The 60,949-nt window shown below is 39.6% G+C and overlaps 1 protein-coding gene across 1 annotated transcript; it reads right to left on the bottom strand.

The window, feature by feature from the left end:
• Nucleotides 1-13,384: 13,384 nt before the first annotated feature.
• LOC104950827 (transmembrane protein 132D-like) lies at nt 13,385-49,535 on the bottom strand (the record flags this gene model as incomplete). Its single annotated transcript, XM_010777404.1, has 6 exons — nt 13,385-15,719; nt 16,188-16,379; nt 22,018-22,330; nt 26,452-26,660; nt 32,011-32,154; nt 49,346-49,535. Coding segments are annotated over 6 exons (2,131 nt in total), but the record flags the coding sequence as incomplete, so codon positions are not given.
• Nucleotides 49,536-60,949: the final 11,414 nt, after the last annotated feature.

Raw genomic sequence — 60,949 nt, 5'->3', positions numbered from 1 at the left:
TGTGTGTGTGTGTGTGTGTGTGTGTGTGTGTGTGTGTGTGTGTGTGTGTGTGTGTGTGTGTGTGTGTGTGTGTGTGTGTGTGTGTGTGTGTGTGTGCGCGCGCGCAACAGGTGGTGCCTGTTAAGCTGATTAGCTACCTTCAACCTGCTGATTGGTCTATGGTGATCTGATTTTTATGAATGCACTGCCCATTACCTGAACAAGTTAGATGCTGCCTATCACAGTGCACCGAGATTTGTTACTAATTGTAAAGCACTTACTCGTCACCGTACCCCGTTGCAGGGCAGGTTTGCTTCACTAACTGTACGGAGGCTCAGCCATTGGCACATGTTCATCTATAAGCCACGTCGGGTAACTCCCATCTATATCTGCTCTCTGATCACAGAGAGTTGCAGGTAAGCTATTGCTGATATCACATGTGATTTTGTTAGACGTGCCAGTTGCAAGGGCTGACTTAGGCTCGAAAGCTTTACGTGCGCAGCTTTACGTGCGCAGCTCCTCTTGCTTGTAACAGTCTCAAAGATTGAAACCGAGCAATCTGGTCCACTGCACGCTTTAAGCATGGATATGTGCAATGCCATTTGATATTGTTGGTTCTTGTCATGTCGATGGGTATGTAAATATAGCCCTGTAAATACGATGTTTGATGTCCTTTATTGTTTCTGTCGTTCATGTTTTCATGTCGTATCCTGTCGGAAAAGAGATCGATGGTCTCAATGGGACCACCTGGTTAAATAAAGGTTTGAGATGAAATGAAATTCCACCTGGTAAGTTAAGATCCTTCGTCAAGTGGCCCGATCTCCTTATATTTAATTCACTTTCCTCTTTTTTGGGGGTTCCCTATATGCTCACAGCTGCATTTCCCCCTTTAGATATACGATTTCAGGATCGGGGTCTAATCGCCAAAGACTTAACATTTATCACGTGACATGTGTCAATAAATGTTCTTGTACAAAATGAAGTCTCTCCTGATTGAAATGAAGCCATAATGATAAATTATCTTGGCACCATGGATTTTTGTACCAAATGTTGTGCCAGGTAGATGTCTAAATATATCACAAAATAGTCAGAATCTTTTTTGTGTATCAGGAGATGATTTAAACATTCTGCCAATGGCAATACAGTTATATCATCGGGTTAGACATTCAAATAAGCAGTTAATCTAATGCTGCAATATGAGGCGCATTATCATGTGCTGAAGCACTTTAGTACCCTCAAACACAATGACCGTGAAAGGAATACTAAGGTGGAAGTACAGAAATTGCCTGCAAGACTTTTCCTAGAATTAATACCCAGGCCTATACGGGCCATCAATAATACTAGTTCAAGTTGCTGAATATTGCCAAGTTGCTGAATATTGCCAAGTTGAAAAAGTGCTTTATCTGAAAGCCACAACTGGCAAGTGTTGGGCACCTTATACATTTTGCAAGCTATGCAGGGAGTTGTTTCGGCCTCTAGAGTCACTTAATCATGCTCTCATTTGCTGCATAAGTAAAATGACATTTCTCTGCTGCTGCTTCCTCCCAAGCGGCTGGTAAAATGGCACCCAGAATTATTTCCATATTTAACACTTTTAATTGAGCTGCCATTTGCTCCAGAAAGCGTTTCTCCCGTCTGCCGCGGAGGCTCCGTCTTGGTCATCCATCTGTAATCCAAGGCTGTCCGCAGCTTTGTTAGGCTTTCACTGGAAAGGCTAAACGTCTGGCTGTGATCTGAACTTCGTCGTGTAATGGGGTTAATTTAATCAGTAATCCATTTACACTTTGCCCTCAATTACTGACTTAATCAAATGCTGAGTCACTGTGGAAGTCGGGCAGAAAGGTACCACTTATTGCTATCACAGCCCAGTTACTGGCAATGGAATACCAACATTTGCTGCACATGAGGCAATCTATCTCACTCTTATAGGTATAATAAGCTTACATTTTACAAACAGGCTAATGGACTGCATTTAATTCTTCCAGTCTTTTAAACAAGCATTTTTACATACATATGTTAGCATTCCCCAACTCACACAGATTCATACAGAGGAATAGGCTGCCAATACGAGGTGCCACTTGACCAGGGAGACTAACATTCACACTCATTTACAAACCGTTGGCCATGCCATTGGGAGCAATTTGGGATTAGGTATCATCAACAGATCATGCATTTTAGACATCCCTCATATCCCTCTGTTTAAGCCCTGTTAGAGAATGGCTGATCTGGGTCCTTAGCTTGAAAAAAAAGAAGCTTTGGAGCTTGTGCCTGCTCAGAATTCTACGAGATACTCAGCTAAATGCTGCCATGATTAAATGCCATATCATGTTCCATAGCACATCAAGGATTATTTCTGAAACAGTATGGAGCTCAAATGCTTTTTCTCTTGCGGGTTTACCACAAGGTGAGTTCCTTTTTATATCCTGCTTTTTTACACATATTCTCTCCAGTACAGGTTAGCTCTGAGTGTTAGCGATGCTTGCTAATGTAAACAAAGACTATTACGTCCAAAACACGTCGGGCATTGTTTCTGATGGCAACGTTTCTGATTGGGCCGTAGGTGTAAAGCCAGCCCACATTTCCGATGTTACGTCATATCGGACGCAAATCTGGATCAGCTCCGTTGTACCCCCGTTTTTAGAGATTTGGGTACGGAGGAAAAGAGAGAAGGTTTTGTTTTCTGACACTTTGTGAGTTCCCTGACACACCGGAGACACATATTCATGTATAAAATAGATAAAAAAGTGCATTTTGCATGATAGGTCCCCTTTAAATGTTGAGGGGAAAACGTACTTTGTGTTGCTAGAAAAGAGAGGAATAAAGGTGCAGGTTGCCTTGAAGTTGCAGAGTTAGCATGCCCAGCTCACTGACAGAGAGGCGGAAGGGGCTTGACAGGGTACGCCAGCCCAGCAAACAAACTGTTGAATGGGAGAGTGGGTCCAAAGAAAGGAAGCGTGCACACAGGCAGACAGGCTGACACCAGCGGGATAATGGAGCTGCCAGAGCCTCTCCCTTATTACATCTCACTTCACCAAAACACAATCACAAGAAAACACTTGCGCACACAAGCATTAACCGGTGTATCACATGCTTACCCTCTTAAGATTTGTATTTGTAGCTTTTAAAGAAATGGATGCCTCAGAGTAAGACAGGGGAGTTGGATAGGTGTGAGGAAAGGATGCTTCATTGATTAGAGGCTCAGGCTTTTTAGAAAAAACACCACTCCCTCTCCATGTACTGGTAATCTCCCCTGCCAGCTCTGTAATTTGATAAATCGCTGGTCTGAGATGAAGTGAGAATAGGCTTGACAGTGCGGGGGCCTCCTATCCTCCAACAGCAATCATCTGATTTCTTTTAACAGCAATATAGAGCCCCTTTCTCTCATGGCTTCCTGTTAAAAGACATTCTAACAATTTGTGTTGCCAGGAAAAGAGTGCATCGGATTAAAAAGCAAGAGGCTGTGGTTGTCACTACAGAATTAAAGGACAAGTGCAGGCCTTTAAGCAGAGGCTAAATTGGTCTGAATATTTTCAGGACATCCTTGAAGAAGAGTTTATATCACACGTCATTGTATACCTTTCTGTAATGAATCATTCTGCTCTAGGTTCATCTATACAATTTTAGAAAATAGTTATAAATGTACATCCAAGTTTCTCAGAGAACTTAACCCTATAGAGTTTTTTGTTGTGTATACCAATGAAAAGCAGGAAATCACAATATTTGAGAGGCTGCAGAACACAGCATTTTTTGCCATTTTTGCTTAACATTAAATAATAATAATATTTCATATCTCTTAAAATATTCCTAAATTACCATGCTAAGTAGCATACAACACAAACTATAACCTGAAAAGTGTATTACTATATTTCCTATGAAGGAAAATAAATATCAAAAGCTTCCAAAAAACAAGGTGCCATTGTTGCAAAGGTATTGCATCGGATTGTATTTTACGGGTTTTCCACTAACAATTGCGTCTTCCTGCTACATCTTTATTATTGTCGGCACACTATCAGATGGCGTTGGGACCATGGTGTCTTCTTTCCTGTACACAGCGTTAATATCTGAGGAGCTTTGTGTATTTTCTCCTCATCTCAGTTGAAATATGTGCAATGCAATTTCAGGCACTGCAGTGGCCACAATCTAGGTTCAATCTCACAGAAGCTGTTGCTGCTCTTTCCAAACTACTAAAGTGTAGGCATAGAGTAAAAGAAAATGTGTGAAATTAGAAAAAAATGAAAGTATTTCATCTCTGATTTTACACAGCATACAGTATGTTATTTGTGATCGATCCTTGCAATGTGAGCTCTGTGTGAGGTGATACTATTGCTTCAGAATACTGTTGCATTTATCTCATAGTAAGCTGTAAGACAACAGACTTCCCCACTGGGCTATAAGGGAAACTGTTGAGTTTACTGACACAAGTATCAGTTTAATTCTTAAGACAGCAGTTTCTTAAGTTGGATGAAAGATATTTGTTTACCACTGCAGCCTCTTGTTAGAAACACAGCGTAAAAGCATATGCTCCCCCAAGAGTGCTGATACCAAACTGCTTGTTTGTGTGTCTGCATTTCTCCTGCTGGCATTGTTTATTTTGTAGATCTTTTATTGTGGGTGTGCTGGCCAAATGTTATTTCTTTGTACAGAAAAAAATCAATCACACGTCTGCTTACTACATGAACAATAGCATATAAATAAAAACAATTCACTAATTTGTGTAAGCAGCCTTGTCTCATTATATTCTCCATACCTGTTGGCAGTTCACTTTCACTACTTTGAACCTTTTATTCATCCTGGGAAGCCTGACTAAAAAGCACCGCAGAGGTTGTATCTATATAAATGAAATATCAGGTTTATAAATATTTGTGTCCACATTTAAATGGCAAATACTGAAAAGCAATATATGTTTTATCAGTATACTTTTTAACTTTGCTGCTGCTATCCATACATAACTCACACGTTGTGTTGGTTCTTGGCATCTGACAGCGCAACTGACTATATGAAACTGTATGTTCTTTAATTTGCATTAACAAGTGTTTGACAGGTAGTAAAAAGACAGTTATTTTTCTTAAGATTTTAAATAAAAACAGAGACAGGGGAATAACACTACTTTATAACATCTGGTGCCAAATGGGTTGACACTGCAAATACAGGGTGTAAAATATTGTCTTCTGCGAAACCATTTGAAAGTTATATATTTAAAAAAGAATGATTTCACATGATAGGCAAGGCAAGTATATTTATATAACACCTTTCAACACGAGGCAATTCAAAGTGCTTTACAAAAATGAATGACATGAAGAGCATTAAGAAATAGTTTTGTTGAAACACATTATAAAATGGCATTTAAAAAAAGTCATTAAAAAGCAACAAGAATAAAATACGTAAAAATCATGAATAGAAGTTACATTGCAGTGTAAGATAATGAATGGTTCAATTAAAAGCAGCGACAAAAATAAACGCTTTCATCCTGGATTTAAAAGTAGTAAGAGTCGCAGCGGACCTGCAGGTTTCTGGGAGTTTGTTCCAGATATTTGGAGCATAACAACTGAACGCTGCTTCTCCATGTTTAGTTCTGGAAAGCAGACCCTTCCCAGATGACCTGAGCAATCTGGATGGGTCATCATTTATCAGGAGATCAGAAATGTATTTTGGCCCTAAAACATTCAATGCTTTATAAACCAGCAGCAGTATTTTTGAAATAAATTATTTGACGGACAGGAAGCCAGTGTAAAGACTTCAGAACTGGAGTGATGTGATCCACTTACTTAGTGAGGACTCGAGCAGTGGCGTTCTGAATTAGCTGCAGCTTTCTAATATATTTTTTAGTGAGACCTGTAAAGACACCATTTCAGTGGTCGAGTCTACTGAAGATAAAAGCAAGTTTTTCCAAATCCTGCTGTCACATTAGTCCTTTATTCCTAGATATATTCTTAAGGTGATAGAATTTAGAATTTTCACTTCCTATTGTTAAGAACTCAGACACTTAGGAGGTAGGACCCAATTGCACGACCCGGGAGACAGAGGTAAAGTATTGGTAAGATGCTTTATTTTTTCCAAAAACACGTTGAACAAAAAATGGTCACTAACTCATCTCAGATTGAGATGACAAAAAATTGAGAACAAAATGATAATCGCTCACATGGTGAGGAACAAAACTTTTCTTGAGCACAAAAGAGCATAGACCTGACCAAGGCAAAAGACAAGACGAACTGACACTGAACACTGGGAGACAGGGGAATTTAAACACATGACAACAAGACACAGGTGAAAACAATCAGGAAATTAGAAACACCAGGGAAACTAACGACAGACAGGAAAACACAAGGAGAAAGACCACACAATACACAAGGAGGAAAACATGACAAGGGGAACAGCAAAACACCCATTACCACACATACAAAACTAAAAACGTGACATAACACAAGAATCGTAACACCTATAACATAACTGACAATAGTGTTAGAGAGAAATCAATATGACAGACGGCAAAGAAATGTAGGATGAATGTTTGTAGCCATAAAGTACCAAACCCACTTATAAAATAAAATCTTAACTATTTGTCTGCTGCTTATTAAAATGTAGGATTAGAACCCGAATCCAGCTTCTCTGGTGGCTTCATTAGAACTAACCAATTTGCATAAAAACACATTTTATCTGCTTTGTCAGTAATTCTGTTATTAAGCCATGAAATATTCTTAAATAACAAACAAAGAGAAACACTTTTTCTTTGCACCAATTAATGAATAAGACACATATTTCCAGACTTTTGTTTTTGGTGTGCTACAGTCATTGAGTACAGTCACTGTCTCTTGTACTCCAAACAGCCAGGTGCAGTGCACTGTGTTGCCAAGGGCTTAGCTCTGTTGGTTGCTGTAGCTGGTTTCATGAACACAAGTCTTTCCACAGACACTCTGCCAAACAGATAGACGGACCCGATAAACAAAAAAACCTAAAAGCCTACTCCTATTAGGGATGGGAATGATTAATCGAATAATCGAATATTCGAAATGATTCTCTGCTCTCTGAAAATACATTATCCCAATAATTAGGCAGATGACTTTAATTTGGTTTAATGTGTATTTATTTGAAAAGTTTGACATGGCATTTCTAAACCTTGCCTCACTACTTCATCCACATATTGTCATGTGCACAAGGGGTGTGTGTAGGATTAACTGAGCCAAGTGCCAGGGCTCAGGCATCATGCCAAGAGTATCTGGGATGGAACTCAAGATGAGCACAAACCTGTCCTAGCTCATCAAGTGCGAGTACTCCAGCTTTTGGCAGTATATTGATTCTTCTTCTATGGTTTCTGGTGGCAGAATGCCTCATTTCACCATGCTGTCTGAGCAGGTGATGGTGTCACTTGTGCAAAGGCAGGCCATCTGTGGTTTGAACGCAGGCCAGGAAAGTAAAAAACCCAACAATGTTACCTGGACTGTAGCATGCAGAGATTTTTTGTAGAATGTGTTGCAAAAATATTGTTGCAAAAATGCACACATTTGATGAGCGATGACGCTAATTAGCAACCTAATCAATGAGCAGTTTAAAAACCGGCTAGGTAGCAGCTTGTCATTTAAGCTGGTGTTTGATTCACTTACCATTGTTTTCACTGGTAGTTTACGTTAGCTGTTGATCATTAATTACGTAAGAAAACCCAAAGGACGGTAAACAATGTTGGATGTTTGTGCTCGCTGCAAGCTAGTGTCTTTGCTCGGACAGAAATGGTTTGTGACGGAAGAACCTCTACTCAGTGAAGCCACCTTAGTCTTTCTGTAGCTTCAACAAATCCAGCAGAGTGATATGTCTTCTCTCTACCGCACAGTGTATGTCAACTTTAGGGATTGCATCCTCCATTTTCATAATTTAAACTTATAAAAGTAATGGATTTAAACATAAACACCGTCTACTAAAGTATGCTGTTTAGCACTTCACAGCTTTTTGGTAGTTTCCTTGATTCCTGAACTTTTTCTCTCTACATGACTATTTCCAGCAGCCGTTCCCTTACCCTGGCCCTGTCAGTGTGGCATTGTGCTGCAGAACAAAGAAACCAGCAAGCAAGCCATCATTATCACTTCAGGGAACCAGAATACACATTCCCCCAAGGACGCTTGAAAACACAGACCTAAAAACAAAAATACCATCAGAGATAAAAAGAGCAACATAGAAATTCCAGAAGAGGCTAGAAGTGCAGCTTTATGTTTGGTGGATGGGGGAATAACAACAGATACAGCCCTGTGTACGCTCTGAGCTCATAAGGCCATGACCACAGGGACTTCCAATGATCAGCCAGCTGACAATGCCTTGATTCTTTCCCTTAATGAACTATTTGTTGTTTTTCAGGGCTGCATAAGGTCTCATAGTGACATTCTCTAAGGTCTGATTCATCCCTCTGAATTGTTTACATTTGTACAAACAGCCAGGTCAAAGCCTTCTTTAAAAAGAAAACAAAGAGTTTCATCTGCTGCCTTCTTCATCCTCACTAAAAGCAATGTTTCAATGTCAGCAGAATAAAGAAAACAATACCATATTCAAACCTCTTTTAATTGCACCAGTCCAACCCATAAATCACACACACACACACACACACACACACACACACACACACACACACACACACACACACACTTCTTTCATTGCATATTTTCAAACTTGTAGCCACAATTGATCTGCAATTGACCTTTCTCGAGTTGAGTTTCTCATTGACACCCTGCTGTCGCTTCCACAGACTCTTCTTTGAGAATCATTTTTGTGGAGTGCAAACCGTTAGGGTAATGAGAGCAGTGTAAACCCTAGAAGAAGGGCAACTGTCAGGTGGTAGGGTGATAGGTGACATTGCAGTATAATTGGTGATGCTCGCCCAAGCCTGTCAAAGGGAAGAAATGGCAAGAAGTAAAGGGTGTGTTGAGTATTGATGGCATGGCAACGATATAGGAAATTTGTGAAATAGGATAACTAGTGATGTATTGCATGGGGAATGTCACTGGAGATGGTTTGTAATGGTTACAGGAGTCCATTTCATTATACCTGACAGCAGCTGTCAGTTGGTTAGTGAGTAGGAGTGCAGATCCAGAGATCCTCCTCTCTGCCAGACGAGCACCTGGCAGTTCGTAGTGTGGAGGACGCAGGCACCAGTCTAAGGGGTCAAGAATGAGAAGTGAAGGGCAGTTTGGAGTGCCTCAGTGGTAGGGAGAAAAATCTCAATGGAGCAGCGTGGGCTGTGTGATAAGAATGTCCACTGAGATGGTGGTAAGATGTTAGGATCTTTTGGAAAGGAATAAAAAACGCAACACAAAGCTGAGGTTTAAGTCAATCAAGTTTATATTTTCAAAAATGTAAGGTAATAAGTACAGTCGATAGGTTGCATCCTTATGTCAGGGTGGAGTTTATCAAAGTTTAAAGAAAAAAGAAAGGACAAAAAGTCATAGGTTAGTGGAGTAATTTAAGGGTTTACAGGAAGAATAGTGTTGACCCTGCTGGAGGAAGGCAAGCTGTTGGACTTTATCTGTAGAGATTGGAGAGAACAAGTCTGAGTCACAACAACATGTATTTAATAATGAGCGTAGGGCTGGCGTCTCAATCATAGTACACAGAATCCAACAGACTTAATCTGAGCCATCCAGACTCTCAGCTTCAGCCTATACTCTCAGACTCGGTAGGAATTCCAATTGAAATTCATAATAAATACCACTAAAAGGCCTCAGACTATACAAAAGAATGCATGCAAAACTTCTTTCAGAGTTCTGTCCAGTTATGCTATTATTGTTTCCATGTGATTGCAGATGGGAATTCATTGTTTTGGAATGGCATGGGTTTTTAATGGCTTGTCTTAAACCTTAAATATGGCTCATGGAATTTCTCAGTTGAAAGGAATTCAGATGCAAGCAAGCAAAACTTGTGCAGTGCTTCTCTGTTCTTCATATTGATATAATCATTAAATAAGTCTGCATTTCCTTTCGCCTTTCTCTGGCCACAAATATAAGGTTAAGATAAGGAGGACAAAGTGAGGCAACTGATGACCTATCAACCAATCACAGCAGAGCTTACGGCAGAGCCTCCCCCCTCCCTCCCCTCTGGACCTTACATTCTAGCAATCTTGTTGAGCATATTCCTTTGCATTGATGGGGTCTACCATACAGTAATTCCATGCCAATTAGAGGAAAGATAAGGGATGTTGATTGAACTGCCGACTTTTATAAATGTGGCACTGCATTTCCAAAAGCATCCTGTTGCATCCCATCCAGATCCCTTATCAATGATCTCAGCTTCTTACAGAAATCACCAAGATGGGAGGTAGGGGACATGAGCAAACCTTTGGTGACTTCACCGTCCTTATCAGGCTAACCAGAACAGGCGGGAGAGAGCTGTTTTCTCTTTCTTTCCAAGGTTAGTGTCACAGAAGGTTCTTGGTTAGGTTAAGGCATACAACGCGGCAGAGTTTGGGGGAGGTGAGTTTAGGGCCAGTATTAACCGGCCCTTCCATTTTGTCAGGTAATCCCAAAAGGGCTGAGGCAGGGAAGAGTGTAGAGAGGAATTGGTTATCAGCTGGTTGATGTAGAGGCTGTGATGTTCTGTCTTTGTTGTGCTTATGTGTAATACGTTATCAATGCATTTGATCCCTTTCAGTCCACAGGCTTTGCTAAGACAGGCATTTAGTCAAAAGTAAATTTGCTAAGACACGTATTTAGTCAAAAAGTCAATTAAAAAACAAATGGTCATCCAGGTGGATAAGGCCAGTTAACTGTTCAATGAGAAATCCGCTCAGATATTTTCTCTTTGTGTCACAGCATAGCACCTAGGATGTAGTATGTTTTTAATTGGCTTACCCTATTTCATAGCAGCATCTCTCACAACCATAATTATTTTTTGTCCATATTTATCAGGACCCATACCAAATGAATGGTCCGGACCTCTTAATTAGCTTTAGCTCATTAGCTTTTCTAAGGTTACGGTGGCCTGTGTTCATGTTCGGCCTTTCAACTGGGTGGTTACATTTGGCTGAGCTAACGCCTAAAATCTGGCGCTTGAGGACAGTTTTGCATTTGTCTTGGTTTTATATTATCTCAGCAGGTAGAAATCCCATCACCACACATGACTGTACTGTTTCAGTGACTCTGGGGAAAGTTATGGTGCCATTTAAGGTTGACTGTTCATCTCAATCATGTCAAGTTGAGCTCTGCTGAGCAAGCTCTGTGGCAGGAGAGATTGGGAAAGTGTTGTGTAGTTAAGTCAAGTCTCCTCCTGTGCAAATATTCTAGTTTTGACTAACTTTTGTAAGCCAGTAGTCACACAGACAGCTGGTCTGTGCTCCACATTGATGTGAATGAGCACAGAGGCATGATATGGTCAGTTGAAGTTAATAATTGCAACCCAGAGTGTCAGTCATAAGATAACGTACAATCCTCCGAATGATTTAGTTGTGACAGGGACCCACCTTATAAGCACTGTGATAAAAAAAGAAAACGGAAAACTAAAGCAAAGCAGGAAAAATAGGCACTTCTACCTTTTTAAACATAGATAAAACAATGACATTTTTATTGATGTATATTGTTTGGCAATCACATTATCATTAAAACCATGTAAAGATGCATTATTTAAATTCTGATGAAAGATATGCTTTTATGTTGTACATCTACTGAACAAATCTATAAACATACAGCTCTTTTAAGGAAGATATGTACAGTTGCAAGAAAAAGTATGTGAACCCTTTGGAACTACCTGGATTTCTACATAAATTGGTCATAAAATGTGTTCTGATCTTCATCTAAGTCACAACAATAGACAAACCCAGTCTGCTTAAGCTAAAACCACACAAACAATATGTTTTTATTGAACACACCATGTAAACATTCACAGTGCAGGGTGGAAAAAGTATGTGAACCCTTGGATTTAATAACTGGTTGACCCTCCTTTGGCAGCAATAACCTCAACCAAACGTTTCCTATAGTTGCATATCAGACCTGCACAACGGTCAGGAGGAATTTTGGACCATTCCTCTTTACAAAACTGTTTCAGTTCAGCAATATTCTTGGGATGTCTGGTGTGAATCGCTCTCTTGAGGTCATGCCACAGCATCTCAATTGGGTTGAGGTCAGGACTCTGACTGGGCCACTCCAGAAGGAGTATTTTCTTCTGTTGAAGCCATTCTGTTGTTGATTTACTTCTGTGCTTTGGGTCGTTGTCCTGTTGCATCACCCATCTTCTGTTGAGCTTCAATTGGTGGACAGATGGCCTTAAGTTCTCCAGCAAAATGTCTTGATAAACTTGAGAATTCATTTTTCCGTCGATGATGGCAATCTGTCCAGGCCCTGAGGCAGCAAAGCAGCCCCAAACCATGATGCTCCCTCCACCATACTTCACAGTTGGGATGAGGTTTTGATGTTGGTGTGCTGTGCCTTTTTTTCTCCACACATAGCGTTGTGTGGTCCTTCCAAACAACTCAACTTTGGTTTCATCTGTCCACAGAATATTTTGCCAGTAGCGCTGTGGAACATCCAGGTGCTCTTTTGCAAACTTCAAACGTGCAGCAATCAGGGCACCTCCATTTTATGACCAACTTATGCAGAAATCCAGGTAATTCCAAAGGGTTCACAGACTTTTTCTTGCAACTGTAGATGAGAAAGCATCCCCGTGCCTTTATTCTTACATCAAATGTTTACGCTTAGACTTTCCTTGTAACCTGGGCACATCTCCAATGCACAGTTCTCTGGCTTTGCTTTAATTAGGGTGCAAATTATATCTGAGGAGATTCATAAGTACAGCAAGTGGGCAAGACAAATTGCCTAGGAAATGTCACATTAACATGTAATAAGACAGAACTAAGTATTCTCTAATTAGGTTGCCCTTTCAGAAAGGGGAGCATGTCTGTGATCCTGTGGAAAAGGATTTGAAGCTTTTTAGGGCTCTGACACATTTGGCATAGAACTATTTTACAGTTCATTATGTTGAAAAATTATACTAAACGGTATGATGCTTAATGCAAATGATGTTTCTTATGCCTGATTGTGTTACAGATTCTACTGGATACTGCATCACTTTTTAATAGGGATCTGCTCATTAGGGATGTTCCGATTAAATAATTTTGTATTTTATAAATCATTCAATAATCCCTATCCAGTATTCTTTTTTCCCTTGATAGTACAGCTGCACTTCACACTTCAAGTCCATTATATTCTGTTAATTTAAATCCAATTAAAATGCCAGACAACCCTCTTTGTAATTTTTGTGGATTACTTCTTTTCTTTTAAAACTGCCCTCTAGTGTTACTCACTTCATTTTGATTTGTGTTAAAGCAATGTTTGTATATTCCCATAAACCAGTCAGATGAGTAAAACTAGACGCAACGAGAGAACAATACGAAAGCCAGACCAATGAATCACACATGAGCATGATGGAGAAGAGTCACCTTCAGTTTTAATTAGTCCAGCAGCCAATTTTAAAACAGAGATAGAAAAAGATGGACTCGACTAATACTGACATTTGACAAAAGGAGTGAAGAGATCAGACATTGGGCCTCACTTCAAAGTTTGTTGATTCACTTACATGACTATTAATCTGGGATCCAAAATGTCATACACAGTATTTTAAGATGTTAACTATATTAACCGATCTCCACCTAGACCATACAAACTGTAAACTGGACTCATTTTGATGGAACATTGTAAATGAACATACATTTTTTTATGTGATTGTCGATTGATTTTCTTGATGATCAATGTTTCGTTAGTGTTGAATGCGACTTAATTCCTTTTTTTCAATATGTAGTATCAGTAGTAGTTTAAAAAGTCTACTCTCTGTAAGGTATGCAACTGAATAGAGGGGAGGGGAGGGGGGGGTCGCATAAATAATAAGATTAACATAAGAAGGGAACATTTATGGGCTGACACAAATCATTAACCAAAATCAACATACAGAAACAAACCCAAAACCCAACTTCAAGAAAAACGCAATAATATTAAACTGACATGTCTCCAGAGGTATTGGTATTAGTTATCTACACACTTTCATTTCAGATCAGACACACATGCCTCCTCTTCAAAAATGTCATGCATGGATCTGGTTTCTGGAGACAAAAAAACAAACTACAAACAAAACCAAACCAAACCGCACTTTACAAAATATTACTATACATATAATACCTCCAGATCAAACTCTGAATTTATATACAATAAAAAAGTTATTTTATCTCTTCTCTCCTAGAATCTATAACTGCGGACATGTGGTACAGAGCAACTCTTAAAAAACATAAACAAAGCGCAAAAAAGTACAACAAATACAACATTAAAACAAGATGAGTAAATAAAGAAAAACAAAGTACATGGCGCATAGAAAACTGAAATTGAACCTCAATTAAAGACAAAAAACGTACATTTAAGTTAAGCAACAATATCAAATTCACATTTTCCGCTTCATAACTATGCTGTGGGGTTGTGGCAAATCATGTCCCGTCATGGTCCGTTGCATGACCCTTTCTGACAACTGTCATAGAAACAACAAAAGCTGAATGCACTATCCTGTTGTCATGGTAAACAGTCCAACAGCAGGCCCAGTCAGTTTTTTGCGACCATTTTTCTTTTCCCACCGCCAACCCTCATCCCCAACTGATTCTGAAGGCATTCAGGTGAGTTTCTCTTTAGTTCATTGAAAACACCCAGCACCCCCTATACAATGTTCTTAATTGCATTCTCATTAAGCTTGTCCATGTAGTCCCTAAGTTCCTTTGAGTCCCCGAGCTCAATGTCCGGACATACCCATTTTATCTCACTGGTCTGCATTAGTGCTAATGGGCTGAGCACAGGACAACCATTACTGGACCTGACATTGGAAAAGGTTGTGAACTTCACCCTCTTTCTCTTGGTGGTGGGTGAGTTAAGGGATTCATTTCTGTGATCCCTCCCACTCAAACTACAGCCTCCCACACCGGTATTTCCACGCTGGATACCTCCATTCAATAGTTGACTCCCCTCCTCTAGGGTAGCGCTCAGCTCGTCCTGCTGCTGCTGCTGCAGACAGAGCCCCTCGTCCTGGCCCAGCCAAACCCAGTCGTGAGCATGGGGCATTGTCTCCGTGGTCTCCAGGGTCAGCTGCTTGCTACGGTACTTGTATGCATAAGATATGCAGTTAATGAGAAAAACCAGGATAGCAAGGCAGAAGACTCCAAGCAGAGCATACATCCCAATCTCCAGGTCTGTCAGTCCTCGTCGGGTAGGTAACAAGTCGTCCACAGTGCTGCGGCTACGAGGCAGCTCTGCCTGGTCTGGGAATTCTGATAATTCGTTTGGGACCCTGGCCCCGCTGTCTGCTGATAGACGGCCTCCATTAGGTCTCACTGGGACATGGCCCTTGATTGTTGTGGCGCCACGGTTGACCAACCCAGTTTCCATGTCTGAGATAGATCCACCGTAATATGGAGGATCTGGACGTGTACGCCGGTCTCCTGGTTGTCTGTATTGCCCCTCCGGTTGACCAAACCTTGTCTGTATGTTTGCCATTCCACTGGCTAAAATAGTACGTCGTTTTCCCTTCTGGCACAACACTGACGGGCTCATTTCAACGCGCACAAGCAAACCCTGTCCTTCCCCCTTGGCAACAATGATGGGCCACTTCCACGCCGCACTGCGCTGCACCGCCACCACCCGTTCATCCAAAGAGGTGGCAGTCAGAATAAAATGGGAAGGGTTATAGTTGTCCAGAGCAGTCATGGATCCATCACTGAACTGAAGCCAAGCACTAATGAGGGACTCCTAAGGAAATACACACACAAACAGAATTTGTATTCACTAAAACAGAGAAAATAACCCTGTAAATAAAATAACAGTAATCGGCTCATTCTAACTAATGCATAATAATGACCAGAGAAAACTGAGAGGCAAAATAAAGCATTAATCACAGTTGAAAGGCTCACGGAAACAACTGGATATGGAGCCATTATCCTGAAAGCTAAATATGCTTTTCTCTCTAAGGGAAGAGACGGTAGACCTTTTCCATTTGAAATTCTAATTACAGGAATAACAGAACTGTTCAGTGGTTGGATTTGGAAATCAAAGAGATGGCTTTACTATATCAAGAGGGAAATAATTATAAAGTAAAAATTGCGTATGCTCCATAAAATCTGTTTCAGCCATGGGTTTATAAACTCAATACAATGCAAAGTGCAGTGCTAATACGGTTAAGATTAGATTTTCCCTTATTTGGATGCATTTCATTCGTACCTGTTGGAGCGAGTCGATGACTTCCTGTGTGGTTGCAGTGGCGACAATGGCCCTGTTGCTCCCTGGGCTGAGCTGCAGGGACAAAGAGAGTCCAGAAACCAACTGCACCCCCAGCTCCGTCACACTCACTTTATCATCCAGCACCCTGATACTCCTCTCAGCCAGGACCGATGATGTCAGAGGGGACAGCACCTGCAACAAACAAATCAACTTGCTACTCATGGTGGAACATTAAGAACCAGGATGACATTGTTACTATGAATGAAGAGGAAGAGCCAATTTTCTAGCAGCTCATGTTGTTGACAATGATGTCCCTGCAGATGATAGAATGTCCTGTCCAGGAGCCTTCCAAGCCAAAGACTGCACTTTTATATTGTGTTTTATCAAAAGTTGCCTTTGCAGTTGCTTCTTCAAATTCAGTCAAACTCACTGAGTTTCAGTGGTTCACAATATGGAAACAGGCTTAAACTTGAATTTATGCTCAACAAGTCAAACACTATTTGACATTAAAGTCAAACATTATTTATCTTAACGGCCCGTCCCCACAGCGGCGTGCGTTGAAAGCTTCACCATTCACTCTGAATGGGGTGACGTCACTTTTCGCCAAATTGCCTTGTGGGAAGCGAAGCGGAGCTTTGCTGGCGTGGCTCGCTGCAAAAGTTGAGCAATGTTCAACTTTTGAAGCCTCGGCAGAAGCGTCAGCCAATCGAATCATATGCCAGTACAAGCTCTAGCCAATGAAACCGCTGCTTGTGTGTCAGGGGCGGGAGATTCATGTGATTGGTTGTTGGTCGAGTTTCAGACACGCCCGACGGCAAGCTTCAACGCACGCCGCTGTGGACGGGCCGTAACCGTTTAAAAACAGTTACAAATTGCTGTTGCAAAATACGTTTTTTATAATTTGACAAGGCTATGTATTTCAATATGTTCAGATACAGTACTAGATTATTCCCATTAGCCAAGACTAATACTTTTTGATTCCTTTACTATACCTCCCTATTCTTGTTTGTTTTCTGGATCAATACAAATGTAAATACAATTAAAGTTGCATTTCCTCTGTATTCTGCACTCACTAAATTAAGTTACAAATCCACATGCACATCAACTCTGCATTGTGATTACCAAACGCACCGAACATAAAACACTCCTAAACTCACATGCAAACCTATTATCTCCACCGCACAGTTCTCCATCTCCCTGAGTTGCCAGAGGCGTAAGCATGTAAATAGTTGTGATATTGTTATGTGATGAGAATCCCTCCCATCCGCTCCAATTAGGGCTCCAGACTCTCCTGCATCCGCCCCCGCATGGCTGCATTTACCAGCCGTAATGAACTGTCAGCACTAATAACTGCCTCGTTCTACAGACCCCTTTTCCCTGTTTTCATCCCTTTGGTTTACCTCTTGTTTTCCCCCTTTTGCCTCCCACACAGTGAAACTGATAATCTTGAATATTAAACAACGCTTAAATCAGTGTCGTCTCATAAAATGGGAAATTTGGTTTAACCTCATCTCTGGGATGAATGTAAAGGTTAAAAAGATAGACTGGGTGGTGATTATCACTCTTAAAAATAAGCATGCACACTGATTGTCTGGAAGTTTTTTGTACTGATAAAAGTAGAGCATAATAAGCTGTGACACGGAATGTTCATCAGAAACTAATGGGCTATGGTTAGTTAGAAATCATGGACATAATCACTGCTGCTCTTCTGCTAAAGGTTATACTTAAACCAGCAGCATATTTGCTCCACCTTTGGCTGTGTAGATTCACATCATTATCGGCTAGTGACATCTGGCTGCATTATATTTAAATCTAATCTAGGCGAATACAACATATGCTATATTCTTTGCTCAGCAACCACTAAGGCTTAAGAACCTTAGAAATATATGCAGGTAAATGTGTGTAAACGTCAATAAGGTATTTTAAACTTGTTTTTTGGTGCTTTTTTGTTGAATTTTCTTGGTCAATTCGAACTTCTGATATTTTAAGAACTACAACGGACAACATTCACCTAAAACTGTAAACAGTATTTATTTACCTATTTATTTATAGAAAAACCATTTATGAATCAGTATGTTTATAACGTAAAGGTGTTTGTATTATACGTATACATAGTAACTGTAAATTGCCTGCCAACACCTACTGACTGTGTATGGAGCAAGAGTTAGAAACCCAATGCTGTTGGCAGAACAGATCAATGCAAATACTCTAAACAGCATTGGGAATGATTTTAACAATATAATACATTTGAAGATATTTTACACATGGTCTGAAGAAATTGCAAAATTTGTTGTTCACTTCCTTTATGCTGTAATAGTCAGCAAAGTTGCAAAATCTGGCAAAATAAACTGGTGCAACCAACAATGTAACATATAACCCAGCACTTCCTAGACCTATTTCTGTTCGACACTTCTGTAGAGTTAAATGGCGAAATGTGTTTTGCATGCAGAAAGTCTATCCATAACATGTCAGAAAGACGGTGCTTGAATGAATTCTTTCATTTCTCCTCGGACACCATTGAATTTGCAGCACAGTATATTAATGATCACATTACCAATTCTATGGCCACTATGGAATATTTTAATACCTCAGTGGCCTTTTGAAATCCTTTGCTGTCATTTAATTGTCAAGTCCAAGTCCTTCATTGTAATTCTGAACAGTTTGATCAAAAATAAAACTCCTAATGCGTTTTTTATTCAAAGCCCTTGGACATTGGAGAATGGAGTGTATTGGTATTAACACTATGTTTAATGGATAATTGAGCAATGGCTCCTTCCATATATATTTTTAGAGAAACAAGCTCTCAATTTCACATAATCCTTTAAACAATGTCCACATTAGTTTATGGATTGTCTGTAATCCAGTACATTAACAAACAATAGGTATCAGTCCACACATGCAAAAACATTAGCACCGAAAAGGTAAAAACAATAGTTTGGTATACAAAATGGATCTCATTAACTAAATTGTTTGATTTCTAAAATGTCACAGCTTGGACTTAAAGTACTTTTGAGATATTTTCCTAATTGGCTTCCGAATACAAATAATAATAAATCAAAAACATGTTCTCCATAGTTCTTCTCAAGCAATGTTAAAATAAAAAAAAACATTGTGTAACTGCTACTGCATTGTTCATTATTTGCTGATTATACGAGTTATCCTGGGAAATCCTCAGCCCATAAGTTGCTGAAAGGTCAATGTGTACCTGTTTTGGAACCGCAGTATCTTTCAAAAAGACTGATTAAGTTGCCTAGAAGGAGCCAATAAAGGATGGTATGAATCTGTCCTTCGCATTGACTGTGAAAAAGATTCTAGTAAAACTAAAAAAGAGGTCACGGCAACATGGTGATACATGGTTTGTGTTGTTCTTAGGAAAATTAGGATGGCCACTGGAATACGGAAACCTGGTCTTCTTGTAAATGCCAGATTGGTGTTGATTTACGGTGCGAGCGGGCACGCGTGTCGTCCTGAGCTAACACCTGGTTGTAGTATTACAGAAATAGGAGAGAATGGGGGTGTTTGTGTGGGCGTAGGTAGAGAAAAAGGAGGGAAAGAGAGGCCGTAGAGGGGCAAGCTGTCATTAGACTGGCCTTGATGCTATGTTTCTCTGTCAGCTTAAGATAGAGCTTAAGTATTTGTGCTATGCTGCGATCAATGTTGTTTTTGTACTTTCTTACCTTTCCATGGCCAAACATGTCTTCTTTCCCCTCTATATTACTTCCAANTAAAACTAAAAAAGAGGTCACGGCAACATGGTGATACATGGTTTGTGTTGTTCTTAGGAAAATTAGGATGGCCACTGGAATACGGAAACCTGGTGGTTCATTGAGATCACGCTTTGCTTTCTCAAGAGTTTACATGTTTTTACTGGATTAAGCCCAGAAGCGTTGTCTTAAATCAAGTGAATGTTTTCCCTCAGAATGATTTAACCTTTTCCACAGACTACCTGACCAGCATACCAAAGACTACGCTGAAAACATAACTAATGCTTTGAGAAAAACATGTTGATATAATCGAAGAAACATTACATATTCTATTCCTTCTGTGGTATTGAGTTCACTGACAGAGTTTGCGTTTTAATGATAAAGGAAATCATCATTACCCTGAGGGAGAGCTAGAACAAGCTGCTCTGTAAATAAAGCTGTGTATTACCTGCAATGGCTTTAAATCCAATGTACCGGTAATTGTACAGATTTCTCTTTGGTTACTGCAGTGATAATGCTTGGAGTTCTGCATCAACAATCTGAGAGCACTTGTTCTGCAAGGTTGACCTTAAATGTGACTGAATTAAACAGATGTCATATTCTTTGTAATGTAGTTGTCAATGCTTTGTTTGTCTTTTGCTTATTTGCCATGAAAAACGAAGTAGCTTCTGCCACCATAGCCAGTATATAAGCGAGTATATAGCCAAACGTATAAAGGTAAACAAACAATTGCCATTAGTGACATAACATCTAGATCAGACAAATGCAAATATACCACATTATAACTTTGAAGCAATTTAAAGGTGCACCTTTTAAGTTTCTCTTTCTTTCCATTTCATCAGTATCAGTCTTAACACTCAATCCTAAATATCTTTTCATTTAGTTTTCTTCTATATAAACCATGCCCCTCACTCATGTAATCACTCCTGCAGTGCACTAAGCTCTACAATTGATAAATAAAAAAACGAGATTATGATTCCACTCCACCGCTTTCACACAGTGTTGTTCTCTGTTGTGCTATCTTGTAAATGCCAGATTGGTGTTGATTTACGGTGCGAGCGGGCACGCGTGTCGTCCTGAGCTAACACCTGGTTGTAGTATTACAGAAATAGGAGAGAATGGGGGTGTTTGTGTGGGCGTAGGTAGAGAAAAAGGAGGGAAAGAGAGGCCGTAGAGGGGCAAGCTGTCATTAGACTGGCCTTGATGCTATGTTTCTCTGTCAGCTTAAGATAGAGCTTAAGTATTTGTGCTATGCTGCGATCAATGTTGTTTTTGTACTTTCTTACCTTTCCATGGCCAAACATGTCTTCTTTCCCCTCTATATTACTTCCAATGGCTTATGTTGCTTTTATTTTCTTTCTGTACTATCTAGTTGTTTTTTGTTTTATGCCTCCAGACACAGAGCAACATTTGCACTCATCAGAGTTTTGTTTATGGCTAAAATTCCTTTCACCTTGATGCTCCATGATCACAAGTCAGTTCATTAGCTTTTAGAAGCCTGCTGTTGATCCTGGACAGGTAATACATTTGTGAACTCAACCACCACAACATTTTAGAAAGTCTTAAAGCCTTGTAGAGCTATGAGCTACCATTTATAAGTTACACATTTGTTCAATTGCTCAAGGACATTTTGATTTGTGGAGCTTCTCCTTTCCCCATGGATTGTTTAATATCCTGTTTTGAACAGAAAATAATTTTCTCAATGCATTTGTCTACTTCCTCTGCAATGCCTCCCATATATCCTTTTTCTACACCAACTCAATGACTGTTTGTTAGTGGAAAAAACATACCAGACGCATAAAGATTGAGGACGTTGGATTCAGAAAAATGCCACAAATGCCATGTTATTCTGAGTTGACTTAGGAATAGACCAAGTTTTATTTGTATTAATTGCACATTTAGTTTTGCTGCTCGCAAAAGCTATAGTGCAAGGTTTTTTGTCGACCGAAATGTATGTTGACACAACAGATGTGTCAGTCAATACTGATTGCTAAGGGCAAAAATAGCTCCCCTATCCAAAAAAAACGACCTCAAACATGACCACGTCAGTCTAAAAACTGAGGAAAAGTGAAACAAAATGGCAGTGTGCTTATCAGGCAAACAAAAGACACACACTCAACACACACCTGTATTTTGGTGATCCCAGGGCTCAGTCCTATAAGGACTTGGCCATCCAGCAGTTGTGCGACCTTCGGGACCTCCACCCTCAGAGAGTCCTTGACCATTTGTGTGACCTCCACCTGCCAGTCGCTGCCCAGCAGGAAGTTCTGCTGGCCCTGCCCCTCCTCCTCCGTGGCCCCTTTAACTTCTCCCGTATCTGCTATAAAGTGTGTGAGGACGCGCAGGGTGGTGCTCTGATACTGCGCCACACAGCCGCTGTCTGTCCTCCCGCCAGCTGCATCGTCGTCTTCCTCTCTGTCGTCAGTGACTCTCTCATACCTGCATCAATGGGAAAGAGTAAATAATCAATGAGAATAAAGGATTGATCGATAACTTCTGAAAGAGGCAGAAAGCATACTTGTTCCTGAAGAAAAAAGTAAGGAACACACTTATCTGTATATGAAAACAAAACTGAAGGTCATCACCAGCATAATTCAACTTTTTTTAAATCTCAATTCACTTTAGTCCCAGTTTTCATTATCACCATTAATGGCCATGAAGTGCGAACCCTCTGATGTATTTACTGCAGCCGATGCCTCCACTGTGCTGCAGGTTTACTCGACCTCCCGAAAGTCATATGCTCCCAGTGTTATCAAAAATCCATTAAAAACAGCTTGCAGAGACAAACTGCTGCCTTTCTTGTTTTCTCATTTTCTTTCAAAGGGCAACTGATATTTTGCTGTATGTCTGCCATTTATTTAGCCCACGGCAAACGCTTTGCAGATCTCTGAAAGATATGTTTTGTAACAAATAAATGCAAACCCAGTCTGGGAATTTTGTGACACTTTCCCTCTTATTTAAGTCACATTTTATAAGGCCTTTTATCACTTTTACAGAGCCACATTAGAGTTGGGAAGGTCGCAAATGAAGGACAGGATTGGAAATTGGAGAAATCCTGCAAAGAATAACGAAAGAGGGCTAAGTGGTTCCATCTGCGATCTAATCAGACATCCACACATTGATAGAAATAGACAGCTTGGTACAATTTAAAGTGGACCTATCATGCTATATTTGAAACATATATTGTAGGGCCATACCCATACAAAACATGTTTGTGAAGTTTTTTTTTCAAAATAACAAACAAATCACCCATTGTAGCCATGACTCATACTGCTCAAACCCCTCTTTTGCTGCCCTGTTGGAGGAACGCGGATCTTGGGTCCTTAGCTTGAAAAAAAGAAAAGAAGAGGAGGCGGAGCTAATGCCTGATCAGAATTCTACCGGAGATAAAGTTAAATTCTGCTGTGATAAAACGCCATCCTGTCCAAACCACGTCAAGGATTATTTCTGAAATAGTATGGAGCTCAAATGCTTTTTCTCTTGCCGGTTTATCACAAGGTGAGTTCCTTTTTTTATTTCCTGCTTTTTAAACACATGCGCTCTCCAGTACAGGTTAGCTCTGAGTGTTAGCGAGGCTTGCTAATGTAAACAAAGACGTCCAAAACACGTCAGGCATTGTTTCTGATAGCAACTTTCTGTGGGTCCGCTGCCGATTTCACTTCAGTTCGGATGGAATCTGTAACCGCTCGTTGTCCTATTTTTAAAAGATTTGGGTACGGTGGAAAAGAGAGGGTTTTATTTTCTGACGCTGCGTGAGTTCCCCGACGCACAGGGGACAAATATTTATGTATAAAAGACTTTCGCATGATAGGTCCCCTTTAAAGTAAAAACTGTTTCAATACCATTACTAGGCAAAATGTACATCGCACATACATGTTTAACTGCAATTATAACATTACAAAACTCAACGGGATAGATAAGAACAGTTGATATCCTACTTTGCTATATTAAGGATCAAATTGATTCTGTTCTGTTCGTCTAGTATTTTCTAAGTGGGTTGTCCTAAATCAAAAGTATAATGTACCTCCCATAGGTTGTAGGTTCCAAATATTTTCAAAAATACATAAAAAACACTTGTAGACAGAAATTGCTCCCTCAACTTCTACGATACATCATACCCAGCAACAACATAGTGTATTTCTTGGTCTCAATGCTAAACCATCTGAGCTGCAGTGACGGGTGAAATGTGGCCTTGGGACACAGATCTGCTCTAAAGAGTAAACCTTGTTGACGATGAAAAAAAACATTGCTGTAACTGTTAACCGTAAACATCACTCTTATCCATCCACAAACTTCATCTTCCATCGATCTTTATTACCACAACGGTCTGTTTTGCTCTCCTGTGCATTGCCATATCTCTTCCATGGCTGACTCTCACTCTATATTTTCGATAACATTTTCTAACTTGACTTTCCTGTAATCTATTTTTCAACTCCCTCAGTCTGCATTTCTCACCTGTATCCTCTGTCCCTCTTCCAGCTCAGCCTGCATCTACCTCTCTAACAGTCATGTGGCCGGGGGGGAGTGACAGTGACAGTTTCCATTAGGTTTAATGAGGCATGGCCGGTCAGGCAGAAAACGGGCTGACAGGTTAACATGCTGTGGCCCAATGGCTTGGCTTAGTTCCTAACCTGCCTTTCATCCCCTCCCCTTCCCTTCCTCCCTGTCAGCTGAGGGACGGCGGGCTAAACCAAGGTGACATTTGTGGCTGGCAACAGAAACATGAGGTCAGGTCATGTTTGTCGCGGTGAGTGACAGGTCAGCCAAGGTGTTGCCGTGCAAAAAGGTGATGAATGTGAATGGGCCTCCACGCACACAATGATAAACAATGCCAAGAAACCTTTTATTTTTCTTCATTGTGCCTTTGGTGTTTCCACCTCGTTCATATCGTGCATTTTTTATGAAGTGATGCACTTGACAGGCCTGACTGATGGGATCAGGCATGGACAGCAGAGGGTATTTGTATTACAGTGCCACCCTGTGGAGTCTAGGAAATTGGAAAATATCACTGCAGTAACTTTGAGCTAGCATAGTAAAAAGATGTTTCCAGTAAAGAGGTTCTGTGCATATAAAGAATTATTAAAGCAGTTATTTCTATAACATCCATTGTGAGTGTTAATTTGCCAGGCCTATTAAAAATCAGATTTCTTCACACAGCCTTATCCATCAATCCCAGGATTATTTCCATTTATTATTATGTACAAATTGGGACTTCACGTTCTCACTTATTGTTCATTTAAATGCTATCAATTAGGGGACCTATATTTCAAAGACGACATCACATAATTGCTGTTTTCATTTCACAGTAGGAATTGTGCATGAATGTAATATCCTGGCTCTAATGAACTGGGTATGGAACAATTTAATTCATTTTTAAATCACAAAAACTGTGCTTTTTTTACTTCACCATAGTTACTGTCTAAGATCACAGTGAATAGTAATTTGTAAAAAATGCTATTAATAAATATAAATGAGTCAGTGTCCATCAGTGATCATTTATTTTTATTATGAGGGTTATTTCTTATTTTAATAAAATGTATTCATAGTTCAAGAAAATATTTGTATTAAAACTCCCTGCACACTTTGTCCCTTTTCAGCCTTAGGAATTTTGTCCATGATCTGTAATGCTCAAAATTATAACTCATTTCTTATTCGGTTACTTTTTGGCGGATAATATTCGACACTCGTTACACCACCTTTGCAGCTGCACCTGCATTTTATGCCTCATATGTCTTCAACCACCTTTCAAATCCAATTTAATGCAGCCTTCATTAATTTAACCAAGTGTCAAATGGGATTCTCATTCAGGCAGGGTTTGTTAAGACAAATCTCCTAGGTTAATGACCTAAATAAAGCAATTCAGGATATGACCTTGGACTATTTTAATATGGCCAAGTTGTGCGTTTAAATATATGTTACTGGGAGAAAGCTTTTCTATTAAGGAAGGACCTTGTTCACAGGTTAAGTATTGGTTTAAGTATTAAACCATTTAGCTGTGAATGTAGTGCTGCAGTTACATTGAATAGGTGTAACATGTAGCCGAATACAGTGATGGAATATTCTTTAACTAAATATATTTGACTGAATGCTGTACTTGCATAGCATTTGAAGTTACGTGTACTTTACATGAGTGATTGTATTTAATGCTGTTTTTTATTCTTAATATTGAAAGCCAGTATTGAACCTTTTTATTCATAACTATTAATTGACAACTTTAAATTCAGATTATTAGCTAATACAAAATAAAAATCAACTAACAAGCCAACATTTATATAAAAGTTAACATATCCAGCAGAAATCATTACATTTTTTTAATTAACTCCACCTTTACCGGGTGTAATGGAGACATTTATACTTATCATAAACCATTAATTGCATTTATATTATTATGAAATGAGCCATAACCATTTTGTACTTAGAGTTCTAAGTACTGGAGTAATGGCATCAGAAATACTTCAGTAAGATTTTAAAGGCAGGACTTTAACTTATAACAGAGTATTTTTACACTGTGGTATTGCTACTTATTCCACCACTGACAGTTTATGTGCCACTGGCCTTACCTCCGGTTGCCTGTACTAGCGGGGACCCTCCAGCCTTTGATCTGGCTGAGCTCGGGGTCGGCCACATCGATGAGGAGGGGCAGGCGGGGCATCCACACGCTCATCTCCAGCTGGGCGCTGAGGAAACTGTACGTAAAGTTGAGCATCACCCTGGTCCTTCCTCTTGTCTCCTTCCCGTTGACATACACATAGTCACATCGCTCTGACACCTAGAGAGAAAAGGGGAAGATTAGACGAGCAGGAGCATAATAGCCAAACCTAAAAAGATACAGAAACAAGCTAATTATGTAATAACAGCTTCTTCAAATGTATTCTTTATAACAAATGTGTGTAGTGGACACAATATATCATTTGGAATGCTTTAAGGAAGATCAAGGTGTTTTCTTGGTATTTTGAAATGCTGGATGGTGGAAGAAATTGCCACTGCTTTAATGAGCCCTCGAAGTCTTGAACATCTCCTGGCTTTCCTGTGTGTGTGTGTGTGTGTGTGTGTGTGTGTGTGTGTGTGTGTGTGTGTGTGTGTGTGTGTGTGTGTGTGTGTGTGTGTGTGTGTGTGTGTGTGTGTGTGTGTGTGAATGTAAGCAGATGCATCTTTATTGCACATGCACACAGGACAATGTGTGCCACTAATGTGCCTTTGGTCCAACTTAACAGATGGAGCTGAAAAAAGAGGAAAACCTTCAGAGCAAAACTCTTGCTCGAACCAAATTACGATTGGCCGCATCGGTTACCGTGGTTTCTCAGATGCATCTCCAACAGGGATACATAGCAGGGACATAAGAAATGTGTTTTATCTTCAGAGCGCCAGAAGAAATATTTTCTCAATCTCTGTCGTCAATGTTTGTGTTTGTAATCACTTGCAATTCAATTCAATTATTTCTATCTCAAATACCATCTTAAGCTTGATTGGCACAACTGGTAATTTCAGCACATGTATTCACGGAATTGCCCCTTTGTAACAAATCACCAGAAGACTGTCATCTGTGTCCACTTCTTTGCATATAATTTGGCAGCTTTACTCTCAAATGATGTCAGACCAGCCTCCTTGTCAGTACTCTCCTCCTCCTCCTCCATTTTCTTTTCCTCTTTCTCTCCCACTCTTCATACCAAAACATCACTGTAACTCCTACATGTTCAGTCTTTCTGTGTTGAGAAAACAATGTGCTTCAGAATTATACTAAGTGGTGAGGGGAAGGTTTAAGATTTGAAATGAAGTTTTCTTTCAATGATTGGTTTCAGAAATCAAATTTAGGTTCACAATCAAGTCATCTGTGGCATGATGAGAAAACAATATACAACCCACATCTGTCATGTGTTTTACTGGCTATTGAACATTAGCATTGTTGAGCAGAGCGCTAGTGATAGGATCAACAGTGCAAGTCTAATGATGACTTTGTACGATTTCATGGTCGTTATTAACAATATCAAACAATTATTAGTTTGATTAACTGGAAAAACAAGTGCTTGATGCAAATAGGTCTGCCATCTTTTTTGCATGATTAATCAATAGGCGTACAATTCATTGTCAACACTTTACTTTTGAGATTTACTTATTGCCAAAGACAAAAAGACTAAAATTGACTGTTCATGGCTTTTTAAAATGTGAGGTTTTTCGGCCTAACAATATTTGATACCGTTTTAATTTAAATATAGCTGGGATTATAGTCGAGCAGACATAACAAGACATATGAAGGAATCAAATTGAGTACTGAGAAATTATTATGGTCATTTTTAATGACACATAAATGACTAATCCTATCAACAAAGTTACAGCCTTCAATGCATTTAACAGCTTTTAAGCTGATTCAGGCAGCAGAGATAAATAATACAGTAAAATACTTATCTGATATTGACAGTGCTCAACAATTCCTGAAGGTTTTATTCTTTAGAAGTGATAAGAGGCCTAGCCTAAATCTATTTTTAAATGTAGAGCAAAGTGCTTTTGGAAGGAAATAAAAACTGTGGCTTCTCTTGTTGTCTTTTATAGTATTTCATTGGACAGAAGAGCACTGCAGTTGTGTCTTGAAATTAGTTGTACACTACAATATGCTAGGTACATGTATTATATTTCATAAATGTAATATAACAAAAAATCCAGTTTACTTACGTATTTGAATAATTACAGCTCTCGTTGGCTGTGAACAGTTGATGCGAGTTACAGTAATGATAACGGATCAGATACTGTTAGTGAATGTGTCTATTTGGTAGGTGTGTTCACATTGAAGTAACAGAAACACACACATAGACGACATGCACCAATGTGCAGGCTTTCAAAGGGCAACCATCCAAAGAATGAGCTGAAAAACTCTACTTCACTCCTCATTGAGTCTCTTAAGCCTCTCCTCTATTTTTGTTCCTTTTGCCATGTTCATTTTCTCTCTCCCCCTTCTCTCTCTTTCCCTCTCCCTCCCTGTCTCCCACCCCAATGCTGAACACATTTTCTGTCAGCTCACTTCTACCTTTCAATCTGTAGTTTTGTACCACTTCCGTATCTAAATTCTAGATCCATCTTCCCCTTATGAAAGTCATCAGAAATGATAACCATAAAGATTTAATTGTGATCTCTCGAAGGTGACATCCCCCGCTCTGCATGAGCAATGTATCACTGTGAATGTGTCACGAGGCCCTGCAAAAATCAATGTCACTTCTCAATGGAAACAATCCATTGTTTCGCTAATAATGCAGTTTTCGAATTGATGCAGAGTGGCAAACACAGATAAGACACAGCGGGATCAAATTCAGTGTGAGGCATACGCGGATGAGTTTGTGACTGAAATGATATCTGACAAAAAATGTCTGTACTGGGACAATTCTGTTGCGGCTGTTTTGTAAAGTATGTCAAGATTTCTTTCATTCCCCTCAAATATATTTGTCGTAACAGGTGACACATTCAGGGCGCTGAGCAGAAGTGCATTTTTTCTGCTTCTTGGACCATCAAGTATGTTCGGTTTCCATCATTGTCAACTATAAAGATCTCTTAAATATATAAAGTTAATTGTAGTAGGAGGCTCAACTGTTTATTAATACACCTTGTGCTCGACATCATGAGAACAATCTAGTACAACTCGAACTGAAACTGAATATCTAAACACATGCTTGTTTTGATTTTGTTGATTTTGTCTTACAATCAATATTCCCCTTCTAAATCAATAAATATAGACAATATTGTCTCATCTTTAGCTTACAATTTAGGTTTTAGGTTTGTTTCACATAAACACTTCCTCACTGCTTATTACCTTTCCCTTTTCTGCGGGAGTAAATTCTATAGTCTACAGTAATAATGTGTTTTGCCACTTGTTGAGCATGGAAATGCCTTGAAAGCCAGTCAAAAGCAGCAATGTCCCACTGAGTCATGGACATGCCTGGCCTCACTTGTTAACCTAAGCACTGCGTATTGCATTATGATAACAGGCAGAGTAGGCAATTGGCATGTAGAAATGGAAACATTGATATCATGTTTACAGGGGAGATGAACCCACAACACAAAAGGCTTGGTGTCAGGTTGGCTGTGACCTAACTAGGGATTGTTCAACATTTGAAAACATGAACTATTTTCAAAACTGCTTTAAGAAGTTGAGAAAAAAATCCTTTACTGGCTATGATAAATGAGCTACGTCGGCAAGATTGTGCTCATGCCATTGCATTATAACGAGTTGTTAAGCAATCAATTAAGGCTAATGATAACATTATCTCTTTAAAGGAGAGGACTGGCCGTAATGGCAGTGATTAATCGGCTGATTATTTTTTCGTTTAAACATTTGGTCTATAACATGTCAGATACGTTTTCCCAGTCTGAGGCAGCTTCTTGAAATTTCTCGTGTTGTCAAAACCCAAATCACTGAAAACTAAGAAAAACAACAAATTACACATTTGAACAATTTGACAAGCAGCACAATCAGATTTTTTGGCATTTTGGCTTTTAAATGACTTGATTGATTAGGCAATTATTAAATAGTTTTAGGTCAGTATTGTGCTCTACAGCCAAAGATACAATTTGTATCTGTTGGGTCAAATGAATCTAAAATAACCACCATCTTGGTATGTTCCATAGTTTTAAGTTTACATAAGTGTTTTTTATGGGGTAAGGTCACCAAGGACTTGCTCCATTCGTTTCAGTGAAACAGTCAGTGAGGATGGAGATGCTTACTGATAAAAAAATATGTTTTATCATGGCTTCCGTTTGAAAATAGGGTGGAGGAAGGAGGGGTGAGCATATTATTCCAAAACTAGCCGGGTGGGCAGGGGAGTTTGCTACTGAGGTCAGCGTCACAATGTGTGGTACTTCTACAGTGGATAATTAAACCCTTTGAGAGATCTTCTGCTTCTTTTCTCTCTGATATGCATGTACGGTAAACAGAAACACAACAAATCCGCTCTAACACAAGCACATTGCAACATTATTCATTTTCTACTCAATATTAAGAACACTTTTTTCACATTTCTCTCACTTATTTCCTGTGTCTTCCTTTACATAATACCATAGGGACATGTTGAGGACCAGATATTATATCTGGAGTTGTTATAGTAAAAAGCTCCACCTTTTACTTTAAATATTCGATTGTACTCGATTTGTTTTTGATTGACAACAAATCCAGTGTATCATTTCCCTAAAGCATTCAGTAAGGATTGAGATTAATTACCTATGCTTTCAGGAAGCCATACATTTACAGAGATTTAAAACTTGCACGATAGAAAATCAATCAACCATTTTATCACTTTTTTATGGTTTCTCAAAGTCATATTTTTGGCACGTGGTGATGAAATTGCAAACAGGAGCAGTTAAGAAAAATAAGTTATTGTTGGTGCATACATTAAGCTTTGAAATAACAACCTTTTTAATGCAGGAAATGACCTAATTTGAGGGCCTTTCATTTTTTTCAATAAATTCAATAACAATATTTTAACATTTTTCTGGAGGCAAGTGAAATAAGCAAGGCAGATTGGAGTTCCAATTTTGTAAAATATAAATCCAAGCTTCTGTCTTCTTATTTTGGTTCAGACTTCAGCTTATATAATAAAAAAACAAGACATCTTTCTGTTTTCTCTCTTTCTAGAAACACTGTTTGTGACAATGCATCAAAATAGTATTCTGAAAACATGCTGACTTTATGATTGTGTGTTTCATGTTTCATGATCTATAAAAGAAGGTCTGCATAAGTGAGCCCAAGATGCAGTTGCACATACACTTAAAAGCACAACTCCAGAGAAAAAGCTTAAATGCTTTCTTTCATCAGGCTGTTCAATAAGAAAGGCACGTTGTTTCTTTTATTTGTTATTCAGACATTCCCAGGTATCGATTTCACACCTGAGGAGAACCTCTCAATTTCTGGCATACCGACAAAAAAAGAAGGGAAAGTCAGGCCTTATTTTGCTGTAGAAAATGTAGCACCTGCTTCCCCGACTAATGGGCACAAATCACTTCAACAACCCGGCTATCTTTTATTCATCCTGCTCACCCACCCACGTACCACTAAAAAAAAAAAACTTAGCATGAAGCAGGAGACACATTGGAAAAAGGTAAAACAAAAAGCAGCTGCTCAAAACACGTTCCCCACTAACCTTAATAACCTGCTCATCTGTTGACTTGCACTCCACTGACTCGGTTACATCAGAGACCGCTCCGTCTGTTCCTACGGTAACTACCTTCACCGGCACGGCCACCGTTCGCCCATTGAGGACAGCTGTGTTGAGGATCTCAGTGTCCTGCCGGGGAAAACAGAAATACATCAATCAGTTTTAGCGCTAACAACATAGTGATCCTGGGGACTAGCAAATAACACAAGACAGATTCTGAATTTTATATCAGTATTCAAGACTTTCTATTTATCTATTTACATCACGACACAGCATTCACTACCATTTATAGGAATCCATAGCATGAGGTTGTGTAAGAATTTTGAACAAGAGAAATTGTGTTTGTGTGATGCCCTGGTTTAGAGACCATTGTCCCTCGACGAAAGTCAATTTTTTAGCACTACAGAAATGAAGGTATCTGGCAAACAAACGTTAATTATCCTTAGTTGTCCAACATCCTTAGTTGTTCAACATTTTGAAATAGCTAAACTGGGGATGACTAGTCTCTAACTAAGACACAGTTTCAAAATAACCTTAGACATCTTCCGCCTGTCTTTAAAGCAATAATTACAATAAAGACATAATTGCAGGTATACATACTGTATAAATTATATTTTGTCGGTAATAACCCTTGAGATAAAGCTCCAAGCTCTTATGGGAAACAAGATTGTATGCTGTCTTGCTAGGATTAAGATAGAATGTAATGATAGAGTGCATTGATATTTCTCAAGGTCTTATTGAGTTAATAAATTAAAGCAAACTTGGAACTATTTTAAACCATGGGTAGCCTCCACCTCTGTAGTTATTTTCAAATAATGTCCTAATAACGGTCATTTGCTAATATTGGTGACATTGCATTAATTATTTAGACCAGGATATTTTTCACGGCAGCCCTTGCTACTGTAAAACAGTCAATACAAAAAACACATAGTTACAGACATAGAACACAAGAGGATTCATGAATTAAAAGAAAACTAAAAATTAAGCATAAGGGACCAACATTTCCAAAGGGGATTTAAAAAGAAGTATTCAGGTTAAATTACAAGCATTTTAAGGAATCTGCCTTAAATAATTTCAATATGGATCGAAAAACACTTTACAAGGTAAATTAGTTGAGTTTAAATTAATTATCCAAAGATATTCCAGGCCTAGGGTATAGAATATACAAATGCTCTTCCAATTCTGCACGGGCACATGAACGTTTTCCTGAGAAAGAAAAGAAGAGTAATGAAGATTGAGAGTGCTATTTGTTTGTTGTTCCGCCGTGAATGCGTCACATTTCAACCTATCATAGCACTTCTCAAAACAATAGTTACAAAGTAAATAGACACTACACCACAATGGCTAATATTTATTTAGTCATTCCAAATGTCCTGAATTAAATCACTCAGCGAAGTGCACAATAACAGCATAATAAATACAGAACCAGTGTCGGAGCAACAGATTAGAAAAGGCCAATGTGTACTCACAAGCTTTTAGAAGTTTTTCAAAGTAGCACTGACTCAGCTGAGGGGGAGGCTTTTGAATAGTGTCGACCTTAACAGGAACATCTAAATCCCATTTTGTTTCTGGTCCAAATAACACTTCCCAGAGGTGTGTGTGTGTGTGTGTGTGTGTGTGTGTGTAGTCTACTTACAAAACTTAATCAAACACCTTATTTTTTGAGGTCCAAGACTTCTTGATTCAAGCTTTTGTTTCCATCAAAAGCCCTTCACATCACATTTACTTTGGAAATGTCTTGAAGGCCAACATGGTGATGAACAGCCATGAACTTATCTATTTACTGCTAAAGCGCTAATGTACTGTGATGACTGTCACTTTGTGCACTTAATAAATGTCTCAATCTGACACTGTGCCACAATCAAAATGTAACTGTTCATTTACTTATCAATTAATATTCTACACTGCTAGGAATATATAAACTTTGTTGGTTGGACTAATAAATGAAAAATAACGTGAGCTAACAAATGTTCCTCCTTATGTTGGCATTTACTACAAATCTTTAAGCATATACTATAAGAATAATACTACTTAATTCAAAGTTGAAATTAAAGTACCAGAAATATTCTTTTTAATAGATGCATTATCTTCCCTTGTCAAGACCTGGCGTTTACATTACCCAGAATGCCACCCAACTAGTGTGTTATCTCCTATTATAACACTGCTTGCTTGAATACTTGATTCTGATTGGTCAATTAGGACATTACAGATTGTTAATGCTCGCTATCACACTTCTGCTAAGCGCCACATGACTGTTGCGATGATGGCTAAACTATCCGCAGGGGCCATCATTAATGACATCACTGACCGTCCCTGAACATTATCCTTTTCCTTGTAAAAATTATTGAGCCTCAAAAGTATTTTTACACATTTTTGTTCACATACAGTATGAAGTAGTACTCCACAAGACCTTTAAACGCATGATGTGTATAATGGTGCAGTTCCCCTTCAATTAAGGATTTGCAGTGAAATAGTATCATTCACAATCATTTTAGTCTTTCACAGCTATTCCCCGGTACTCATTTCAAGCGGGAAAAAAACACAACTTCAACAATGGTACTTTATGTGAATTTGCAGGCGTCAAAGAGATATCACAAGATGCACTTGAGAATTGAAGGCCTTACAGAGAAGCAGGAAGAAGATAATGAGATCAATTAAGACAACGTCTGGTAATCCTTTAGCTCTCAGTGCGTTTGCTGTACAGACGATGTGCTATAACAGTGGATCCTGATCATCACAGCTTAGTTTCAATGAAAGACTGCTAAGAGGCCTACAACTTTGAAAGGCAAACGAAAACTGGTCTCCAGACAGCTCTTTGTTCATCAAAACCGGTGCCTCACTGTTTTGATTTGTTTCTTCACCCTCATGCTCCTTCGTAGAAAAAAAAGCCATAATTTAAAGCTCCGGTGGAGATTAAGGAATTTTTAGCCAATTAAAAAGAGGTATTTTCTCACTTTTTTCTTTTGCATATTTTCTGTTTTCTGATAGCACTCTGACATCTGTTTGGAGGTTATATCCTCCAGAATGTCAATAGTCCAATCTTAGATACTCTTTGAAGGATTAAAGAAGTAGTCTTTTTTCCCCCCCTCTACTAAAGGTTGCAATTTTCCCAAAGTTGTCACTCAAATAGCGCCAACTCTGGTCACACACCAGACTGTTTAATAAAACTGTCCACATTACGTCTTCTTTGCTCATGACTTAAAATGAAGATCAAGACAATGGGTAGGTGGACAATTTGCTACCTTATGTTATCGTGAAAAGGTAAGAAACAATATTGAAATGGAGTAGTTCTTTCCCTATTCCTACTCACAATCTCAGAAAGGACTCCAACTTTCTCCAACTGACACGGGTGATGTTATTAGCTGTCGATCATGGCTTTTAGTGAGGCACCTATTCAAGGTTTTTTAAATAAACGATGCCATCCAGTGACAACTTTTCACAGAGGTTTCAAGAAAAATGCTATTTAAACTATACCCTGACGAAATTCAGGGGATCCAACGCCTTACATATTCACATGTTTGAAATGGCTGGCAGAGTTCATTAGAAAGATCTTCCTCACTGCAAATAGTTTGTTACATCAGACCAATTAGTTACAATTTGTCAGGATTCGGGAAAAGGTAGGACCCAAATGCAGACTATAAAAAAGGTAAAAAGGTCTATAAACAAAAAACAAGCTTTATTCAAAAGCCGATGAAAAAAAACATGACATCAACACAACGGTAGCACAAGGAAGAAACATAACCGAAAAACTGACATGGAGGAAGACAGGAAAAACAAACAATGAACCGACATGGAGCACAGGGGAAGACAATACTAAATACAAAGAAGGGTAATCACAGGACAAGACACAGCTGGGCAGGGGAGGCAGAAACACAAGGGCAACAGGTGAACACAGTCAGACAATCAGACACAGGAGGGCAAACACAGAGACAGTAATCAACAGACAAGACAGGGGGTGAACACTTTTCAAAATAAAACAGGAAATCAGAGACAGACAAAACACAACACACAGACAGACCGTGACACAATTTGGGGATACAAAATCATCCTGGAAGCATTATTATTCTGGTGAAAATGTGCTATGAAGTGCCATTCTCTACAAAGTCGATGGAAAAATAATTTGGCTTCTAAAGCATATGCTGATATCAAACAACCATTGGGGTGTGTGCTAGATGTGTTAAAGTCACCAAGCAAGTGGGGAGCTTAGAAAAACCAAAAATATACCATCTATATGCCTCTTTGAATTTGAGATTGAATCTTCATGAAATTAATGCACATTATGCTATACGCCTGCTAACGCCTGGCCTTTGAGACCTTTTACCGACGCTTATCCCTGTTCCCTTGTGAACAATCAACACCTTTGCTCATAATCTATTGAAAGGAACGAATGTACCTTCTCGGGAGACACGTAAGCGTCTATAAAAAGTGTTTTGTGCTCCGTACATCTACGGGTCTCTTCTCACATTATGAGCCATTAACACCAGAACAACAGTATAAAAAAAGAGGGGTCTATATAAGCTTCGACATTTATTACGGAGAGCATTTGTGCCATAAAGAGTGTAATATCGAGTGGGCCCTAAGTGGAATTTAGCGAGACAGCCAGAGTGATTCATAGGTAAAAAAGGAGTATTTTCTTTCCATGAAATCTGCCCTTCCGACACTTGCCATCTTCTGGCTGCCTAACACACCCCTGGGGTTATATAGGAGTTAAATGCATGTTCTATTCATGAAGCCTATTTGTACACAATGCAGATAATCTCTCTCCAAAGGGCTCCATTATTGCCTACACACACATATGCTACATTCACACCAATGGATCATAGGTATAAGCACATATGGCACACACAAACACACCCTTGCTGCCCAGCTCATCAACAAAGAGTCCTGGCTCCCTGGCACAGCAGCTTATCTTAACAACATCTCATTGCGGTCCAGGGAAGAGAGCACGGAAAAGAGAAGAAAGGCGAGAGAGGGAAGAATCGATAAAAGACCATTACGCTTCTGTGCAACAGGGATAAAAGGAGGGGAGTGTGTGGGGGCTGATATGGTTGCGGATGAATGATGTGTAAGGGAGCAGACAACCTACAGCAGCACCTCTTTTAAAGAATAGCCACTGTATATGGATGTCAGCAAGCTCAAGGACAGGGGACACACTGGTGCTGGGAAATCAAAGCTACAAAACTCTGAGCAATATACTGTATATCTCCTGAGATCTGACGACTGGGTGGCCATGGAGGATGTTTGAAACCACCTTTCAGTTTGTCTTCCAGCTAGCCTGAGGGCAATTTCATCCTGGAAACTGCCACTATTTTTATAGTTGATTCATCATTTTTAGAAACCCATACAAAAAAGGTGTATCACAAAAGACTCATGAGGCAATCTCAACTATTTTAAATGCTCAAGGCTTCGTTCTTTTTTGTCAGCGTCAACTCTCAGTGAATTCTCCTTGCCCATGTTCACCCCATGTTGCTTTGTCATGATTTTATGACACTTAAAATAATTGCACTCTTATTGAACATCTATCCATCAACATTATATAGAAATGCATGAGTTGCATTTTATAGCAATTACTTCATTTTGAAGTTTTCTACATCAGCTATTTGTGACACCAAAAAACACAATTGTATACATAACTTATAAGGATACACGGATGTAATCAGATTTTCCCTCGTGTACCAGTGAAACACAAACGATGCCTAAAGTTATACAATTCCAGGTTTACTCAAGGTGAAAATTGCCATTTGATTTATGCGAATTAACGGGAACTCACAGGAATACAATGTCAACATAGGGGTTGTCTTTTCACATTGTATATTTAAGCAATAGCTCACGACAGAACGAAAAACCGCGTCGGGCCGAACCACGCCCCTTAGCTGTGATATAATGAGCATATACCACGGCCTGAAGTGAGCTATTGCTTTTATAAAACGGTTACCAAGTGTGGCAATATGAAAGAAAAATACATACTCTAATTTAANTGGACTTGCAGGCCGTGTGTCAACGCGCTGCGTCCAGGCTGGACATCCCATGGCCTGAAGTGGCCAAGGAGACCTCCAGATCTCGCTACGAGGGGAAGCAATTGCCCCAAGCAGCGAGGACGAAGAGGCAGCTCCTTCTAGTCTTTCGTGGAGAGACCGCCCTTTCAGCAACAAGGCCCCAATCCAGGGTGCCTCCTCCCTGGACTGTGACGGTATGGAGAGGCTCGGCCTGCTCCGCATGCCACCCATGGAACCGCTGGTGGCAGCCCACCTCCAACCGAGGCTGGCTTCGACACCGAGCAGGAACCCCACGCTACCGGCAAAGGCAGACCGTTTTCAGTCAGCGATGACCGAACAGGCCTAGAAAGCCGCAGCTTTGTCCGACAGGGCACTCAACGTCTCCTCGCTGCTGAGGCCGTCGACCGAATGTTAGCTTTGGGTTCAGTCTGTGGACCGTTAAGCTAGCCCGGCTACTGATAATTCGAGATGTGCTCTGAAGCAAGAAGAGGTGTTTGAATGACGCTGCGTCGTAGCGCAAGCTACTTATAGGGTGGGTGGATTCCCTGACGTAGACGTGAAGATCACCAGCCAATCAGGATTGGCGTAATGAGATTGATGCTTCTGTTTGCATACGCGTTGAGGCGCATCCCATAGTGAGACATCGAACGGAGTGTTATGAATGAGAACTAACACACTATGTATGTGTCCTCGGTACTGCACACAAACTTTGTTTCACTCCTGCCACCCAACATCTCCCCCTCTCAGTTTCTATGTATGTCAGTCAGGCTTTACTTTGAAGCTAAGCCTGTCCATTCTGTAATTTGTTGTTGTGTGTTTGTTTATTTTGTGCTGGCTTGCCTTCCATCACCCTTTCCCCACTCTGTCAGTCTGGCTCCAGAGTCTTCTATTTGGCCCGCTCGGGGCCAGGGTTCAGCACAGCGCGGCTCTGCTGGCTTATTCTAATCAAATGGCCCCCAGAAACAGACGAGGAGCCCCGCGGAATATGGACAGGGTTTATCAGGGGCAGCCGATTTCCCACTGCTGACTTTGGCATTTCCTCTACTGTTAAAAGAGTGAGAAAGAATGAGGAGGGAAAAACAATGCAGGCTTAATATTTAATTTCACTAAAAGTATTCAGCGCTCCCCACAGTACCCAATAACAAAATCCAACGGATTGTCAGGCCAACAGGTTACGCAATAAATCAATATCTAATTAATGACGAGAGTATAAATCACCGCAGGTCCTGATTTAATAATCAATAATGGTGATTCTTACTCCTGGTCATGGCAAAATGCCCCCAACTTGCCTCCCCTCCAAATTCTTTATTTGCTAATACTGCTATTACAGCTCCCTGCCGATTGTGTTAAATAAGTGGAGACACAGGAGTTGATTATTCAGCATGTTGTACCCTAACCTCTGATTCACTGTTGCTGAGAATGCAGTACGTGCAAAAGAGAGACATGATACTGGAGAATGAGTCTGTACGTTTTACTCACTGCATGTACAGTTGAAGTTCTCTAGATACAAAAGTAGCACCTGAAATGACTGACATCTTCTTTAACAAAGTCATGTTTTACCCGCGTCATCTCAGCTATCTGCACCTTTCTCCCGGCTTCTCTCTGACTCCCACATTGCAGTGCGGAATAACTTGGCTCCTCTACCTTTTTTTTTCCCAAGCCATAACCATAAAAATATTCGCTTATATGAACACCGCTCTCCACCTGCTGTGAAGCAGAAAACCTGTGGAGGTGTTGATTCCCCTGCCCTCATTTTAATTTCATCTTCTGCTATAGGCTGTGAGAGACGCTCGGATGTATTTCATTGGGATGGGGACGATGCATAGTTGCTGGAGGGAATACACTTTTTTTTATTGATAATTGATACGAAGTGAATAGCCGAGTGCTGCATTGGCGGGATAATTCCCCCCCACAAGCACTGTAGGCCAACACCTTACAAGGCCTGTGAGTGTAATGTCAATCAGAGCCGGTTAGTGAGTGGTTGAGCTGCGGGTCTCAAGGAGGTCTGAGGAATCTGTTCAGTCAATGAATAATAAATTGCTGGATGTGTTAAGCAGGGGTGACGGCCCTGATCTGAGCTAAACATATCTCAGATGTCTCCTTCTCCTCCCCCTCTTTATAAATATATAGCATTAGTTATGAGTGTTCTCTGATGTCTCCTCCTGGGCTTACAGCTTTCTCTGGTACAGGGTGTACTGAAGTGACTTGGACAAAGAGATGTCGAACTCTTATGTACTTGAAGGCAACTGGATGGGTCAAATCAATTTATTTATTTGTATCAATGGGCTTGCAAAGGTTGGAAACATGTCTGTAAATTCCCTAAAACTGCCCAGAGAAATTCCAAGAGAAATTAAGTTTGGCACTTTTGGGATTTAAAAAAATGTTTTACCCTATCTTGTTTTTTGGGGTAATACAACATCAAATTCTAGGCTTTTTACTGTTTAATGAGGTCCTTTGATTTAATTGTAGATATGAATATATGCACTATACAGTAAAGTAGTTTGCAAGCATACCATTAAATAACTACTCATTAAAATTAAGACCCTCAGACTGCACAGTGCATTCTCTCTACCATACTGCCCACACTAATACCAACACTGCTGCCCTCAAAGGACTACATGTTATCATGCAAGCTTGGAATATATTACTGTGGTGAATTTATCTTTATAAAACGGACAAGTCAAATCAAGCAATCTGATTGGTTCTTAGCCGTGATATACTGAGCGTATACCACGGGTAGAATTGTAAGTTACTTTTCACAACAAGTCAGTATCCCTCCGCGTCTGAGCAAAAAAAGTATACCGTTGGGCTGCTTTTCATACTGGAACAAGAAAGCAGCGGAGAAGTAACGGGGCAGAAGCTGGGCAGAAGCCCTCCTTTTTGACGCAGCGGTCCAGACATAGACATCAAACGGCAAAACATATTCAGTGTGCAGTTCCTTTGGCATTAGGGCAGGGATATCTAGATACTTTTGAAGGTTTAACATAATGAATTGTGCTACTTTTAAAGCAAGCAATGATGTTTTCAAATCTGTAATCAAAGAGGTCCGCAAAAACGCTATCGACCAATCAGATTGCTTGATTTGACTTGTCAGTTTTATAAATATATTTAAATTTCTTCCGTTACGAAACAAATTTACAAAGCATAAAATGGAAACATTTAAGATTAACTTCGACCTCCGGGGGGGTCTTACTATAGAATGGAGGAGTGGATTGAGCAGTGCCTATCTCCAGAAAAAAAAGCACCTAAACTACGACATGCAGAGCTACGTGAAGAGCAGGTAGACCAACTGGAAAAGTACCACCATTCAAAAGCTTTCTGATGCGGGTCTTGAAACAAAGCATAGAAATTATGACCGTTAGTGGCCACAGGTGCGAAAGCTCTCTCCAGAGCTACTGGAAGCCCAATCTCGGGGACCGGAGAAAGTGGAGCAATATTCTCGCCACGCCAAGCAACAGCCTAGAACAACCTCAACCTATACAAGTGACCACGTAAGCCATGCTACTGATGCTGGACAGTTTTTCAGTGGATGCACAATAAACAGCAACATACACATTAATGTAAATAAACAGCCAAATAATGGATCAACGCTCTCTGTCTAATATGTTCGCTCGCTGTTAGTGTTGTTGCATAGCAACCACCTTGCACTATGTTTTGTGCAGAAGGCAACGGAGGGACTATTTTATTTTGAACATCATTATTTACTAATAAAAACTATTTAAATTAGAGTGTGTATTTTTCTTTCATATTGCCACACTTGGTAACCGTTTTATAAAAGCAATAGCTCACTTCAGGCCGTGATATATGCTCATTATATCACAGCTAAGGGCCGGGCCGAACCACGCCCCTTAGCTGTGATATAATGAGCATATACCACGGCCTGTCGTGAGCTATTGCTTAATTATAAAACGGACAAGTCAAATCAAGCAATCTGATTGGTTCTTAGCCGTGATATACTGAGCGTATACCACGGGTAGAATTGTAAATTACTTTTCACAACAAGTCAGTATCCCTCCGCGTCTGAGAAAAACAGTATACCGTTGGATTGACAGGCAGTTTGCTTTTCATACTGGAACAAGAAAGCAGCGGAGAAGTAACGGGGCAGAAGCCCTCCTTTTTGACGCAGCGGTCCAGACATAGACATCAAACGGCAAAACATATTCAGTGTGCAGTTCCTTTGGCATTAGGGCAGGGATATCTAGATACTTTTGAAGATTTAACATAATGAATTGTGCTACTTTTAAAGCAAGCAACGATGTTTTCAAATCTGTAATCAAAGAGATCCACAAAAACGCTATCGACCAATCAGATTGCTTGATTTGACTTGTCAGTTTTATAAATATATTTAAATTTCTTCCGTTACGAAACAAACTTACAAAGAATAAAATGGAAACATTTAAGATTAACTTCGACCTCCGGGGGGGTCTTACTATAGAATGGAGGAGTGGATTGAGCAGTGCCTATCTCCAGAAAAAAAAGCACCTAAACTACGACATGCAGAGATACGTGAAGAGCAGGTAGACCAACTGGAAAAGTACCACCATTCAAAAGCTTTCTGATGCGGGTCTTGAAACAAAGCATAGAAATTATGACCGTAGTGGACAGGTGCGAAAGCTCTCTCCAGAGTTACTGGAAGCCCAATCTCGGGGACCGGAGAAAGTGGAGCAATATTCTCGCCACGCCAAGCAACAGCCTAGAACAACCTCAACCTATACAAGTGACCACGTAAGCCATGCTACTGATGCTGGACAGTTTTTCAGTGGATGCACAATAAACAGCAACATACACATTAATGTAAATAAACAGCCAAATAATGGATCAACGCTCTCTGTCTAATATGTTCGCTCGCTGTTAGTGTTGTTGCATAGCAACCACCTTGCACTATGTTTTGTGCAGAAGGCAACGGAGGGACTATTTTATTTTGAACATCATTATTTACTAATAAAAACTATTTAAATTAGAGTATGTATTTTTCTTTCATATTGCCACACTTGGTAACCGTTTTATAAAAGCAATAGCTCACTTCAGGCCGTGGTATATGCTCATTATATCANGGACGTTCTCTTTTCTCTCTCACACCAGAGGAGACGGAGATAAAAACAAAACGGTGTAGATTTTATTCTTTAAAGAATATTAACTGGTGTGTTAATACCTTTTGTTTTTATCTCCGTCTCCTCTGGTGTGAGAGAGAAAAGAGAACGTCCTCGCTACCGTGGTGTCGGTGTGGAGGGAAGAAAAGCTAGCAACAGGTATGTTACTAGCTTGAAGAAAAAATCAAACCTTACCGTAATTTCGAAAGAAAGAAACGGCGAGGCAGATTACAATATTAACTGGTGTGTTAATATTGTTCAGTCTTCTTGCAAAGCAAAAAAGTAACCGGCAAGCGCCCGTCGACCGAATGTTAGCTTTGGGTTCAGTCTGTGGACCGTTAAGCTAGCCCGGCTACTGATAATTCGAGATGTGCTCTGAAGCGAGAAGAGGTGTTTGAATGACGCTGCGTCGTAGCGCAAGCTACTTATAGGGTGGGTGGATTCCCTGACGTAGACGTCAAGATCACCAGCCAATCAGGATTGGCATAATGAGATTGATGCTTCTGTTTGCATACGCGTTGAGGCGCATCCCATAGTGAGACATCTCACTTCATGTTACTCTGAGAACTGGGGTTACGTAAGTAACCTATAGTTATTCATCTGGAGAGTGCTGCTCTCCCTCTGCAACATTGCCGCGTGCTCACAGTTAGAAACATGCACATTTAGAAGTTGCCATGACTCCTACTCCCGCCACAGAACAGGTGCAGAGCAAATGTATAAATTGCTTGAAATCAGCTTGGCAAAAGTTTTTAATCCAGAGGGGCACACTTCCTGTTTTCACTGTGTGTGTGGGAGTCCAATCAATACATCGGGTGTCGATATTCACATTTACAGTATCTGCACATTTTCTCAAGGTGAGTATTGAGCCTATTGTACATGTCAGGTTTACAGAACAAAATTATAAAATAATTACCAGATTAATCAATTATTACAGTAAATGTAAGTTAAAGCCCTAAAGATAGGAATGTTGGTCAATCAGTAATAAGGGATCCTGTATTGCTTGTGCTAAACACATATTGATTTTGTTAGCCTACAGAATTCAGTTATTTTTTTATAACTAATGAATACACAGTCTTCTAGAGTTAAAAAACAAACCTGTGTGAGTTTCCTTTTTCGATATCTCTCTCTCTCTCTCTCTCTTTCTCTCTCTCTCTCTCTCTCTCTCTATCTTTCTGGTTCTCTCTTATACTTGCAGTATACAATAACTGGGACCAGATTAGAAAAAAACAATTTGTGCATAAGAATGAATCCACTAGGGTTAAGAGAAGGATAGAGGGAAAATGAATGTTGTCAAAATGCACAAGGGAAAGATAGAACAGTCAATTAGAGGCCTGTATATACACAAGGGGACTTAATCAAGCTGTAAGGGGCATCATGGCTGCATGCAGATGGCTAATGCCCGTGGATAGCCTCCCTGCAGCCTATTAGTGCTCTGCCGGGCCATTTCCAAACACACTTCCTGACAGCGTGACAGTGTGACTGATGGCAGCCTGCTGGAATACTGCTGGCCGGCCCTGATGAAGCGATAGTGCTGTGTGTGTGAAGTACAGATATGAGGAGTATTTTCTTTTTGACTTGTTTGTCTCTCGGAGGACACAACTTCTTACCAAGTGTGTTGTCCTTGCTGCCTCGGCTTATCACTATATGTCAAACGCGAGTCAATACGGGGAAAAAAGCTTTAATTTGGGCCTTACCCTAATATCATTGCAGACAAAAGGTGCTAACCCGTAACCGAAAGAAAGAAAAAAAAATTATAAATTGAGCTTCCCGCTAATGGTCCTAATTATAATGTTATGGGACTGTGAGAACAAAGCTAATGTTATTGGGTTTGAAACGGAGGGAGTTCTTTCAGAGGCTATGAATAAAATGCTAATGATAGCATTTGGGATGTACTCTAAAGAGCTATGGGGGCCTAACGGTCTCCTCTAATGAGCCACAAAGAGAGACACAAGCGTGGCAAGAGACCATGATCAAATGTATGGGAATATGCATTAAAACTCTCCGTTGGCATGTTCTCTAATGTTCTCTGCCTGTTCTGTCTTTCAAGCTTGTGACGGCATTCATGACTTGAGTTCACAACATCTCAGTAATGGCGTAGTACAATAACTTTCTCTTGATTTCTCTTCTTTAGTTTACACTTTTGATCATAAATCTTGGGGCTATTAAATCTTTTAATTAAAACATGTTTTAAAGACAATGTTATTATCTGAAATATAAAACCGCTGGAGGTTTCTTAAAGATCTACTGGAGAAAATATCTTCATTGCAAAAAATCAAGGAATCTGTCTTTGAATCCTAAAAACGCACTCATTTTCAACCAATTCATCATTTCTTAACGTACTTAGGAATGTTCCAACATGAAAGTGTAATTTCCTCTTATTAGCGCATTGATTTAATTTTGTCTTTTTAAAGAAAATGATTAATTAAATATTCCTGAAACAAGAGGAACTGCTCTGAGGACACGTGAAATCACCTCGTTCCAAAGCCCTAATTCTTCTTTTCCTATTACAGAATTGAAACTTAATTCAACCAGGAAATCAACTTTAAAGTCAGTTTTAAAAAGTGTTGAGATAGATATTTTCTAAGGCGTATTGAGCATTCAACTTGAAATGTCAGTAAAGGGCTCTGTGCATTGCTGCAGGACGAATATCCAATGATAATATGTCTTGCTTGTATGCAGTCAGGAGCCTTCATGTCTTGAGGGTAATAAATAACCTTGTGGTACGCTCTAGATTGGGCAAACATCTCACCATTTATTTCCTATCTAAAGCTGCAAACATTTTTAGAATGTTTTTCCATTGGAGCGATCAGAATACTTCAATCAGTCACACTAAAAAGGGCAGTTTACAGCAGCTGTAAAGTCAAGAAAGCAGAGACCTGTACTTTTTTGTTTGGCAGGCAGATAGTGTGTGTGTGTGTGTGTGTGTGTGTGTGTGTGTGTGTGTGTGTGTGTGTGTGTGTGTGTGTGTGTGTGTGTGTGTGTGTGTGTGTGTGTGTGTGTGTGTTCTTCTCAGTGGGAGTGAGGTCCAGAAGGGATCACAGGGAGATGAGAGTTTTATTGAATTGAGGTGTCTAGTTTTCTGTAGGCAGACGAGTGTCGGCAATGATAGGTGTCTGCCGACCAGTTCCGCTGCAAAGGTGGAGATTCATGTCAACTAACAGCCAATGTAATAACACTGTTTGTTGACTCATTTGCCTTTAAATGTGTACTATTCGAGGGAAAAGTGAACTTGGTGAGTGATGAAACAGTAATGTAAAAACATGATAATAAATGATAATGGTAAAAATACATTGCTACAGAGAAAGTAGCACAAGTTAGCATTTTGAGAATAAAATGCTAATTATTTTAGGTTCAAAATTATTGCTTTAGAAATAAAGTTAAACTCTATAATGTTTCCTTGAATTAAATAGAAACAACGTAAAAGAAACCCTGTTAAATTGAACTAACATTTTTTCAGTCTAATTCCCCATGAGAGAAGTGGCCCAGTCCTTTCCAATCTCTCTTGATAATGTGATGTTCAGCGATCATCAGCGCACGTTTACAGCTGTTTGTCTGAGTGAGAATCAAAAGCAAATCTTGATTGTTGGCAATGGAGTTTTGTTTGTTGCTGATTCACATTGCTGTACAATTAGTGAGGCGTGTGGCACAGTGGGCTAGTGCGTTGGTGTTGGGATCAGCGGGTCACAGGTTTGAACCCCACTGCAGTCGGCATGTCATTGTGTCCCTGGGCAAGACACTTCAACCCAAATTCTTCCTGTGGGGATTGCCCACAGTATTGAGTATGTAAGTTGCTTTGGATAAAAGCGTCTAACAAGTGTAATGTTTTTTTTTTTCTTTCATTACTCGGTCAGTTACAGTATGGGCTACTTTAGCATTCTCTACATGTCTAACACTCATATGACTCCAATAAAGTTGTGATGTCAGAGGTTGTAATTTTGTCTCAATACACATTGTATTTGTTTGTATCAAAATGGTTTATCCATCTTATTTTGGACTTTGGCAGTATCTTACGTAATTTAGGAAAGTTTATTTCAAATGCATCCTTGTTGTTTGCATTTCTTATTCGTCTTTTTGTTGATTGAAAAACAATTCAGCTTTGACAACATTGAAAGTTCAAGATGTAGTCACTGAGTTTAATGGCTGCTCTTCTGACCAGACACCATCAGTTAGAGGTGAATTGCTGCCTACTCAAATTGTCATAATAGAAGTTAAAAAAGGGGTCGAGGACATTCGATTTTTAGGTGGCCATTAACGGCGAGGAACAATTAAAACTTTACTTATCTCTTTGCAGCATACTAAGTGGTTTCCCTTTGATTTCCGAAAAACAATTTACATTGTCATTATAATAATACAATTAGCATTTTTAAGCCACTTGCCAATGCACCCATGTTTGGACTTTCTAAATCCAAACTCAATTAACTTCTCAGTCAGCACAGTCTGAGAGCAGTGTTAACCAGATTACTGGCAATTAAAAAGAGCAAGCTTTGTGTTAAAAATATCGGGGCTTGGCTTTTTAAGGGAAACTAATGTATTATAATAATAATTCTGCCATGCTTTCTTCTATCACTATTCATAAAGAGTGGATATGTTCCTTACTGTGCAATTCGGAGGTCAAATGCTCACAACGAGACAATAAGAGAGGAGATTATCTAATGCACATATTCATTTTCTTTTCATATTGTGGGAGAATGCAGACTTTAAGTGGAATAATTATAAATGTATTTGTTCTCCGACTAGTGGCAAGACACGTTGCCTAGTGACCAGCACATCTATAGTCCTTGGAAATATACAGTACAGCACTGTGGGTGTTAAAGTTGGTTATCTGCTTTACCTGCTTACAAAAGTATTAGAACTTTATATGATATCTTCAATAGATGATAAGCATTCAGTTATAAGCCTTTGTTTAAAGTCTCTCAATCTCATAAAGGGACAGTCATTTGTGCAGTATACATACGTAGTTGCATTAAATTAGTTTTGACGTGTGTGACACCTAGATGTCAGAAGGCATCAGTATCTTCTCCGCTGATGCTCTGCTTTTGGCTCTTTGCCTTCTCGTCTTTAGCAAGTGAAAAACATGCTTGGTTGGATTTAGGACATCTGACTCACTCCGCCAGTCAAAAGCATTCCAGTGTTTGGTCAGAAAATGATCCTTGGCTGCCTTGTCTCTTTGCTTAGGATCATTGTCATAGGGCTACTACAGTATAAGGACATGAACCTCCTCAAAAACCACATGAAACTCTTGGCTTTGATCTAATAGTCATTGTTATATTTCAAAACCAATGTGGTGAGAGGTCTTCCCATGTTCACTTGCTTTATACTGTAGAACCTGACTGAAGTTATATTTAGATAATATTGTTTGTTTGATCTGTTATGATGATATGTTGCCGCAAATCCAGTGGATTTACTGAAGTACACATTGAGGTTCCTTTAGGTTTTATGTGACTTTATACTTCTTTTCTACTACGGAGACACTACTTTTTACTCAACAACAATTATTTGACTTTTATTGCTTTTGTAACTAGTTTGATAATTGATGTTTTTACTATTGTAAGGAGAAAAAAGGCGTCGTCAAGGTGATATAATTATCTTTGTGTTATTGTGAAAGCAGTTCTCAAAATACTTTTTCTCAACATTTGCATTCAGTCAGTTGATGAATATAACATATTTTCAGGCAATGTTTCCATAATACAAATAAGGATTAACTTTCTCTATAGGCCCAGGTAGTTGTGTTGACTATTCATTGCATAGAGAAAACGATTATTGTGAAGGTGATTTAATGAGCTCTTCGTTATTGTGGCAGCAACAATCAATTGATTAAGGAAGAATATTATCAGGGAATTGTAAAATTATAAAAAAAGTAATAATTAGCTTCTCTATAGGCCTTGTGAGTAAGAGCCAGGTACACCATCAGTAGAATATATTTAGCTTTATGAACCACTGAGCAACTTTCTTGGGAACAAAAGGGTCCCCAGCTCTATTTCTGTACCCAATTTTTCTTTTTTTCTTTATTCTACTATTTCAACAATTAAACAATTTATCCATCCGAAAAACAAACAAAACTAGTAGAAGCGGGAGGGCAGAAAGCATAGCTTATACAGAGGTAGCCCTACCGTTAGTCATCCATTTGCAGGATAAAGAAAAAAAGATAATTCGGTAATTAAATACCCACACTTTCTCTTTATACGTCCACGTTGCATTCACAAAAACTCCCACAGCTCACCCCCCACTGCTCACCATGGCCAGCGGCACGATGCCCCCCAGGTCCTGCGATGCCAGGCGGATGAGAGTCGGCACCTCACTGGTCAGGGTACGGGTGAGGGGGTACTCCACCTGCCACGTCACCTCCCGTCCCCCCTGAGTCACCACCAGCCCGTTCACCTCCAGGTCCACCTGCAGCACCCGCTGGTAGCCCGGTGCCTCCGCCCTGCAGGGGGGGCGGGGGGGAAGAAGATGTGTGTCAGGAACAGTTTGAGATAAAGAGAGAGTGGCAGGAGGCGGGAGATAAAGGAGGATACATGCTGGCACAAGTGAACGACTGACAAAGAAATGTTCTGGGGAGACAAAAGAGATGAGAAGGTTGCAGTAAAGTGAAACCATGGAATAGTGTGAGAAAAGTACAAAAAGTTGACTATGAATGAAGAGAAGGAGAAAGATTGGAAGGAAAATGGTCTTTATTGTCCATTGACAGGAGATAGACTGAAAGATTGAGACAGAATTGTACATTTAAATCTAGCTTAAAGAGAATATAACACAAGTATTTATTTATACAAAATGATTTCATTGTGCAGATGCTGCATGGGGATATGCTTTCTTTTAGTCAAAGTATCCCTCATCTCACTATCTGATATGAAACTCATTTTGGGGGGAGACAACATACTGTAGATAAGAAAGTTGCAAAGTAAAAGTCAAGTGAAACCATGGAATAGTATTAGAAAAGTATGTGGAAGGAGACAGATGGAGGGAAAACAGAAGGGAAATGGTCTTTATTGTCCATTAACAGGATAAAAACTGAGACTGAATTATACATTTAAATCCGGTTTAAAGAGAAACACAAATCTTTATTCATACATAATGATTACGCTGTGCAGATGCTGCATGTGGATATTCTATCTTTTAGTCAACGTATCCCTCATCTGGCTATCTGATGTGAAACTAATCACGGCGCCGTTGAAATTCATTCTCACATCAGAACTAACTACAAAAAAAGCAATTTATTTTTCCCTATTTTCCTACTATGGAGCTTCTCTTGCAGAGATTGCCAGGGCCAGGCGAATGATTTCAGCTGATGGAGATGCAAACAAAGCAGAGCAAAACAATGAATGCGAAATAAAATCCTCCTGACGTATTTGATTTGCTGAGCGCTGGCTTTGATCAAGCTGCTGCCTCTCCCTCAGGTGTTCTCTGTCACAGTCATAACGCCACGCAACACCTTTTCTATCAACCATACACAGATATGCAAGGTGTCTTAAAGAATACAATTTGCACTTGGGGGATGTGAAATGAGCTCATGAACTAAAGGCAAAACATATTTGTTTGTGTCCTCTGAGTTAGTATAAAGTTGTTTTCAATGTATATCATCATTTTATTAATTTCTCTCATGAGAAGTATGTTTGTTGTTTAGTTGTCACACTATTAAAACAAGCCTGGAGAGAGCCCAAACTGAGCATGAGGAAGGGGGGGTGTTGGGGGTAAGATCCAAGGTTTTCCTTAAACGTATTTTGGCCAAGCCTCTATTTAAAACCCCCACCCAACTCCCCCTTATGTGTTCAAACTTCAGACGCTAGCCTCACTTCAAAGTGCTGATTTAAAGGACCCACTCTGGTAGAAAAGTAGAAGGGAAAACAGATTTGGAAGCTGAAAACCAGCGTGGATGAAAACAGCTTGGATATCAATTCTGGGTCAAGCGGAAAAGCTCCTCTGTTTCAGTGGGTAATGTTTTGAACTTTGCTAAATGTGTTTCTTAATGCCACCGAGAAGGTTTGGCTCGAGGGCAATCAAAGCTTATTATAGGTGTTTATCTGGCCGCAGTGAGTGCTTATATGATTCTGTTCGAACACAGGTATTATACAGGTCAAGTCAATTTTATTTATCCAGCCTGATACACAAAATAACACATATTCCTCAGGGGGTTCACAGACTGTATAAAATAACACCCTTTGTCCTTAGACCCGTGCAGCATATATAAGGAACCTCTTTCCCCCTAAAAAAAAACCTCTAACCGGGAAAAAAAACAACTAGAAAGAGCAGATTGTTGGTTGTATTTGTGATATTGTTCACAATTTTTACCTAAAACACATTTGTAACACTTATATCCCCCCAAATAAACAACTTTCTCTAAAAGAAAAAAGGTGGAGGGAGTTGATATTTTTGTTATTGTCAATAAAATCCCATGATATTGACAATAAATTACTGTTCCATGGAGCGCCATTATTGTCAAAAAAAATACACAAGTCGAACCCAATGTTGTATGATCTTAACATACACCGCCCTGATGCTTTATATACTCATTAGTGCACCAAATGTGTATTAATCCGCTGCTGAAAATAGTCCCAGACAAATGCAATATTAACTCCTGTGTGAACAATGCTTGTTAAAACCTACTGTGCACTGCCGCTAACAGATATTACAGAACCTTTTTTTTAATGAAACTCTATATATAGTACATGTGACCTGTTTTCAAAGATATTCAGAATAACTGAATGGTCATGGGGCTGAGCACCACAAGCAGCATTTTAAGTTTTGAAACCGGCTCTCCTACACAATTTGGTTTTGGCCTTTTAATGGGATCCCTAGTCAATTCAGAGGCGTGTAATGGAATGTGTTGATAAAAACATATTTCCTGCCCTATCCTTTAAATAGAAATAGTTTTTGAATATGCAATCAAGACGTTACATACATGTTTCTGCAAAGAATGCAAGAAAATAGATATTTTTACCACACTCACCATCCCATCATTCCCAAACAATCCAGACTAAATACATATCTCTATCTAAGTGTAAAACTGTAAAAATGATTAGGGAAAAAATTGTGAAAATAAAAAGCCACATATTTCCATTGCCAAATATTTCTGCAACATTTGTTGACAGATGACAAAATTATTGGAATAACAGAAAAAATTATGTTTGCAATTTCTAATCATATTTTCATGTGGGACGCATTTCTAGGCAAATTTTGGCAATTTGAAATCCATTTCCTTTTTATGAAATTAAAAAATCTAAATCAAAACAGAGGAACTGCTGTGAGCAAAAATATCTCCAACAACAAATATTGAAGCTTTCAATTCTAAATAAATACAGCATGTTTGATGTAACTTTTAGTTGTTGGCTTTGGGTCAATAGCTTGCCGTAGATCGAGTCCAGCCATTGTTCTCGTTTTCTCTTCAGAGATTGAGAGTGCTTCAGAGGCGCTGTGGGGTTTCCTCTGCTGCCTGACGCCATGCTGGGCTCAGGGGCAGCGACTGCAGTGATTATGTGCTTTACGCTTATGGTCTACAATCAATTATATGCAACAGAGTGTTTACAAAGGAGCTGCAAACAATCAGAGCGTAAGTGCTGAACACTACAATACAAGTACAACGCCTCTTCACTGCCTATTTAATCAGTCTTTTTCTGTTTTTCTCTTGTCTTATTTGCTTTCTTGTCTGCCCTTTTTCACTTACCTGCAGTGTCATGTTGCTCCCAATAGAGGGCAGTTTTCTCTCACCCTCACCCGTTCCAACAGCTTGTGTTTGAGATGATGAATGCTTGCATCCCACTGATAGTAAAGGACAGCCTACTTGCTTTTTGCTAACCCTTTTCTTAGTGAGATTTCCTTTACAATTCAATGCACCCACTGGCAACTGTCACTCCTCTGCCTTCAGGTGGACGCATAAACAAAGGCAAAACAAAGAACGGAAAGACATTTAAAAGGGGTTCAATAAAAGCAAAATGTCTACCGAGATAACAGAATTGACAGTGCCACTACAAAAGCCAACATTGACAATACCCCGGTATCATAGCAGTTGTGTTGTGCGGGAAAATCAGTCATGTCACTTTAAGGTTTCTCCATTTGTCAGTCCTATTGTTGGTGAAAGCACAACAAGAGAAAGGTAAATGTATCCATTTAGGGGATAAGGCGTTCAGAAATATTTCAAACACGCCGTTGTAGTAACAAAAGGGCTCTGAACAGCAATAACAGGAAAAAAAATCACAAGAATGAAATTCCTTTTGATCGAAAACAGGGAAATAAAGGGGAGCAGAGCAACACAAAAGCCCCGTTAAACATGCGGCCATGTTTTCCTCATTTCACTCTTAACACCTCCGTGGGTATCTGGCTCTGAGAATAGGTAGAGAAAGAACAAGTCTGCCGTCTCTTTTGGAGACCCGAGGGGTTTACTTTCATGCACAGCGGTGATTTTAGCACTGACAACAATGATACATCAAAGACCTGAATCTTCTTCAACACAGACATCGACAGCGCGTCCAACAATAGAGGAAGGGAGGGAGACAGGTTGTGTACAGTTTGTAAGAACACCTCAAAAGCTCAGTTTAGGAGAAAGAGGAGGGTTATTTTGTCAATAATGGGAGTCAGAAGACGACGGTTTAACTTCAAAAACTAATTTTCTCAGCCAGTGTGAGGACATGCTACTGTATACACTTAACTAACAATGGTTGCCCATGACAATTTTTTGTTTTGTCCGGGTCAGATATTTGTGCTGGATTTTCCTCTTAGTCAGAGTTGTTTGTTTGTTGTGCTGTTTGTGATCTTGACACACACTTTTTTCAGTCTGTGTGTTGACTGAGGGTCAGACAAACAAGAGAGGAGGAGATCTGTGTGAAAGTGCATTCCAAGAATTTCTTTTTGCAGATGCATTCCAATGATTCCAAAACAATGACATTTCATATTTCCTAAGACTTCTTCTGTGTTGCTGTTCATTTATCAGCAGATGGATTAATTGGTGTGGCACAATGTCTGCTGTTGGCAGTCTTGATATTTTCCTCATTAGTCTCTGAATGAAACAGTTCTGACTTTGTGGCAATTTTCTGATTTTTTTCAATTATTTTAAAGTGGTAGCAAACAAATGTTCTCACAGTAATGTCCCCTAAAGACTGGGCTGTGGTATGTTTGGCATTTTAGCTTAAAAATATACTTTTTTTTTTTTGATTAAACATACTACTTTTATCCTCCTTGGTGCAAACCGGGTGTCAACAGAAAGATTGTGCTGAAAAAACAGTACAGAATGCACAGTGTCCTTGGCCATAATGTATAATGTATCAGGTATAATACTATAATTGGAGATTAGCAGTAATTACACAAAGTAGGTGTGACGGTGGGCCATCTGTTTTTACATTATTGTATGGAAGGGCCTAGATTTGAATCTCTGCAAAACCTTACTTTCAGTTGGTAATTTATATATGTTTTATTTGAAATAATTACACAGATAACTTTTAATGGACCTCATCAGCTTTTCTCAAGGAGGGCAAATATTTTACAGCTTTCCACATAAAGTTTTATTCCAAACTGCGCCAGGACATAAATAGTTCCACTGTCAAACTCCCCATAAACCAGCGCTTGTTTCTTCTGTTTCTGTATGGATTAAACAAATAAGTTATTAGTTAATTAGAAAGCTTTAAAGAAGACTTTGGCATTTTTGAACTTTTTCCAGGCAATCTGTTTCCCCCTGCTGTCTGTACTTATCTGATTGACTCTGTCTCTGCTCCATATGCACAGATATGAGTGTGTTATGATCCACTCTCAGAAGAAAGCACTTCCAAAACTTGTCAAACTGTTCGTTGAATGTCAGTTCTCATTGTGCTGGGAAGATGTTTTGGCAAGATGTAATTACTGTTCTTTATTGCTCCCCGAGTGCCCTGTATGTGGTGGCACAGATGATTTGCTTGTGCAGCTCTTTTAATTATTTGTAGTTCACTTACCCTCCAGCTGTGTGGCTGAGTGCTCTGCGTATTTGGAGTCCGATTTCTCTCGAACAAATACATCTTTATTCTAATCGTTCTGGAAGACCACATGGGGAGTCGTTTGATATCTCCAATGACTGAAACCTCGCCCAACAGGAGCTCCATTTGCTGCTTCCCACAGTGTAGTTATAAAGGTCACTGCACAGTAACAGTGGAGGCTATACCTCAGACTACCTTAGCTCATCCCAAGTGCGCGTAATGAGCTCATTTAGGCTGATGTAGTTGGGGGTCATTAGAATATAATGATTAATAAATTAGGATCTGGTGTAGCAGAAACCATATGTTGCGTGTGCGCATCCCAAGGGAGTCCTGCTGCCCCTCTAATGAGTTTCACTATCTCAGGTCTAATATATGTCTCTTTTTCCCATATGATGCTAATGAGATCCAATCGAAACCCTCTATCGCTGGGGAACAGCCAACCTGAAATGCAACGTTACGTTATAGTTTGGAGAAGTTTGTTACAAGCAAATCATAAAGGCAGCCATTGGAGCCCCTGCAGCTTTTTTTGGGGGGGGGGGTTATTGAAGCAAGGAAGGGTGACAGAGCACAGAATAAACAAAAAGTGCAAAAATAGCTGAAATGTGTGTTTGTTATAATGACTGAAACAAGACAAATATGTTCCCCAGCGACAGCTCAATGACACAGCTCGGTGACGTGTGACAGTTGTTAGTAAGAAATACGCTGAGTTTATTAAACTTGTGCTCTGCAATCCTAACCTTGATGCCTGTTTCATTTGTGTGGAATGGATGTGTTTATGGAGCGATAAACGTTGACATGTGACAGACAGATAATGAAAGAGATCATAAAACGAAACCATGTCAAGAGGCAGATGAAACGTAAAATAACCAATTTATGTATGCTGGAGATTTCCCCCAGGATCTATCAAACCCGCGACGTCAGCCCTGTCCCTGTCAGTACAGATTAGTTTGCTTTAACAGTCCACCCGCAGTGTAAAAGAGATGGGGGCGCCGCTGGAGAAAACACTAAAAGAGAAATAGTTCAGTTCTTCTCCCAAATTGCCTTTTTTCGGACGGTCCCTTCTTCAGTATTTTCTGAATTACCGCCCTCTGTTTTTTTCTGTTGCTGCTGCATCTCTGCTCTCCCAACTGCCCAGAGGTCTGCAGTATTTGATTTATCTCTCATATTTTCCCTATATTCCCCTCAAACGGTGTGTGAAATGAGAGGATTCAGGCTTCCTGCATGAAACAGATGCGGCTTCATGCATCACCCAATCAAAAGGCGGTGTCGCCACTCTGCCCCGTATCGCCCATCAGAGCCGGAAAAAGTGGCAGAGAAAACAAACATTTCCCTGGGAAATTGGAGATGTTAAAATGGTGCAAAGAAAATTCCACGGTGAGCTCATCTACTAAGAGTTTAATCTGAGTCAGATAATAAACAGAAAGACGATGCTTTTTAGTTTTACTCGCAACCGAAACAATCATCTAAAATGTTATGCATTGAATTCGAAATTAGACACTGTCTCAAATGCAGTCTTCATTAAATAAATGGATTACTATCATATAGCAACAGGGTTTGTGAAAATGTCTAATACCTTCACAAAACACTTTTGCATTTTTATATAAAGTATTGTCTCATATATTCTATTTTTATGCAACTAGACAAAGGATTTAAGCACACAGCGTTTTAATATCAACTTACTGTAATGGAGTCTACTTTACAATGATTCAATGCTACATTCTTGTTAAAGTCCTTCTCTTCCAAAAGAAAAGCATCTCTACACTCGCTGCAAGACATTTAGTGTCAACGTGTTTGTTTTCCCCGCAACCAGTCATAAACCAGAAGTACAGATCTATTTCACGAGGTGAATAGGAGAGGGACCACCAGATCAAAGGTTGTAAACAAACTCCCACTCACTGTCTAAATTAGAAGAATATATTAGTACGCTTCGTGTTGGTGCTTGACCTTCACCGGGCAAAATCCTGCAATCAATTGGTCAGTCCATTCTTTTTTTTGGTTGCTTTTCACTTTTGTACAAAATATTATGGTACCCAGAGGTTCACCTTTTCAGTAATTGAAAAGGTATATGTTAATTTGTAGATAGGATTTGTTACCTTTTAAAAAATATTTTCATGAAAAGCAACCATTTTTCCCTCACTTATTTTCGGACATAGATCTACAACACGGGACAACATTCTCCTAACCATCAGGGGCAGATAGGGCTCATTTAAAATGTATAAACCAAAATAAAGGAAAACATCAGTTTTACTGGTATTTTATCCTTAATATGGTCTCACTGATGTGCTTTTATACTTTTAAAATAACAATGGATCATTCATTTCAGACAGGGAATACCACAGCTTGTTTGTAGCCTTAAAAAAGAAAAGCTTTTAACCTTTTTAAGACAGAAGTAAAGGCAGCCTCTTTAAACGCTTTGAGCATCAGTGTTTACTTACCTCTGAGTCAGCTACACTATAGTGCGAGATTAAAGAAATTGCGGCGGTGAGTGAAAATGTGTTTTCCATTGAGTCTCCCTGGACATATAATATTTCAAACGAGCTGTTGAGAGCCCACCCAACGCCTGATGGGAGCCATCCAATACCACCATGACCTCTGTCATGTGGTTACCATCACGCTGTAGACAGTGATTACAATACAACACAATCAATCAGCGTACAACCACCATCTTCTATCCCCCTATTGATTTCTGTGAGTTCTAGGAGTATTAGTAACATTCTCCAGAGGGCCATGGTGCTCATCCTCTTATCCCGGACAATAAGATCAACGCAGTGTGACTGGCTTATCTCCCCCCCCCCCCCCTTTGGAGTTTCAACTCTCCACTAGAAATGACACTTCTTCCTTTCCTTGTTACTCACAGATATACACACAAAGATGACGAGGGATTAGATATAAGTTTTCATTATGTGCCGCTCAGTTTCCGCCTGCTTATGTTAAATCTCACCATGATGTTAAGCTTTATGTATCGCGGCTCGAGAGGTATCTATTTTATCTAATACTGGAGTTTTCTTATGTTATTTTTAACTTTCATCTTTTTTCCTTTGCTTTTTGCTTCCCACTCACTTTGCTTTGTTCACCAACTCGTCTTTTTTTCCTTGCTTTGAATCAATCTATGTCTCAATATGCCACATCGTTGTGGGAACAGAGGAAGTTTGCCATCTCCACGCCAACCCATTTTACTTGTCTTTCCTATTCTGCTCTCATAGGAGCTTCACTTGATATATTATGCAGGTCTATCATGTAAGAAGTGAAGGCCAAATAGAGCATTTGAATGTCTGGAAAAAGTATTTGTACTCCTTTTTTTTTCCGATATTCTTTGCTTTTGGTCTGTGGGGTCTGCCAATTGGAATATAGATGACCTCAACTAGCCACAAGCAGTATGAAGCAATTTACTAATACATTTGTGTGTCTTCATTTCAGGGCTGTGTAGAAATGTAACGTTAGGTCAAGCTGAATGAGAAAAAGTGGCAACACATTAAAGACACAATGTAAAGAAAATCTATCAGCAATTCTACCACAAATAAATAAAGGTTACATCTGTACGATTCTAGAACCAGAGGCATAAATTATGTTGTCACCGCAAGAGGACCTTGTTTACTGTAAAGTGTAGAAAGATGTATCCTCTAGTCGCAGATTAAAAAAGAAAAAAGCAGGCAGATAGTATGTCAAACTGATGTACCGGTCTATGAAGACTGGATATTTGTATTTGTGATACCACAAGAGAGTTTTGGTAGAAAAAAGGGTTTTGAAGTCAGTGGATCATATTGAATTTATTTAGTGTGAAGTGAAGGGGTGTTTTTCAGAAGTTTCTTTGAAGTTGCCTGTTTGTCTGGCCTCTCTTATTCTCTAGTTCTAATGAGGTCTCCATTTATTTATCGTCTGAGTGAGGCTGTCTGACTCATATTGTTGTTTTCTCTAAATGTTGACAGGTAATTATTTGATTTGTTTGACCTTGTTTGACTTGTTTCTCAGTAAATCAATATTACAGTAACACTGATATCCCTCATTGGAAGATTTAGCAGGGTTTGTGCTTCCAGAAATGGTTAGAAATGGTTAGATGAGCTCTGAATGCATTTTAGTTTTGGTTTGGATTGCTGTATGCTTAAAATGTGACGACATCGTGTTTGCATTTCAGGGTTTTACATGTCTCTTCTATGCAATGCATGCTTTTATAAGCAGGTTTTCCCTTGAACCGATCCAGGTCCATCAATAAACCCGGGATGATTGGTGTCTGCAAATCTCCCTCTCAGCCTCTCTCACACACACTCTGGACGCATGTGCACACAACAACACAAACGTAAACAAACAAACCGACTGCGACCTGGTTCAGTTTATTACGGTGGTGTATCTGGACAGGGTTAATAAGAATGCTGGCCCCACCGCGACCCCCTTGCTGACCCGAACCTTAACTTCTGCTCCCTTGCCTCATTAATCTGTAAACAGAACCCTCTCCTCCTCACCCACTGGACGAGCTGGGGGATTGATGCGAGAGGGAGAGGCACATGGTTTCTTATTTTGCCGTCCCTTTACATTTCTCTCCATCTGGTGTTGAACACAACGGTTGAGCAAACAACTCTCAAAGGTGTTTGTCTAAGGATATGTCCTTGTTTATTACCTACACACATTGATGTTAACCAACATGCACAAACACAAAAAGAACACGGAATTCTGAATGATATAGCAAACAAGCTGAAAATGTTCTAACCAAAATAGCATGTTTACCATAAGTAAAAAAATACACATTTGACATATACATACTTGTCTTTGTTTCTAATTTAGTATGAGATCTACTATTAGCTTCTCTCTATCAGGGCCGCCACTTATGATTGATTTCATTTTCAATAGTCATTATTTTCAGGGTTATGCAAATCATTGTTTAATCAATGACATGTCTCCCAGAATCAGGATTGACTTTGGATTGCTAGATTTGTCTGACTATGACCCATAATCCTAAAAGGGGTTAATTCAGAAACATGTATGACAAAGAACAGCACCAAATGTTTTCACGAGAAGATGAAACCAGCAATTTAAACGACCAATCGATTACAAAAACAGTTTCAGATGAATCTCCTTTCCATACTCTAGTTTTTAACTCAAGTTAAACAGCTTTTCTGTGCGGCTCAACACTCTAAGAAGAAGTGCGATCAAATTGTCGATGAATTTCATTTGGAAATCCTTTGATATTTAAGGTATAGCCAGAACTTGTCAAACACTTCAAAGAGAGCTCTGAAGCATTACCAGGATCCGAGGATTCAGCGGATGATTTATTAGAAGATGAAGTGGATCAGAAGGGTTTGAGCCCTGGGTCTCTGGGCCGATGGGCCTGCCTTATCTAACACCAGCAGGCTCCATGGCCAATCTCCAGTGGGCAACTCTCCACAAGCGCTGGTGCTTAAAAAAGTCAGATTGAGGAACTTACGCTTTGATAACCTTAAGAAAATCCTTAATATGCTTCCTTCATCAATGTGTACGGAAACTCTGCTTTAACCAAAAAAAAGCTTTAATATATAATAATAATAATAATAATAATAGATTTAATTTGTTAGCGCTTTTACAGGTGCTCAAAGACGCTTTACAGATAATAGTGAAGAAAGAAAGAAAAGAGAAGAAAGGAACAACAAATAAATATACAGTTAAAGTTAAAGTCAAATAATACAAAAACAATCACACATGAAAAGCCAGATTGAAGAGGTGAGTTTTTGTGAGTTTTTTGAAGGTGGTGAGGTCGGTGCAGTCTCTGATGGGTTGTGGGAGTGAGTTCCAGAGGGAGGGGGCAGCGACGGAGAAGGCTCTGTCCCCCCAGGTCCGGTGATTGGTGCGGGTGGGGATGGATAGGAGGTTGGCTTCTGATGAGCGGAGGCAGCGGGAAGGGGTGTGGTGGTGCAGCAGGTCTGTGAGGTAGGGGGGG

The sequence above is a fragment of the Notothenia coriiceps genome, unplaced genomic scaffold (genome assembly GCF_000735185.1).
Source record: "Notothenia coriiceps isolate Sejong01 unplaced genomic scaffold, NC01 NC01_scaffold00018151, whole genome shotgun sequence".
In the NCBI taxonomy this organism is placed as follows: domain Eukaryota; kingdom Metazoa; phylum Chordata; class Actinopteri; order Perciformes; family Nototheniidae; genus Notothenia; species Notothenia coriiceps.
This window is presented reverse-complemented; position numbering and strand designations above follow the sequence as displayed.